This window comes from Nelumbo lutea, chromosome 3 (genome assembly GCF_056320005.1).
Source record: "Nelumbo lutea isolate HS-2025 chromosome 3, American lotus-T2T, whole genome shotgun sequence".
Lineage (NCBI taxonomy): Eukaryota > Viridiplantae > Streptophyta > Magnoliopsida > Proteales > Nelumbonaceae > Nelumbo > Nelumbo lutea.
In genome coordinates this window covers 35609639-35681727 of record NC_142686.1, presented here as the reverse complement: position 1 = coordinate 35681727, position 72089 = coordinate 35609639, and the positions used below count along the sequence as shown (strand labels likewise).

General features: G+C 37.1%; 1 protein-coding gene across 1 annotated transcript; it reads left to right on the top strand.

Annotated features, from left to right (window-relative positions):
* The first annotated feature begins 19596 nt into the window (after positions 1-19596).
* On the top strand, positions 19597-70375 carry ASHH1 (SET domain group 26). Its single transcript, XM_088974793.1, has 11 exons — positions 19597-19728; positions 20915-20971; positions 23752-23820; positions 27883-28039; positions 41171-41257; positions 41565-41649; positions 42159-42252; positions 55972-56170; positions 61768-61802; positions 64143-64635; positions 69688-70375. The coding sequence occupies exons 3-11, from the start codon at positions 23762-23764 to the stop codon at positions 69958-69960; spliced, it is 1482 nt and encodes a 493-aa protein (XP_088830919.1). The 5' UTR covers positions 19597-19728; positions 20915-20971; positions 23752-23761; the 3' UTR covers positions 69961-70375.
* The last annotated feature ends 1714 nt before the right edge of the window (positions 70376-72089 follow it).

Below are 72089 nucleotides of genomic sequence, written 5' to 3'. Positions count from 1 at the left end.
ACGCTCAAAATATATATAATTTGGCTCAATTTTGTTTTCCACACTCTATAGCTCCAAAGTAAAACCTTATCCAAATGGAACCTCTAAATTTCCCATGGTATAGAGTATTTCTAAACCTTTTATTTGCACTCTTCCCAAATTGAGGCAACAATACACTCTCGATGCAAAAACAAAAACATATTTTCTTGACCATATGAGTGTGTGAAATGTGAGTATGTAAGTGTAACTCTTAGATGACATACTTGATTATGCCATATGGAAGAATTCCATGGAGGAGCTAAAGATGCTACCCACAAGGCATTACAGCTACACATCAGGAATTTCTCCCCATGAATGACAACATACAAGTGGAGGGATATGTTTGTGATGTATGGTTGCATTGTCTTGTTGGTAGGGTATGGGCAGTATCTTGTGGATTGTAGATCCAAGCTACCATTGGATAGGAACCTTCAAGGTTGATCAAAGATGTTTATTGCATCAATCTAAATCAATTATATGAAGCATAGACCAAACCATATATTAGAAATTTTTGAGGTTTTGGAGTTCTTTAATGATTCGATATTTTAATTTAGGCTCCATTCATTTTTCATTTAGTCATTTATCTGGGTAAGTGCACTTATCCATGTTATTTTGTTTACTGACTAAATAAAATAAACATCATTTTAGTCATATTTTGTTTCCCGACTAAATAAAATAAACACCATTTTAGTCATAAAAATCCATTATTAAAGGATCAATTTTGTCTCATCATGTGTTCAACTTTACCTGGGTGTAGGGATGCAAACAGATCGGATCATATTCAAATTAGGGTATCCAAATCTGATCTAATAATATAAATCTTATATCCGATCCAACCCGATCCGATTGGATCTCACAAAGGTCAATTCAAATTCACTTATCAAAAACAATTCAAATTCTAATCTGTTAAGGTTGTTAGGAAAAAAACACAACGGTCTATATAAAGAAAAACAAAAAAAGTATAAGCATTTTTTCAACTATTTTTTCATATATATTATACATATCCTCTTATAAAAATAATAATATAAAAAATTATAATAATGCAATATAAACATATTTATAAATATATATATATATATATTATAAGATCATATCAGATTCTTTTGAATCAAATAGCGGGTGACCTAAATTAGATCCGATTTTTTATTGGGTCCTATTATCCAATCCAATTTCATATGAAAATCCCAGATAGGGGGTATCCAAATCCAGCAAAATAGGATCAGATCCAAATTCAAATCAGATCATGATCCAGTTCATTTGCACCCCTACCCAGGTGGGTTAATTCCCCACTTGAGAGGTGGGTGATGCCTAGGAAAAATAATTTTGACATGGGCCCTACATGAATCTGAAAAATGAAAATGGATATCTCTGTCAATGGGAATCAAAATCTCATAAATCAACTTTTCTCCTTCAAAATTCCAAAAACAGACAAGGAAAATAGGATATTATTTATATTAATATGGGCACTTCTATATTTTCACTAAGAATGTAAAATGAAATCTTTATAAAGAATTTCCTCTAAAGAAAACGTTTTGTATCCACTACGTTAATGTGCAAAATATCAACATGATATAATAGGTGTTTTGAGGTTTGACCAGTTTCAGGGGTAGGCATGCCTAAGACCGACCCCCTATCAAATTTTGAAGAAAAAAAAACTAGAAAAAGGGGGAGTGTGCCCTTTTAATACTCTGAACCTTTAGTTCCTCTCCATATGTAATTTCTACCTAAATACTCAAATGGCCTTTCAGACATCAAGTAGCATTCTATTGATTTTCATTATTGTTTAAGAAAAGTACACCACAAAAGTTAATTTACTTTTATTTTTAAATTTTTCTTTTTTTAACCTTTTTTATCTAATTATTCATTTGTTTATTTAGGCTTTGAACAACATGTAATTCTAAAAGACTAAGTTGCATTCATCATAATAGGAAGTAAGAATATAAATAAGAATTTTGTTTTCTTCTTGTTCATAACTAATAAAATATTGAACAAAAAATTATTTGAACTAGATTTTGTACTTCAATTAGTGCAAAGAGATTTCTGCACCATCTTTAGTTGGAATAGGAAATTGAAATCACACCTTTTTTGTTGATTTTAATATAATATTTTATTGCTAAGACCCTTTTTGTCTAGGGAAACAAAATTAGCTATACTGAGTTTCAATTTTAATTGGGAAAATCTGTGTGCTTCTGAAAATACATGATACCGAAAGGCCTTTGACCAATCAAAAGCTCCCATGAACTTTGTTTGCCACTTTTATAATATCAGTTAATTGGTTACAAGTCTTTCTAATATCATGTCTTTATGATATCATTAGGCAAACCTATTTTAATTAATCATCAATATTTGAATTGCTAAAATGATTAAAATATTAAAATTTATAAATAAAAAATCTAAAATTAACTGATTATTCTGAAAACTAACAATTTTAAAACCATTGATCATATTACAGACTTGGTCTGTAGTCATTCGGTTGTTCATTCACAATGGATTAATTAGTATTGTGTTTGGTTTGAAAGAAAAAGCTAGGGAAAGGCAGTGCTTAAGGCTATGTTTGGTTTGAAGAAAAAGGTAGGGAAAGGTAAGAAAACTTATACAAGGTTTATATAGGTTTCCTATCTTTCCCATCCTTTTCCTACATTTTCCTTCAAACCAAATACAAGCCTAAAGGTTAACACAAACACACTATTTAGTCCATTAATAGGACATAGGAGAGCTAAGATGTGGCATGTACTAGGGCTAAGCTAGCTTACTTACTCATCACGGATCTGCTTGCTTCCATTGACACTAAATGATGACATTTTCAAACACTCCAAGTGATATATATAGCAGCGAGTGATGTTTGGTGTTATTGTGTACACGTGTGTATGTGTATCTGTGTGGTACACCATTGACACTAAATGATGACATTTTCAAACACTCTAAGTGATATATATAGCAGCGAATGATGTTTGGTGTTATCGTGTACACGTGTGTATGTGTATATGTGTGGTACACAACAAAAGAACGTAATGGGTATGGGATATAGTTGAAAATGTGTGCAGTGATTTTACTTGTAGGGAATATTAGAGTCCACATCTAGTGTGACCTTGGCTTCAAAAATTGGAGCAATCAATTGACTTGTTTATCAAAAACTGGATATTTCCGCTTAGGTCATACTAGTTTAATTTGGAACTAGCCAAGGGGCCCATGCGAAAATTGTAACATTGCTATTTGTTACATTAAAAAAGACAATGGTTTCTTAATAAGAAATTTGCAATTATAAGTATCAAGTCTTGAAACTCATATAAAGATTCAAAAGAGATCAGCATGTGCTCGTTTTTTAAATATTGTTTCAGCAAAGCATCTCATATAAAAGAACATGATCATACGATGATAGTTCTGAGTTCTACTTTATAGTTGTCATTTGTTTCACACCGAGAACTCCCAGTTGACCCGGACGATAGGATTATTCGGCCTAGGAACCATCTAGGCAACCGGTTCCGTTTTATCCCAAACCCGGTCCCTGGCCAAAAATCATTGAATCAGTCAATGATCCATTGATCTGAGCAGTCAAACCATTGGCCCATTAACCCGTTCAATGGTTTTGGGCCATTTTTTATTTTTAATTATTTCTTATTTTTTGTTGCCAGAACGGGCCATTCGTTCCAATCTTTGACCTGAAAACCGGTGGCCAGAAGGTCATTTTTTTCTAGATGTCAATGATTAGACGAAATAAATTTATAGTCATAGTCATGGGAAGGGTGAACACTATAGGGATTCCAAAACATTGAAAGATAAATCCAAAGTGACCTTAAACACAGGAAAAAATGGTGATAAATCCATCAAACTGGAAAAACTAAGGAAAAAATAGAAAATCAAGTCCAAAGTTCCGCTATGAGGCGGAGCTAAACATGCATGCAACCAAAGAAAGAGACAAAGCAGATCGTCTTATAAGAAAAAAAAAAATTGAACAAGAAAACCCAAAGAAAAACAAAAGAGAAGAAATAAAATGGTGGTAAGCCCTAAACCGTTTTGGAGGATCTTGAAGAAGAAGACCAAACGCAAAAAAAACAAAAGCAGAAAATGAACAAAAAAGAGCATGTCGCACATGCTCGAATAAAGCCCACAGTAAAAGAAACCTTTGAACCTTTGAATAGTGAAAATCCAAAAGCATAAAAAACCATGGTTTTCGAACCGCCATTGACTCGGACAGTCAAACATTTTGGCCTGGGAAGTGGGAACCATCCAGGCAACTGGTTTCGTTTTACCCCAATCCCGGTCCCTGGCCAAAAACCCCTGAATCGGTCAATGACCCATTGACCCAGGTGGTCAACCCATTGACCCATTCAATGGTTTTTAGCCATTTTTTTATTTTTTGTAATTTTTGTTGTCAGAACAGTTCTACTTTGAGGTAGAGCTAAACATACATGCAATAAAAAAAGAGAGACAAACATTACACAAGAAAACCTAAAGAAAAAACAAAAGGGAAGAAACAAAATGGTAGTAAACCCTAGACCGTTTTGGAGGATCTTGAAGAAGAAAACCAAACACAAAAAAAGCAGAAAATGAAGAAAAAAAAAGAAACATACCGCACACACTCGAATAAAGCCCACAGCAGAAGAAACTTTTGAATAGTGAAAATCCAAAAGCATAAAAAAACATAATTTTTGAACCGCCGTTGACCCGGGCGGTCGAACATTTGGCCCAAGAACCATCCAGGTAACCGGTTCCATTTTACTTCAATCCTAGTCCCTAGCAAAAAACCATTGAATCAATCAATGACCCATTGACCCGAGTAGTCGAACTATTGACCTGTTGACCCATTCAATGGTTTTTTGCCGCTTTTTTTTTTTTAATTTTTGTTGTTAGAATGAGCCGTCTATTTGAACTGGATGGTTGCACCGTCAACCCAAAAACCAGTGAGTAGAACGATTCCGTTTTCGAATTGTATGAATCACACTCAAATGACATAATACGTATACATCACACTCAATTTTTTGCCTGCTTATGCACGTGTAAATACCATTTAGTGAATGCAAAGTGTGCACGAATCATCGTTTTGTATTAATAAATAAATAAATAAATATATAGATAGATAGATAGATATATGGGTCGCAGAAGATGTGAATTCTTGCCACTAAATAGGTTCAATTAGAATCATTGACTCTGAATCATCTAACAGCCAAAGGCCACATGCCATAAAGAGATGCTCCTGCTTGATGCTAACGTAGAATTGGCGCATGCTCTCATAGAACTCTGGCTAGCTAGGACTACCATTGACGTCTTCAATGCATGATGCTTTGCCTTCTAATATATACTTTATAAAGTGAAGTCAGTTCATCTGTCTTCGAGACCAGACAAAGGCTTCCACTTCAAAGTATACAGTCTATTTTCCTTTTAGGTAGGCCTTATTCATTTATCTTAACAAATGCACTTAACTAGTTAAAATGATATTATTTGGGTCTGAAATCTGAAAAATAGAAGTAATTTTATGTTTTTTAGAGGTTCTAAAAAGATATGATTATTATTTGGAATTGGACCAATTCTTTAACATCTAAAATTGTGAAGTTTACTATTTTGCCCTTAAAATAGATGGTTCGATAATATTATAAATAATAAAAAGAATGTTAAGTAAAAATAGTATTCTATTAATAAAAAAAATATTATACTTTTTTAAATAAGTGATATTAATATTAATATTATTTGCTATTATTGTTGTTGTTAAATGGATGACAATAATGAGGCATTATTGTCATTTTATCATGTTTGAAAGACATGAAACTATGCCTTACCAATTAAGATCTGAATTTGTGTTTAAGATCCTCTAATCAGACCTAAATTCAAACACCACTGGCATTTGAAATGCAAAGTTTTCAGACTTCAAACATTTGAAAAGTATTATCAAATGCCACCTAAGTGATACTTAAGAAAACTAGCTTTACCATGGGGATCAAAGCTTATCGAAAAAAGAAAACTATAAAATTAGTCAATAGGAATCATCCCCCCTCCTATTTCCCAAAAAATGAATGAGTCCTTAAGGATTTTTGTTCTAATGTATGGCTTTACATCAAGGGATAAGGTTTCATGGTTTCTAATGTGTATATATATTCATTTGCTTGAAAAACCAAAATGATACGTTATGGTAAAAGACGGAACCATCTTTATCCACAAAACCCATGAAATCAATTATCCACAAAACCCATGAAATCAATTAATATCATTCTTTTCTCACAATATGGGTGCACCTAAATTTTGATAGATCGTGGTCTTAATAAGGCTTGACCGGATCGGATGATTATATCTAGCATAATCAAAGCAATTCTGTGAAGATAAGAAAGAATAACAAAAAGATCAAAGTGAACATACATATTTAGGTGATTCAGCATATCGATTTGAGCCTACACCAACACATACAGAAAGATCTCATGGAATTCCACTGTTTTCAATCCATCCTTCCGGTCTTAGACAATACAATCCTAAACAATATTGTCCACTGGCCAATATTGATTCCATCTATCTGGGGTTTTGGGAGGAGTGGACTAGATATGGTCCTAACCTTTTACATTTCTTTTTTACAAAGCATCTACTTTCAAATTCAAATTAATCTATATTTTCACACTTGACAGTCCGAAATTTTACCATTACACCAATCAATGACCCCTCATCATAAACAACACTGTAATAAAAGTAATAAAAGTGTTATTTACAATGATCAACTTTCGTTTAGTCACTTTCATCAAACTGGGCTTGGGGTTTCAAATCTATGTTCTAATAGTTCATCATGCCTCGAGTGCTATCCAGGAGGCAAAGTATCTTGAATTTCCTATAAACCAGAGCATCATAATTTATGATTGTTGGAGACATCTTTATTTCCCATAGTCCTCATGGACCATGATTTGACCCTTCACATCAGTGCACTACTTTTCCCCCCACTTGTTCAACAAGTGGAAAAGGCATTTCAGCCACTTTCTCCAAAAAGTATCATAAGCAATACAAGGTCAGGAGAGATGAAGGGTAGTAAGTAGTAACCACCACGATTAATGCTGGGGATAATATAATCTTGTCCATCTTGCCCATCCAATGATGGAGCACTAAGTACAAACAGACCTCTGAGCAATCAAATAAAGAAAGTAATCCCCCATTTGTATATATATGCCTTCCAATTGTGCAACCCTATTTCCATCCAAGCTAGGTGGTAGGGACACATCATTTTCTCCCCCCACAAAAAAAAAAAAATAATAATAGTTTTATTTATTTTTTATTTTTTTTAATTTTTATTTTTTTGTGAATGGGATGTGAAGCAAAGTATGGGGAAAAGCTTAGGTGGCCACATCCCATGCAATTGAGGGCTTAGAAAAGCTTGGATCGAATGTGACACTTGCATCATCAATTTTGTAAATGGAAAGTGGGGTTACAAATTAAGGGTCTACGTGGAGAAATTGAATTGTTCTATTGACTTTGTATCACTTCTAGTGAAAATGGGGATTCAAATTTGATGATTTCTAGCTTTTGAGGGTGAAGGTGAAGTGATCCCTTGATTATTATTATTACTTTTTTTTTTTTTTGTAATAGAACATTGCAAATCACAGCTTAAGCTTCTTTTAGACATAATCACATAATTTAGAAAACCAACTGGGGCCTTTTCAATCGTGTTTGCCATTGAGAGAGGAGATTTATGAAGATAGATGAGTATGGAGAATATAATTAATATACACAAAGCACATAGTTGGAGGATTTGTAATCAATGTTCTTGATTGAGAGAAATGCCTTTTCCTCCAATTTACTTATTTTTTTATCTCTTGTTCTAGTGTGTAGAAAATCTTAGGAGGAAGTAAGTGGTTGAGAGGAAATCAACCTAACTGAAAGGAATCGCAAAAGAAAATGGCTAAAGTAGTTCCACCCACTAGAGGCATAAACTAAATATATGCCTTTAGATTCAATGGAGACTATGATTTGTCTGGTTTTCAGTCCTTTTCTTTTTTTTTTGAGTGGAATCGAATTTTATTCTCTTTTATTATTATTATTTATTTTTACACACGAACATAGAAAGAGAGATCTAGGGTCCAGCTCAACAAGCAAAAGGATGGCTAAGAATCGTTTTAGGTTGTTGATTAAAATATTTTTTGCTGTTAAGATATTTTTTGCATATTCCAATCTCCTGTTTGGTTGCAAGAGAGTGCTGCAACCTTGGCTGCAGCTGATGTGCTCCATGATTGAATGGGGGCAATTAAGTTTATATGGAATCTTATTTAGAAAAATCAGCCATTTTTTAACCCCAAATTTTATTCTAATTGAAGGGTGGCTACTTTAAAATTTTATTAACCATTATCAAAAGGAAAATCATGAATAACAGGGGAAAGTTTAACCCGCCTTGCGACATCCCGAGACCTCCTCAAGCCCACTCAAATACAACAAAAACAAAGGAAAACCTACAAGAAGATGGACTACAAAACAAGAAAGCACAATGGGAAAAAACATAAATCAGTCTATCCTCAGAGAGACTATGCCCATGTAATCATCTCTTAGTAAACTAGAGAGGTTTCTATGGAGTTCTATCATCCTTTCCCAGCAGATTGGCTAGGCAATCAGCACATTTGTTTCCTTCCAGGAGAAAATTCAGCCCTTTGATCAAATCATTTTTCTCTAGTTATGAACCACTCTCTTCATAATATATATGAAGGTGTTGTAGTTGAATTTTCTTTTTACTTGGGGGGTGGGGATTGTTTAGCAGCTCATATTAAAGCCAAATGGTACCCACCTATGCCACATGTCCATGTCTTTGGATACCAATACGATACATTCTGTATCAGACACGTATGATATTGATACTTTAAACCTTGGTTCGACCAATGATAATGTCATCTAGGTGGCCAGTTGGCAACTTCAGCCTCCCAATCGATGGAAGCGAACTGGGGTTATAAAATGTGCCCCACATGCACCTCACAATCCATCTTTCATGCATTAGGAACATCTTCTATACTTGTCATGGGGAGATCTATCATCCATCTTCACAATTCATGAGACATGTATGTGCATGGGAAACTCATCCCATCTCACAGTTCATTTCATATCATATAAAATAAATGGCAAAGAGGATAATTTAAAAATCTAAGTAACCCTATTGAGCTCCTCGTGTAGTTGTGTTTACATTAGAACTCTGACTTCTGAATCAATTAAGAAGGGGTTTTTGTGTGCAGCATCCATGACATTATTTCTGAATAGAATACTATGAGCAAACTTATCTACTACCCCATAGTTCCCTTGGTAGACCATGTGAACAAATTGATGGATTAATAGGGGGGTTAATGGATGCCGACTATATATCAACAATAGATATAAGAAATCAAATAAACCATATTATATTTACACGAATATAACTGTACAACCACAGGCAATATATAGTAAAAGGTCCCACTGGAATTTATGGGGATATCATTGATCAGACAGAAAATTCCAAGATGAAATGAAGATGACCCATTATGAGACAGGAGCAAGTTTATGTGTTAAGCCCAGAGTTTAATTGCGCAATAATGCTCTTGTGTGTCAAAGATCACAATTGAGCCCCTTCAGGAATTCTGTCTGCATTGTTTGACAAATATTAAGTCATTGTTTGATAATATACTATTTACTCATTTATGACAGAAACCTTGCATTCCCGGCCAGCCAATCAAACCCTTGTCAAGCGGGCAAATTAAATAAACAAAGAAAAAAAATTGGTAAGCTTTTGACTAACATCACCCGGAATAAGTGCCCATTTGGGAGGGGACTGAAATGCAGCAGCTTCTAGCTTTCCGAGGTGGGCCTCACATGGACAGCCTATTAAGTTATGTCGGGTGAAGAATCGGGAGAGCCCGAATCGGCTCTCTATCGGTCACTTGAAAGGCCGTCTGCCTGTCCACATGCATCAGCCTCCTTAAATAGTTTGTTTGGAGTGCTTCAAAGCAGTTGAACCAGTTTAATTGAATCTTAAGTTCAGCCCTCTCAAAATGGGTTCTAAGGTTCAGTTTGGAAGTAGTACAAATACAAATACATATAAAATAATACAAATATAAGGATTTGCACACTATATATTTGTATTTGTACTCCATACAAACTGAGCCTAAGTTCTAGACTTCTAGTTAGTGAGAAGTGGCCACATTTTAAATAGGATGGTTTTGATTGCCCAATTCATTAATCTATGTTTATTTAAAAAAGAAGCCTAAATATGATTATGGACATGTTTGGATCAAGGAGTGGATTCAGAATTGATACCCACTTTGCCCTTGTGAGTCCAAAGTCCAACGCTAATTCACATATTTATCAAATTTCCTCCACTGCCTGATCCAACCATCTAGTTTTGTGTTTGGATCAGGTAGATTTGATTTCCACATTTTGGGTCCATTTTTTCTAAGGAGCAAATCCTAAGCAAAGGGAAACTTTAACTGAAATTTTGTGGAAATAGGAATTTCTCGAGATATTCCCCCTTTTTTGTGGAAGTAGGAATAATTCTTGGATGGACTAATCAGTTGTTCAAAATTATCACTACTGAGTACTGACGCAAACGCAACCTTTGAAAATTGAAACATTTCTGATCTCCCACCGAACGACGGTGACATTTAAATCCTCAACAAATGTCAGCAATTTTACACTTAGATGTAAAATCCATGGGCTTGAGCCCATCTTCTCTCTCTCTCTCCATTAAAAAAAGAGGTGGTTGGCATCCAAGTTATAAAAGGGATATCTTCCATTGGAATGAGGACGTTGATGTTCTTTTAGGGTTTCCAAAACGAGTTGAGGACGTGTTGATAGTTGACTTTTTCCCCTTAGCCAAATTTTCACCAATTAATTTTGTGGGGTTGGAGGGGGGACTGTTGTATTGTAGCTGACAAAGAAAAAATAGTTTGTTTATTCATGGATGAATGGCTTCAAATGGTGTTCAGTGTGAATGCTGGAAGCTTCAATTCAAACCTTAATTAGCAGATGCTCTGAATCTAATGAACAATTATATCCTGATTGCATCACAGTACTTATGGGCTGGAATGGAGTTTTTTTAATTAACCAAACCAATATATTTTTTAATTTCCATGATTGGGATTCTGGGCCTGACAGAAAATAAGAAAGAGAAGATTGAGGGGAAATTGTTTATAAAATTTGTGTTAGGAACCAAACATAGCCTTAGGGGTGTAATATAGAAGTCTTCTCCATGCATACTGCTAATTGAGGTATTAAAGAAATCAACTCCCACCTAAAGAGGGTAGACTAAACCCACAAAAATAGATGCATTAAAGTGATGATTCATTTTTTGTAAAACTAAAGTCAAAGCTCTGTTGGTAGTGTTTGTTGGTTGGCTTGTTCAAGTAGTTGAGGTCACTTTAGGTGAAGGAAATGGTTGACTTCCATTTAATCATTGAAGACTTTGCATCTTGTTTAGTTCTTTGCTAAGGAAGATACATTGTTCATGTATTGCTTATGTGAGTAAATAAAATAGAACAATTGTAATTATAAATTTTTGCTCACATCACTTACTTGGTTTCTCTCTCTCTCTCTCGAACAAAACTCTGTTAATAACTGTCCACAGAAATACAAGGTCAGATGAGCTGCAACTGAATTCAAATCAGCCCCCCACAATATAGTTTCCCACAGCACATCTCTGCCGTGTATTGGGAATATCTCCTGATAATAGTATCAGAAATGATGAAACATTATAAGGAGATGTTCTCAATACACATTAGAGATGTTCTGTGGGACGTGGTGATAAACTATGGGAGCTGATTTTAACTCACTGCAACTTGGGTGGGCTCAAGTTAGGATTTTGTCAAAATTTGAATGGACTGGGCCTGGGCCCAGGCCCAATGCGATGTAAAATATACACCTGATCTGTACCCAGTGTGTTGGGGGTTCCACATCAATCATCAAGTGTACATGCCCCATGATCACTCACTTCGCATATATGACTAGCGTGGGACATTATTATTGGTTAAACAACCCCAAGGAGACTGGATCTCCTGCCAATAAAACACGTTCCAACACCTTACCAACATGATTGGTAAGGTGTAAATGCAAATATATGCCAATATTTGCAATGCAAATATTTGCAATGTAAAACCTTATATATAGCATTTTTAATCCTTGTCTTTGCACTCTTCCCAAACGAAGCCCAATACAGTCATCGACTGCAGCTAATCCAAGCTCTACAAAGACACCTTTATTGGATGGATGGCTAGAATTTGTCATGTCATCCTTTTTTGCATGAGTTCAAAATTGACCACAGTACACTCATATCAGGCTGATGTGGCATATATCATGATTCACACAGCATCCTTCAGTTCCCGAAGAGAATATCAGAGTCCTTTGACATAATGAAAAAGCTTGTAACCATTGCTTGTTTGTGGGCTGGACTAATCCAAAGGCTGCTAGGCTAAGATGGTTTCCATGTAAAGGGGGGATCAAAACAAAATTTTGGCTGAAAAGTAGGCATAAGTGGGCCTTTCCTTCTTCGAGTTTGGGCCCACAATGACACCCTTAATAACATATTGAACTCAAACTCTTTTGAAATATGAGCATGGCGTCGATTTAGGGATTAGCAGCTAAGACTAGACCAGAATTTAGGATGGGCTATCAATGATCCGGTCCAACCACCAACCTGACCCTATTATTTCAGGTTTACTGGTCTGACTTTAACCATATTATACCTCAGCATTTTATATATGTCTCTCATTGTGTAGCTGCACTACTAGCTTCATCTTCATATAATGCCTGAACATCAATTTATATGCGATAATGAGAATATATAATATATTTTGAGATGAGAGAACAAGAGATACTGCAGGTTCGTTGTCAAATTACAAATCTAAAACCCTGTCAAGTAAAATTGGACCTTTTTTGGGTCATACCCAATAAGCTCGAGTGATAATAGTTTCAGTTCTGGGTCCATTGCTTCAGACCCCAATAGTATTTGGGTTGGGTCTGGGTATGCATATTTTCTTATCAAGTCGGGACCTTTGGTTCAATCTGATTCAGTTCAAAATTTGTTCTAATTTAGATTGGTTCCAACCTAAACCTGATTTATTGATACCTATATTCTTTTCTTCTATGAATGGACCAGATATTGGTTCAATCCAATATAAATTCATTACGAAAGGACCAGATCTAATCCGGTCCAATAAATACTTTAGACCATTAAGTCTGGACTGGTCCAATTCAATATGTCTTGTTGATCCATTCAATCGTCTAAATTGATTTTGGTTTGGACAGGACCCAACCCAAAATCGGTCCATTGACAGCCCTACCCTGGAGGCCTGGACCGGTGTCCACACTCGACACACTGACAGTCTTAATTTAGGGAATAGTAAGGGGCCTCTTCACTAAGGTGTGGGCAACACAGTTAGCAACCCTCTTAACATGGCACAAAGAGAAAGACTCAAAACTTTGAAGAGTTTCCTGCATGGGATGGGATCTGCTCACAACAAAGTACTTTTCTAACATGTTAGAAAATGATCTGTTTCCACACATCTCACTATGATGGGTTCAGTTCTATGGTGGGTCTCAGTTTCATGGTAAGATGTGCGGACACCGATTATGTTGGAATGTGTTGGAAAAGTATTTTATTGTAAGCAGATCTAGCCCCTCCCTACATTGGCTACTTTCCTATTGGAGACTTGTATATATCTATAATGTTGAGTGCTGGAGTAATTTCTTAATCCTTTCAGGGATAAGGAACACCCTGTCCCACCCACCCCAATAGGCCCATCCAGGTCCACGAATGAGAACTGGGTTGGGCCTAGGGTGTTCCCTTAGCTGTTAATGATTTATTTATTATTACTCATCTCTCCGCAAAGGTTTTACTGTGGAAAAAAAAATCAGTGAAAATTGAACTGGAAAAGACTAACCAGAACCTAGGTACAAATGGAAAACAAGATAAAACATCAACAGCTAAGGATGGGGCCATGAAATACCTAGGCCCAACCCAGTCCTCACTCGTGGGAGTTCAGATCTTTACCCCACAAGGGGGCGCCCCACAACTTCCCACAGCATATCTCCGCCATGTATTTGAAATATCTCCCAATAATATATCAGAACCGATGATGTCGTCATTAAAAGATGTTCCTAACATACAGCGGGGATGTGGACGTTGTGGGGCACAGATGTGAACTCCACTCGTGGACCTGGATGGACTTACTGGGCTGGGTGCGGCAGGACCTAAAAGGATTAAGAAATTACACCAGAACTTAAAATTGTGGATGTATGCAAGTTTCCAATAGGTCTTTTCAAAGAAGTTTCCAACTGGCTCAGTTGGTAAGGTCTGTTCCTGGAGTTTAAGTTGCGTTCCTTAAATTAAGGATGCAAGAATCCTTCTAGGATCTTCTGCCAATAAAACATGTTCCAACCCTCTACTAACTTGATTTAACACTACACATCTCACCATGAGATTAGGACCCACCATGTATGAGATATGTGATTTGAGATCATGTTTGGTATGAATTTTGTTGGCAGGTGATCCGTACTCACCTTCATAACACTCAATATTAATCAGTTACATATGTTGAAACCCTTGGTAGATTCCCAATAAAATTGAGACACCTACCCCGCGTCCATGTGAAATAAATTAAGACTTAGTTTGGAAAGAATACAAATACAAATATATACAGCGCAAATACATAGAAAATAATACAAAATATAAGGTTTTACACACTACATGTTTGCATTTATACTTCTTCCAGACTAAGCCTAAGCATGTGCATCTCAATGCACTCTCTTAAACCACCTTTATTCTTTCTCATAAACCTAAAACCAGTGTTTTAGGACTCAAACTGGAGTAAAAGTCATAATGCTCTCCGGGTCTTTGTTTTGCTAGTAAACTACAGCTTTCCTGTCCAACCCACCAAAGCCATCATTATTTAACCAGGATGTGGGGAGGCCATCGGTTTCGAATTTTCATGATCCGATTGTTCAGTTTAGGCCGAGGTCCTAAACATTGCCCAAAACAGCCTCCCCTCTTCTATCTTCATTTCCGCCCTTCCTTCTCGTTCCTTGTTCTTCCCTCTCTTTGCAATTCCTTATCTAAATGAGACCGTCATTGTTCTCTCTACTCTTATTTGAGTTTCATTCCCATGGCCATCAAAGTATTGTATCGAGTTTAGGTAACCTCTAGAATTATGACAACTTTTAGCATTCCTTAAGTATATGTTTCATGATATCAAAATATCAAGACTTCAGGTACAATGAGACAAGCTCTTCATGTGCATTAATCATCATCATCCCTCAATTTAAAACCATCACACATATCAAGTGGGAATAATTTTGGGCCCCTCCATTTTTTTACTTTTTTTAAGGCAAAACATCATATTTCATTCAACTATGAAACTCTTATGAATAATGAGTAATGGTCAAATACCAAACAAGAAAGTACAAAAACATTGTATAAAAACAGATAAGTGGTAAAAGTACCAACCAAGAATTCAACTCTCTAGAAAGAACAAAATATTCACATCAGATAAAGGATAAAATAAAGAAACTTCTTCAACATATAAAAGGTGAAGCAAAATCACCAACATAAGAGATAAATACATTTGCGATTCGTCGTAACTTTAACCAATCGGAGCCATAACTGTCAGAACTTTAATGAAAGTGGAACTAACTAGAAATTTAAAAGTCTAGAACCATAATTGTTGGAACTATTATCGTCAAAACTAAAACAACTGGAAGTTTAACCACCCGAAAAAAGTGACCATCTGAATTGTTCTCGTCAAAAGTGGAACTATTATCGTCAGAAGTGGAATCAACTGGAGTTTTAACCCCTAGGAATTGAAACTACTAGAACTGTTGTCACTAGAATTGGAGCGTTAACCACTCGGAATTGTAATAATTGGATTGTTAACATCGGAACTAGATCCACCTAGAACAATAAATGTTGGTAAAGTAAAATAAGTAAATAGTCACCAACGGTGAAATTCAAAGTAGCGATTAAGATCACCACCCAACACTCCGTCTCCTGTACTAAAATCCCTGCAAAAAGAACAACAAAAAAATAAAGCAAAGAAAAAAAAAGGAGAAGAAACGAAAGAGAATTGAGGATTGGCTGAATTAATCAAGAAGAAGATAGACGAGTGAGGGAATGGGGGGAGGGAAGAAGAAAATTAAGAAGAATGGGAGAGAGTAGGAAGAAAATGAATGACTGAAATTGACAAAAGAGAAGAACCCGATGACAACCTCGAAACGGAAACTCTCTTAGAGAAGAGAGAGGGAACCTCAAGAAAAAACCTAGAGACAAAGATTCTCGTGGAGTCTCTGTCAAAGAAGTGACTCATTCCATGGAATGGAATGCCCCATTATTATTTGTGCATGCGTGCAATATGCCCCATTCTCCAATGATACACCATTCCATGGTAAACAAGCAAGTGCACGCCAATAGGCTAGCCTTCAATGAAGAATTGATGCTATTGGCATTTTATTCTACAACAAAGACAGACAGCTATCAATACCATGTTTTTGCTCCGCCTTTTTAATTAGAAAATGCATCAAAATTCCCAAACTTTGCAACAAAACTAATGTTTGATAAAAAAAAAAGGCTCAAAAACTACATCTCACATCCCAAATTGTTAATCAAACCACTTAAACCACCTTAGAGCCCCTAAAAACTTTAAGAGAATACAAATTAACTTTAGATCCCTTAAGTCCACCATTAGAATCAATATTTGTGATATTTGATCAGATCGGATTGAACTTATAATTTATCGGATTGGATTTGGAGTTACCCTGATTCAAATCCGATCTGATCCATTTGCATCCCTTTCGAAACCTTTCCAATATTTTTTTTTCTGAAATTTATTTATTTTTTCAAATTTATCCTTCATATCAATCTTTCAAATGTAGAATTACACGTTTAAATTATCTTTTATTTTTTCCTTGTAGAAATCAGTCTCAATAGTAAATATATGGGTATTTTTGATATTTTCATGCCTCTTCGTAGAGGATTCTAACAGGGTCTATTTAAAACCATGTTTCATGAGAGATGATTGCAATTACCAAACTTCAGGAAGGTTTCAGCGATTTACACTAAAATTTAAAAGTGAACCTCAATGTTTTATGGCCACTGTCCATTAAATGCCAAACAAAATGACAAATGTAAAATTATTGTTGTAAATTGAGTCGAGAAACTATTTTAAATATGCAAGTGAAGAAGGCTATTTAATAGATGACAAATTTTCACACGACTTGTACACCATAAAGGTCCTATATGACATTGGAACCGTTATTGAACGATTACCAATAATAAGTATAAATTAATTAGAAACAAACTTAAATCAAAATAAAAATCAACTAGTATAAACTAATGTATAACCTTAAATAAATATTTAGTTAATAAAATCATTATTAGCTAGAAATAATACATTCATTCAAATATTTGTAGCAAAAGCAAACATTATTTAACTAAAATAATAAAAAATAAATATTTTCTAAATTTAATCATTAATTTAAATTAATAAAGACTATCAATTAAAAAAATCAAGTTTTAGTAGTTTAAATTCCTTTATAAATAATAAAGTCAGTATAATAAATATAAAGGAATAAAAATTAATAAATTTTAAATTTAACTTTATTAATTTAAAATCTATTTAAGTTAATCTCAAAATAAAATTTAATAAAAGTAATACAAATTTATTTAGGGTAAATTCCAAATTAGTACCCTGTACTTTAGGGCTGGTATCGTTTAAGTACCTAACTTCAAAACATGTCATTATAGTACCTGGATTCCCGAAAACTATCAATTTAGTTAAAAATCGTTAACTGACATTAAGTGGCATGTGAAAGGACAGAAATGCCCTTTAGTTATCATATAACTTTGATTATCAACAAACCATATTGAACCATGTTTGTTATTTGGTTATTCCAACCTTCCCAAACATCTCTGTATAAATCATTAAACCAGCTTGGTCCCAACATAGATTGCTTCACGCTAAGACATGCCTACTCGATCTTTCAACTACCAAAATGCTGTCAGCCTAGATCTAACCCTGGTAAGGGTTTGGTTCTTTAATCAAGGAATTAGGGCTTAGAGTGTGCTCAGCCTGAGCGATCTTAGAGACAGCCAACCCTTGAAGCATGAGAAAATAATGGGTAGGGAATTGGTTCTAAATTCTAATATGGGGAAGACTGCTGGACTAGGTCATAAGGGACGGAAAGCCATAGGAAGCATGAAATTTGGGTTTGAAGGAGGCTAGACTCCTCTTGGTCAACAATTGTCTAAGCGAGGATTTAAGAATCCTTTCACCTCACTTCTCAGTATTCTACATCATTGTTTTCATTCATTATAATCGTCTTTTCAGGTGTTATTACTTTCTTTGCTTAATTCATAATGCTGAAAATCCGGTCTTCCCATGGTTTTTAAAACTGACCCGGCGACTGAACCGGTCGGGGGTACAGTTATTGGGTCAAACGGTCTGATCGTTCAACCCGAATGGTTTGACCATTCGACTTGAACGATCAACCCGTTTTGACAACAAAAAAGTAAAAAAAAAAAAAAAGAAAAATGATCAAAACCATTTGAATGGTTAATCGGCCGGTTCAGTGATTTGTTGACCAAAATCAACGGTTTGGGAAAAAAACAGTTTTGAAAAAAAATGGAATCGATCAGGTGACCGGTTCCTAGTTTTTCAGGCCTAACTGTCCGATCTGGTTCGAATTTGTCATGGGTCTTTCTATCTTCTTCCCCAATTCGGAAGAAGTAAGGGGAAACTTGAATTGAAACCAAGGTGAAACGCATAAATAGTAAGATGGTGATGCAGGTGAAGTGCCTTATATGGAAATTCTAAGTTAAACAAACCATCTTGGTTGATGGGAAATACAAATATGTATGGTACAAATAAATACAAAATAATATAAAATACAAGGTTTTGTACTCTATATATTTGCATTTGTATTCCTTCCAAATTAAGCTTTAGGATGTCCATAACTGATTCTTTGAAGTGTTTTATTTATTTATATGTTTCAATATAGTAGATCCTCTAAATCTACCATATTGCATCGGTCTTACTTGCAAATATGAGAAGTTGTGGGCGGGTACTAAATTGATAGTTTTTGGGAGTTCAAGTATTGCAATAACAAGTCTTAAAATTTGGATACTAAAGTGAGATTAACCTCGGTACTAATGTAAAATTTACCCTTTATTTAAAAATAGCTAATACACCTATATTATTATAATTGAATATTTGCCTTAGTTATAAAAATTAAATTCGATTTTATAATGTCAACTTATGTTTTCACTTTTAGTTACGCACATGCCGTTTAACTTACTACTCTTAATTCTTGCGGCTTATAAAAGTTAAATCCAAATACTATATATCAAATATGTTTAGTCTTATACTAGTAAAATTAATACAGATTTATTTAATAATAATAAAATTATTTAGTAATAATTATTTTTAATTCAAATTAAAAATTATAAAAAAATATTATACAAATTTTTCTAACGCTAGATAACCAAGAATAATGTTTGGGTTGGACTTCGACCGGCCGGTTCGGCCCAATTAAAAATGTCATAAGGCTCTTTCCTTATTTCGCTTAAGAAAGCCCGGCCCCATTTGTTTATTTTGTTTAGCCCGTAATAAATGTAATATTGCATAATTGTATCGTTGGGTTCGACTCCACTATTCCGAGGAGCCCTAAGTACTGTGAGGCGGTCCATCAGCCATGCGTGGCGAGGGAAAGTTTGCCGGAGTTCCACAACGTCACCGGAGAAAGGATTTTCAGGTACGGCGTCGTCGTCTTCGTCTTCGTCTTCTTGATCGAAATGGGGGCTCTGCCCCTACTACTCTTCTCTCTATTTTCTTTCATTCTTTCTTTTCCACCTTTTTTTTTTTTTTTCCCTTTTTCTTCTTCCTTCTTTCTAGGAACAGGGTGATGAGTGCACTCTTGTAGAATTACAAAAAGAAATAGAGCATTTTGAGCTTCCTAGGAGCAATGCCCTAGTATTTTCGAACGTTCTATGCTCTTCAACGGCATAGTTTATAAGGAGTGGTGAATCTAAAAAGTCCAAGACTTTCTTATCTAATTGCAATTCTACGGCCAACTAACTATTACAATTCACTACCCAAAATAATTCAAAAAAAGCAATTAGTAAAAGGAAATTGAAAATTCTTATATAACTTAACCTTTGCAACTTGTGGACTGTAAATTCTGGGTTATTCAAAGGAATCTCCATGATTGACATGCAGAGAAATGTTATCAATTGCCTTTACTCCTCCAATAAAAGTCTGTCCATCCTTCAGGGTCCTTTCCCATGCCAGGAAGGCGTTTTGAAATTAATTTTTGACGGCAGTTCTAGGGAACTCTGGTGATGCAGGAATTGGAGGTGTGATCAAGGGGAGGGATGGGAATATTTGCTGGGATTTTAGTGGCCCAATAGAGACAGGTGACTCTTAGGCGTTGTCGGCTTTCACCATGCTAGAGACTTGGGGTTCTTGAGCATAATCATTGATGGCGATTCAGAAAACACAATCAAATGGTTAGGAGGGAGGGATGGAGGCCCCTGGAGGCTGGCTCATTACATGACTGAAGCGAGAGACATTCCCCTGATGTACTTCTTCTCATTATCTAATTTTATTTTAATGCATTCTCTGTTACCTTTTATCTAAAAAAGAACTTGAAAATTGATACGTACCACATGGTTCTTTTATTTTCTTCTTTTTTTTTTTTCCCTACTTTCTTTCTTGAGCAAAAAAGGGGCTCATTTGTTTATTTTCTTGACCAACTAACTAGCTAACATAGATAATTTTGATACACTAAAATTCGCTACCCAAAGTAATTAAAAAAAACTAGTGAAAGGAAATCGAAAATTGACACACATACCTTTATTTTCTTATTTTTTCCTTACTCATTCTCCAGCGAAAAGGGGCTCCTGTACTAAAATGTTTCTTTCCTTTTCCTGCTTTTGTAGGTTTGGAGCAGACTCTCCGCTATTGGATTTTGTCTCTAATTCTGATTTGGCTCTGTGGTGAGATTTTCTTGTTCCTTTTTTGTTTCTCTTAATTTTTTTATGCAAGCATGTGCTAATAGAAGGACTACTGATTGCAGTCATGTAATTTATTTATAATATCCACAGTTATCTTATTTCTAATGTAGTTGATTTATCTGGTTCTGGTTCTAAGAGGTGGCGAGTTTTTCTTTTCTTTTTTATTTTACCTTTATTTTTGATCAGTTGGTGATAAGTTTGTACTGAACAAAATAGAAAATAAAGAGAAGCTTAGGAATCCAGTGATAATTTAGAACTTAATGTTGATTCCTTTTTTTTTAATGAACCAATACCACATAGGTGGTTCGTATGCAGACATGTTGTACTTTGATTTGTGATCTTAATAACACTGGTTTGCATTAGTTGAATTATATTGTTTCAGCATTTAGATAAGCTCATGTACACTATTCATGTATTTTTGTGTGTGTGTGTGTTTTTTTTTTTAAATTTCTTTTTAATAATTTATTGCCTCGCCTCAATGAGGCTAGTGTATTTTTCTCACTTCACAGCTTAAGGCTCTTTTTTTTGGGGTTTGTTGCCTCAAAGGGGAAAAAAAACAAAATGCTCTTAACTACATTGTTTTAGTTGTAACCAGAAGATTTTAGTGGCAAAATATTGGTTAAAATCTACTTTCATTGTAAACAATTTCATGAAGTCCTCCTAGAGACCGGAAGCCGGTCCATGTAGCAAGGGTAAGGATTTACTGAATCGAGTTGAGCTCGTAGAGACTGTTGTAGATTTTATTCATGTAATCTTTGCCCTCACCTGTATAGGTTGGGTATGAAGAATAGTTCCATTGTAGAGACTTTTGAGTTTGATCAAGGTAGAGCAGTTTGGTGTCCAAAATTTAGGAGGTCTCTTTTTTATTGGGAAATTCAAGAGTTGTGGACCTCCTGGCAAAGCTGCAGTCAGCGGAACCTCAGGTGGAAAGGAAAGATTTAAGATGGTGGAAAGAATATGGAATGGCTTATTTTCACTCAAATGTTTATACAAGTCTTTGTCAAGGTCAATTGAAGAAAATTCAGGTTCTAAAGGCATCTGGTGAAATCCTGCCCCCCCAAGGGTGGAAGCTTTTGCTTAACTAGTGGTGTTGGATTTGGATAGCATATTGACATTAAATCATCTTTAAGGCAGAGGTTTTCACTTAGCGAGCGGATGCTATCTTTATGAGAATGCTGAGGAGAATGTCATCATTTGTTTGCTGAGTGCCTCTTCTCAAAATTCATTTAGGTAGTCTCCCAACTTGGTGGAAGAGATATTCTCCAAATGGCCAAAGGTATCAGGAAATGTCAAGGCAAAGATCACCTGGTAGTCTCCCAACTTGATGTTTTCTGGGAACTATGGAAAGAAAGAAATAGAATAATTATGAGAAGGTTTGACCAAGGGAACATATAGCTCTTCTATTCAGCAAAAGAATTATGGTTTGGATCCTCATTCTCCCAGAGTTCGAAGGAATCATAAAGGGAGACCTTGGTTCTGGATTTTGGAACACTTTGCAGCTGGCCCAATTGTTTCTCCTTTGTTTGATTATGTTTTTCTCCTTTTTTCTTAAAGTTTCTCTCTTTTGCTTCACTCTTCTTTATGTCTTCACTTTCTAGTGATATCTCATCACTATCAGATGTACTTCTTTCTTCTATAAATAAATTTTCTTTTTTTTACCACCACAAAAAATTCATGTTTTGCTTTTTACCCTTTTCACTTGACAACTATGCTTTTGTATTTTTCTTATGTCACATTTTGGTAAAGGGGGTCAAATATCTGGTTGAGGCTAATGCTGGAGTGTATTATTTTTGGTGATTTCTTATCTCCACGGTTCACAATTTTAATATTGTTGGACATTTCACCATACGGAGATGGGGATATTCAGGGATATTTTTCTAGTTTTGTTAAAGAAATTTTCTAAAAACGTATAATTAGAAGAAGTATAATTGCACTTTTTAGGCTCAAAAAACCATAGCAAACAACTATACAAATCAAATAGAGAAGATTAGGAGACTTAAATCTCTCTCTTTCTCTCTCTCTCTCTCACAACCATTTAGTCTTTTATCTATCTCCTCTTTGTTATGTATGCCATTTACTTTCCATTTTGACTTTTGTCCTTTTTGTTACTATACATTTTGTTTAGATTGAGAATCCACTTTTGTAGTTGTGCGCCTTCTTTTTCTTTTGTGGTAAGTGAATCATATCATACTGTAAATCAAATATTCAATCATTGAATCCCCATATGCTATTTTAGGAAAATATTTAAAAAAAAAGTATGATGATTTTAATGAAATATCAGAAAGTTTCTGATAATATTCTAAAATTTTAAACCTTAAAAGTATAGTCTATTAATAACATCTGAAATGTTGCCAACATATTAACAATATGTTGGAGATATTAGAACAAAAGGTTCCTGTATGATTTCATATTGCCCTTAGCAAAATGGGGAGATATTGCTAACCATGCTTGTTACCTCCATGATGTAATAAGTTTTTTACTAAATAATAACTTTCTTTATGAAGTTTGTGTTTTCAATAAATATTACATTACCTTTTCCAAAAAAAAAAAAAGGAGAGGGAATTTTCCTCCACTAATTGGTGCTGGATGGGGCATATGGCACTACATGGTAGTGTAGCAGTTTATCTGTGTTTGAGTAAATTCTAATATGATGTTAAAACAGTTCCTTTTTTTGTGAGATTACTACATTTTCTTTTCCTTGTATTAATTAAGTTGGTTGCTACTAACAAAGGAAATGCTTTTTTTTTTTTTTTTTTTTCTAGGATCAACAAAATGGAAGGGCCACCGCCACCTTACAAAAATATTCAACAAAATGATTTTTCATATCGAAAGTGAGATGCTTTTTTCTCATCCTTTTGTTTTATTTTGTATTTTCTTGTGTAGCATTATAGAATTGAGTGCACTAAATGCTTTCTTTTCTTCAAGATGGTTGATGTATTTTAATAATGTGCTTCTTTTAAATAACTCTTAAAGGATTATAAGATTTGAGAAGGAATGATATTAGAATAGAGTGACTTTGTGATGAGAACCTGCCCACAACAGGAGTCTTCTTCAAGGGAGACTCTGCCTCCTGAAATCAAAGAATTAGAGAGAGAGAGGGAGAGTTGAAATAGGGCTGTTCATATTATTATTCTTATTAATAGCTCCATACTTTGCACTTTTATCTTTTTGGATAAATCTCTTGATTGTGGATGGTGACTTGTCTTCTTTTACTTGTAACCAATGTTCTGAAAGTCATAATCATATCATAAATAGTAGAGAATATAGAAGTAGAACCGAATCAAGTCATGAATTGTGTCATAAATCATGAGATTTGTCTCAACGGTGGAACATGCCATATATTTGGAAAAAAGAGTTCAACAAAGAGGATGTATGGGAAGCTATCAAAGAAATGGAAGGGGATAAAGCTCCAGACCTGGATGGATTCACCACGACATTTTTTAAACGTTGCTGGGGGTTTCTAGAGGGACATGTTGTGTGTTGGAGGAGTTTCATAACACAACAGCATTGGAAAGGAACTTAAATTCAACTTTTATCACTATTGTAGCCTGGAAAAAAGGTGCTGAAGAACTGAGTGATTATAGGATAGTCAGCCTTATTGGCAGCATCTACAAGATTATTGCCAAGATTCTAGCGAAAAAGTCTCAAGCTGGTGATGGAGAGCATAACCTCAGAAAGTCAAGGTGCATTTGTGAAGGGAAGTCTCATGGTGGGTGGGGTTCTGGTTGCTAATGAGATGATAGATTCTAGACTGAGAAGTGGCAGAGTCGGCATGCTATGCAAAGTGGATTTTGAGCAAGCTTATGATCATGTTAATTGGCAATTTCTGGACTAAATATTGAGAAGAATGAATTTTGGCTCCAAATGGAAGAACTAGATGGTGTGCTCCAACACTCCAACGTTTTCAGTCTTGGTGAATGGAGTGTCTTTTGGGCGGTTTAGGACCTCAAGGGGATCCTCTATCTCTATTTCTATTCATATATGTAACAGAGGCTCTTAATAGAATTATAAAAAGGGCCACCTTAGGGGGATTTGTAGAAGGTTTTAAGTGGGCGATGAGAGGGTAGAGGTATCTTTGTTGCAATTTGCTGATGATACATTATTTTTCTGATGCCTCTGGATTGCAGGACATCAATGGTTTGTAACCTTCCTTTTAGCATCAGCCACAAGAAAAAAGATTACCTTGGATGGGATTTTTAGCTTCCAAATCCAAAACCAAGGCACCTGTGGATATTGGATTAGCACAACATGGAGTAGGAAAGATTAAGCTTTTAAAATTCTAACAGCATGAGATGATGCAAACATGTGGAAACGACAACAGGTTAGCAAGGGTGTAGATTGAAACGAAACAAGTAGAAGAGTTAAGCGATAGCATGAAGATCTTGAATACTTACCTTATTGGTAGGTTTGTTGGGTGTGATGTAAAGAAGGAAGGAGTTGAAGCCTGGGTGAAGTCGGAATGGGAGGAAGAAAGCTTTGTAGGTGTCAGAAATTTGGTGGGGGTTTGTTCCTGTTTATGTTTCAGAGCAGGGAAGATGTAGAGTGGGTGGTGGATTGAAAAAAGGAAAAAACAAGAGAGATTGATCTGAAATTATGCTGGTGGTTCCCAGTGGCGGGGGTGATTCATGATGGAAGGAGGAGAAGGGCAGTGTGGATAGGTGTGGTGGGAATTCCATTACATGCCTGGGGTCAGATGACTTTCAAAATGATCAGAGGCAGGCTTGGAAAAATCCTAAGCATTGGAAGGAATGGAAATTAGGAGAAGATTGATTTTGCAAGACTATTGGTGGAAATCAAAGACCTGGAAAAAATTCCAAGTTCTATGGAGTTGTTATTTGCAGGGGAAACTTACGATTTGCGTATGTTTGTAGAAGGAGAAGATCTGACACTCTGGAGGGCGAAGAAGTTTTCTACCTTGACTGAGTTTGGCTTGATATCTAGTTGGCAAAGATAGCAAGATGGCCTGAGACCTCCTGTGGTGAGATCCTTGTTGGGAAGATGAAAGGTCGTCCTGAGGTTGAAGACAATGGAACTGAAAGGATGGGGGGAAGAGGTAAATTTGATTTTAGGGGATGGAATTATTTTATTTAATGAAGGTCACATGGATGACCTGGCAAAGGAGAGAGGAAAAGTTAAAGAGTTGGGCGGTTACTCAATGGAAGAATGCTTTAGTTCCTTTCCAGATACCAAAGGGATTAATAGGCCAAGTGGGGCCCACGCTAATTAAGAAAAAGTGGGGTGCCTCCAATTTTCTAAATCAAGTAGATGAAATTAGAGGTTCTGGTAGAAAAAGCCTGGAGCCTTTGTTCTCATTTGGTTTTAAGAGGTAAGAAAAAAGAGAAAACATTTTTTTTGGTGAACTGTTGGGCGTTAGACAGTTTTTGATTGGTATTGTTGGAGGTTGGATGTTGGTATTTATTCGTTTTTCATACTTTGATGAAGGAAAATTGTCTTGCTGATTCTGTAGCTGATGGTGCATATAAGCACACTTGCTTGGTGTTTATATATTTAGAAGGTAAACTATTATGTTTATGTTTAGAAGCTATAGCATGATTTGACAGTGGCATATGCACAATAGCTCTGTATAATGGGGATGTAGAATAAGATTATAATCATGTGTAATGTGTACTAAGCATGATTTGGTTTATCATCATAATAATAACAATATTGATCACAAACAAATGTGTTAGGCAAAGACTCTCAATATGACCTCTTTACTAGTGGTTGGGGATTCAAGTGGTATAGTGGATTGGTTCAAAGAAAACAGAAGGGGTTCATGGCAATATATGAATACCTTTGAGGAGATAAGGGCTCTAACAAGAGAGATGGAAGTTGAATATAGATGGACACCAGATCAACAGACACTATGTCTGATGTGCTATCCAAACAGGGCATAAATCATAGTTTTCAAGGCGCCAAGGCGAGGCTGGGTGTCTGGGGGGCGCCTTGTCGCCTAGTCGCCTAGGCGTTGCCTAGGTGATGGATTTTTTTATATAGAAAACATAGATCCTAGGGTAGTTCCCTAGGTACCATAGCCATATTTCCTTAATAATTATTCATTATTTTCATAAGAAAAGTATAGAGTTCATGTTAAAGTATAGAAAATCAACATATTCGTGAGAAGAAAAAAAAGAAGGAAAAGAAAATTAAAAAAATATAGGGGCTGAACCCTTATTTTTGTTATAGGAAAAGAATAAAAGAAAAAGTAGTAGTAGTGTAGTAGTGTAGTACTTTAGTAGTAGTAGAAAATGTGTTGATTAGACAAAATTTTAAGTTCTTCTTTACTTATTGGTTCAGGTTTTAAAGCCTTTGAGAGTTCAATACAGCATTTAGCAATGTTTGTATTGATTAAATCCTAACAAATAAGAAAATAATAAAAACAAATTAGTATATAAACACAAAAAATGAATATTTTAGTTTAATAGTGACTATTTTATAATTATAATGTAAAAAAGTAAAGAATAAAAAAATATTTTACAATGCATAGTACAAAACTGCTTGGCGATTAGGCGAGGCGAGCCTCAAAAGGCGCCTTGTCGCCTAGGTGTTGCCTTGACAACTATGGCATAAATACTAAATAGGTGTCAGCTCTGTTTTGGAAGAGTTGGGTCTTGAATTGTAATTGTTGGGTTAGGTCGCAGTAGCCACTCACATTGGGATTGCTTGACAGATTGTACATAATCCATTATTAATTTATTTTTCACAATCAAAAAAGTTATTTGCTAACTATCAAAAAAATATCAATAATAATTACAATAACAACATTGCCAATGACCAATAGCAGGAGTTTATTATTAGAAGATGAACAACATCAATAACCAGTAGCATGAGTTAATTATTAGACTTCTTGTCATGCGGTGTTTTTAGTCTGTTATTGTTTTGCTGTTTCTTAGGCACAAGAAGCAGAAAGAGGAGGATATTGCTATCTGCAATTGTAAATATGAAGCTAATGATCCTGACAGTGCATGTGGAGAGAGGTGTTTGAATGTATTAACCAGCACAGAATGTACACCTGGCTACTGTCCCTGTGGTGATTATTGCAAGAATCAGGTCTACAGGATATCTCCATTCACCTGTTCTGTTTTCCTTTTTGATCCAATATATCACTGACAGAAAATATTAAGAGCATCTGTAGGAATGATTCAGAAAATTGCAAATATTTAGTGCAAGTAGATTTTTGACATATATATTGGTGTTCCTCAATCTTTTTGTATTTGTTAGGGCTGTGATTGTCAATGCCAGATTCTTTCCTGTAACTTGTCCTTTTTATTACTTTCATTTTTTCTTGTTATTAGAGGGCCAAGTGGAGAGGTTAATAACTTCTTTGTCCATCTTTCTTCTCGTCTTCAGTCATTTTTCTCTCTCCATTCTCTCTTTCTTTTTACCTTCAAAGGTTGAGCTTTCTATTTCTTTGATAGTTTTGTTTCTACTATTACTCCTTGTACAATAATAAATATTATACAGGTATAGGTTCCATATTTTTCATTTTATTTGGGAAAGGTTGGGTTATGGTAACAGTTTACAAAGCCTTGCACAACAAGGTACTGGACAAGGCAAGCATTTTTTCTTGTACAACCCAAATCCCTCTTTGACTAATTCATTCAAAAAGATAACTGAAATAAAAAAAGGAGCTATAAGGTATTCTCTTGAATAACTCGTGTGCTGCCGCCCATGGGTATATCCTTCCCCAGCTACCTTTTAAAACCATATCATTGTATTGAACTTGTCTCCAGAAAGCCTCCTATTGCTCTTTATCCAAATTGACCACAATACGTCTGCTGGAACTACCATAAAACCTTTCCTTTCCTCGACAAACCACGCATATTCCAACTCCATAGCAATGCTAACTGGTTTCTTGGGAAACAGAAACTTTTACTCCAAACACCCTCAAAAATTTCATTCATATCTCTCATGCAAAACTGCAGTGCATGAAAATATGCTCCACCCCCTCAGAGTTTTCACCACACATCACACATCTGCTAGGTTCCACCAAAATGGCGACCCACATAAAGAAACTTTGAGCGGAGCGAGCTGCTGATACCCAGACCCTGTTTTCAGGAAAATTTGCCTTCTCCTCATCACACAATCCATTATAAAAGGATTTGACTGTGAAAATTCCATATTTCTCCCCCATCCAAATTCTTTTATCTCTTCTTGTACTGTCCACCCTGACTGTACTTAAGTTTTGCATCAGTTCTTCCCACTGCTCAATTTCCCAATCATTTATTTCCTTCTAAAACTGGGGTGCCAAACTCCTACCCCCTCCCTTCTGTGAGAACACTTCCAAGATCAAATATTCCTCATTGAGAGTGTTAGTGGTGTTAGTGAAGGGGTATTTCGGTCTTTGTACTTGTTGAGAAGGTTGATGTGTACTGTTATGCTAGTTTGAGTGTTTCTTACTTAAAGAAGGGCACTTAAGTCTTTTCCATTTAGTTAATAATATAATAACAGGTCTGACCGAATCTAGGGAGAAGTATCTTTCTCTAATTCGAACCAGCCCTTTCTCTCCTTCCTCATCTTTCTCTCTTCTTCTTTCTTCTCCTACTTTACTTACTTTACTTTACAGTCAACGAACAAGACAGAATTCTAGGGCAGGTCAAACTTTAACATGGTATCAGAGCGAGGTTCAACAAATCAGACTTGCTAAATTCTGTCTTTTGCGCATTCGAATTAGGGTTTCTCTTGGGTTTCTCAGCTGTGAGTTGGAGACTGGGAAAAGGGCTGAAAAGGAGTGATCGCCCTCTTCCCTAGGAGGTTCCTATTGCCTCCGATTGTGTCGTTGGTGATTGGTTGCTGTGGTTTCTAAACCCTAGTTAGGGCTGGTACGTGTGGTGCAGTGGTGTCTCAGCCCTTCGTGTGGTTGGCCTTCAGGCAATGAGGTAAAATTTTTTTATTATCTGTTATGGAATACATGAGAGGTGTAGTACAGTTCGCATGATGAGTTTTCAGATTGCTTTATGCTAGGGTTTATTCTGGTTTGTGTGTGAACCGAAGGGCAATAGTGTCTACTTAATGGTGAAACTCCCTATAACTTTGGATTAGGGTTTGTGGTGTTACAAGTGTGGTTTTCAGCATTTGATATCGCTGAAATCAGTGTGTAGACTTCGGTGAGTAGGGGTTGTGGTGTTGCAGTTTTCAACACTTAATACTGCTGAAATCAGTGTGCAGATTTCGGTGAGTAGGGTTTGTGGTGTTGCAGTTCTCAGCATTTATTACTGTTGAAATCAGTGTACAGATTTTGGTTAAGTGTCTGTGTGTAGTGTGCAGTGTGTAGTGCTCATAATTCAGTGATTAGGGTTTGTGGTGTTGCAGTTCTCAGCATTTATTACTGTTGAAATCAGTGTACAGCTTTTGGTTAAGTGTCTGTGTGTAGTGTGCAGTGTGTAGTGCTCATAATTCAGTGCTCAGAATTCAGTGATAAGGAGTTCGGCAATGGCAGATAACAGTGATAGTAAACATAGTGTCATGATCTCTACTGACTACCTGAATGTCCAAATGACCTCCATTAAACTGAATGGAGAGAATTATGTTCCTTGGGCCAAGTCTGTAGAGGTTTTTCTGAAGGCAAAGAAGAAAGTGAAGCATATAAGAGAGGAGTGCTAATTCTCAAGAGTATGAAGACTGGGAACAGGAAGATGCACAGATCATTACATGGTTGTGGAACAATATGGAACCCAAAATCAGTGTGAACTTCATGTTTCTTGACACAACCAAAGAGGTGTGGGATCATGCTAAGAAACTGTATTTAGGTCAGGATAATACCACTAGGGTATATCAACTGTATCAGGAATACTTCAATCTGCAACAGGGAAGTCAGAGCCTTGAGGAGTACTATGCCAGTGTGAGGAATATCCGTAATGAGTTAAATGTCTATCATCCTCTCACTTCTGATGTCAAAGTTCAACAGCAACAGCGAGAGCAGCTTGATGTGACACGGTTTCTGGTGGGGTTGAAGTCTGAGTATGAACCAGTACGAGCTCAGATACTAGGGGGATATGCTCTTCCATCTTTAGAGGAGGTGTTTGCCCATCTTCGGAGGGCTTCCATTGGATCTATGGATTCTAATGTCGTCGATCAATCAGCATTTGTTGTGTTGAGAGGTCGAGGTGGCAGAAGTGGGGCTCGAGGAGCCCAGCCTGGCAGAAGTGGTAGTGGTGGATCTACACATACCTGTGGTGGTGGTCGTACTGGAGGCAGAGATTCAGGGGGAGCTCGTGGTAGAGGATGTGGCTCGGGTCCACGGAAGTGTACTCATTGTGGATTGGATGAACATACCATTAACTACTGCTACGACTTACATGGTCCTCCCTCAACGTGGGCCAACCATGCCATGACTAGTGACACCAGTTTCAGCTCTAGACAGGAGAACCGGTCAGTTGACCCGTTGCCTTCTACTCCCTCAGATGGCCCAGGCAAGGAGATGGTGAGTGTTCATCGGGATGAGTATGAGAGGTTTGTTCAATCCAAGTCGCAGTAGAACACAACTTCCTTTGCACACTCAGGTATGGCTTGTTTGGCATCCACACCCAACCCCCGGATTATTGATTATGGAGCCTCCGATCACATGACGGAAACTCCAGGTGTGTTTTCATCTCTCACTCATTGCTCAACATCACAATCTGTTACCCTTGCTAATGGCTCCACATCATCTATTTGTGGTGTTGGTAATGTTGACCTAGACCCTGTATCCCTATCCTCTGTTTTATATGTACCTAAGTTTCCATTTAATCTTATGTCTGTTAGTAAGCTGACCAAGTCCCTTAAGTGCTCCATCACATTTTACCCTTCTATGCGTGTTTTTCAGGATCTCAAGACAGGGATGAAGATTGGTGGAGGGCATGAAGCCGGTGGACTGTATTATCTTGATGGTGGTGGACGAACGTCGATGGCCCTTCAGTCATCCATTTCTCCTCTCCAGTGGCATTGTAGATTTGGTCACCCTTCGTTGAAAGTGTTGCAGTCCTTAGTCCCTGCATTGAGTCAACTTTCTGTTTTAGATTGTGAGTCGTGTCAATTTGGGAAACACCATCGTGTTCCCTTTCGTTCTAGGGTTGATAATCGTGTGCCGAGTCTTTTTTCTTTAATTCATTCAGATGTTTGGGGTCCTTATAAAGTGATGTCATATAATGGATACCGATATTTTGTTATTTTTGTTGATGACTATTCAAGAATGACATGGCTCTATTTAATGAAAGAAGTGAATTATTTGCCATCTTCCAGAAATTTCATGCTGAGATCTGCAATCAGTTTGGCGTTTACATCAAAATTTTCCGTTCTGATAATGGACGTGAATACTCGTCTTCATCTTTTCAAGAATACTTGGACCAACATGGCATTATACACCAAACTTCATGTACTTACACTCCACAACAAAATGGGGTGGCTGAGAGAAAGAACCGTCATCTTGTAGAAACGACACGCTCCCTCATGCACCACATGAATGTTCCCAAAACCTTTTGGAGCGTTGCAATGCTCACCTCTTGTTTCTTAATTAATCGGATACGTCTATCCTTGATGGTCGTTCTCCTTTTAGTGTCTTATTCCCCAACATGTCTCCGTTTTCACTTCCTCGGGTATTTGGGTGTGTCTGCTTCGTTCATAATCTGGGTCCCGGGACTGACAAGTTAGATGCACGTTCCCTGAAATGTATCTTCCTTGGCTATTCCCGAACTCAGAAAGGGTACAAGTGTTATCATCCCGGTTTTCGTCGTTCCTTGGTATGTGCTGATGTTACATTCTTCGAGTCTACTCCGTTCTTCGTCGGGTCCGGTGCTGTTGCTTCCTCCTCATCACCACCTCCTCTTCCTCTTCCCGTGGCTGATCCACCTCCTCTGGTTCCAGTCATGCCTACGTCCTTGCCTCCGGTGCCACCGTCGGTTGACCGTCCACCCATCTGTCACGTGTATACACATCGCCCGCGTGTACCGGCTGCAGCTCCTCCAGCTTCATCACCGTCGACAGATCCAGCTCCGGCTCCGACACCAGCCTCCGACCTAGATCTCCCTATTGCCTTCCGGAAAGGTAAACGTACTTGCACCCTTCACCCTATTTCCAATTTTGTTTCACTTACCCACCTCTCCGCCTCCCATCGCCACTTCATCTCTTTGTTATCCTTCGTGGTTGTTCCTAAGGATGTCTAGGAAGCCCTTACCTCTCCAGAGTGGTGCCGTGCTATGGAAGAAGAGCTCTCTGCTTTGCATCATAATCACACTTGGGATCTCACTGCTCTTCCTCCTGGGAAGTAGGCTGTCGGTTGTAAGTGGGTGTATAGTGTTAAGTACTTGCCAGATGGTCGTGTTGAGCGCCTGAAGGCGCGGCTGGTTGCCAAAGGGTACTCCCAAACCTATGGCATTAACTACACAAAGACATTCTCCCCGGTTGCTAAGATAGGGTCAGTTCGTGTCGTCATCTCTCTTGCAGCTATGTATGATTGGCCTCTCCATCAGCTAGATATCAAAAATGCCTTTTTGCATGGTGATTTGCTCGAGGAGGTCTACATGGAGCAACCACTAGGGTTTGTTGCTCAGGGGGAGGATGGTAAGGTATGCAGACTTAAGAAGGCTATTTATGGACTTAAACAGTCCCCTCGAGCATGGTTTGGTAGGTTCAGTGAGGTGGTCAAGAAGTTTGGTATGAAACAGTGCCAAGTTGATCACTCTGTCTTCAGTTTTGACTTTTCAGCAGGCAAAATAATATTGGTGGTGTATGTGGATGATATCGTTGTGACTGGGAATGACAAAATGGGCATTGACAGATTGAAGGCATTCCTACAGGAACACTTTCAGACAAAGGACCTTGGCAAGTTGAAATACTTTTTGGGCATAGAGGTAGCAAGATCTAAGCATGGCATTAATTTGTTTCAGAGGAAATATGTGCTCGATTTATTGGAAGAAACGGGGTTGTTGGGTACTAAACCGGCTGAGACACCTATGGAAACAAATACGAGGCTGAGCAGTGATATAGGTGAAGTATTTGAAGACCCTGGCAAATATCGATGGCTTGTAGGCAAACTAAACTATCTAACCATTACTCGGCCAGATATTTCATTTGCGGTTAGTGTGGTGAGTCAGTTCATGCAGAAACCTTTGGTCCCACATAAGGATTGTGAGGTATCTGAAAGGAGCTCCTAGTCGTGGTTTGCTGTACAGGAGTGGTGGAAAACTGGCAGTAGAAGGATACACCGATGCTGATTGAGCAGGTTCTATGTCTGGCAGACGATCCACCACAGGCTATTGCACCTTTCTGGGGGGTAACCTGGTAACGTGGAAAAGTAAGAAGCAAACAATTGTGGCAAGAAGCAATGCAGAAGCAGAATATAGGGCCATGGCACATACTGCTTGTGAATTAGTGTGGTTGAGGAACCTTCTACAGGAGATAGGATACGACATCAGTATTCCAATGAAGCTCTATTGTGACAATCAGGCAACAGTTCATATCTCTTCCAATCTAGTGTTTCATGAAAGAACCAAGCACATCGAAGTTGACTGTCATTTTGTGAGAGAGAAGGTGTTGAATGGGGTGATAGAAACTGCATATGTTAGTACGGGAAATTAGTGGGCGGACTTGTTTACAAAAGGTTTGAGTCGGGGGAGAGTGGACTACATATGTAACAAGCTGTGATTATATGATATATACTCACCAGCTTGAGGGGGAGTGTTAGTGGTGTTAGTGAAGGGGTATTTCGGTCTTTGTACTTGTTGAGAAGGTTGATGTGTACTGTTATGTTAGTTTGAGTTCTTCTTACTTAAAGAGGGGCGCTTAAGTCTTTTCCATTTAGTTAATAATATAATAACAAGTCTGGCCGAATCTAGGGAGAAGTATCTTTCTCTAATTCGAACCAGCCCTTTCTCTCTTTCCTCATCTTTCTCTCTTCTTCTTTCTTCTCCTACTTTACTTACTTTACTTTACAGTCAACGAACAAGACAGAATTCTAGGGCAGGTCAAACTTTAACAGAGAGCAATTTTGAATAATGTTGGGAATCTCTCCTTGAGAGGGCAACTTCCACACCACACCTCTTGCCAAAAGTTAATTCTTAACCTATCTCCAACTTCCATCTTAATCCCTTGCTGATTTCTGTATACCTCTCCACACTACACATCCAGAAGGTAGATTGGATTCGCTTGTCTTCCAGCTTGAGTTTCTTGTCCCTACTTCATTATTATTCTTTCCACTGATTTGTGGGTTCAACATTCGATCTCCAATACCATTTATCTCAGTGGGCCAGATTGGATTTTTTGATTTTTCTTATCCCTAAACCCCCTTCCTTTCTTAGCCTACGAACTTTACTCCATTTCACTAAATGAAACTTGAACTCTTCTTTCCATCCCTATGACAAAAATCTCATTTTCTTTTCCAAGATCTTGGCAACATTAGCTGGGATGGGGAAAAGAGACAATAAATAACACTATTTAAAAAACTTGATTGGACCGTTCGGTTGGACCGGTTGAATCATAACCCAGGGCCTTGGCCAGTTTGGTCATATGTTGAGAACCATAATTCATGAATAACTGGTTAAATTGGGTTGACCATTCGATTTAACTGGAAAACTGGTAAACCTGTCCTGGTTTTATAGAACTGCCCGATCACCAAATTAGTGGGAGTTTCAAAATGTTAATGGCAAGACCTGAACCCACAATACACTCTTGATTAGTGTTAACTTTCCACCCTTTGACAAATATCTTGGCTTCTAGGAGGCTAACTTCCTCTCAACTCTTTCCACCACCAGTTCCCAAATGTTCTTAGATATGCATCTATCTCCAAGTGGCATTCCTAGATACTTAGTTGGCAATTTCCCAATTTTGCATCCCACTAGATCCACCAAAAGGTCTATCAAGTCCATACCGATTGCCATTATTTCACTTTTATGCATATTAACTTTAGGTCCAGGGCACTTCAAATCAGATAATGATCATTCTAGTTATGTCCATCTGTTCTTAGCATGGCTTTAAAAATGTCATTGGCCTGGGTAGTCAGACCTTCGAATTGGGAACCAGTCATAGTTCAGGTCTGGTTATTAGGGGTGGCAATATCTCACCCAACCTACCGAACCCATCTAGTATCTAACCCATCCAACCTGCCCATTTACTTGGCGGGTTGGAAATGGGTTATCACCCATTGGGTTGGGTCGGGTTGGGTTGTGGATAACCATTGGGTTAACCACTATAGATACAAGTATGAATTCCTTAGCTATTTTTTTTATTTTCATTATTTAAGTGAAATAATTTATAATTAATGCATTGATTTTCTATTAATTATTGACTAAAATTAGTTTTGCCTCGAATCAACACACTTCATTGAAATCGACATAAATCCAAATCAACCCGACCTGAGTCTCGACCAGCCCAGATCAAATATGAACAGACTTGATCTCCTTGATTTGATCCGTTTGGGTCAGTTAGGTTAGTTCGAACCTAGTTTGATTTGAATTTAAATCGGGCCAATCGGTTTGGCCTGACCCAGATCCATGCCAGCATGGTCTGACTGACCCGGATCAACTTGGTATGCTCGTTAACCCGGTTTGGACCACCTGGTTCGCCTTGGCCAAAGTGACTCGAACCAACTCAATTTTGGACTGGCTTGGTATGCTTGCCTTGACCTACTTTGGATTGATCGGCTCAGTCCCAAATCCATGCACAACCTGATACGAACCGGTTTGAGTCAATCGGTTATTTGACTAAACCAGCCCAGTCTAGTATGACTGGACTGATCTGAATCCAAACAGTTCAAACACTTTTGATGTGATTAGCTCGAAGACAATCTAGTTAGATCTTAGATAGTTCAAGTTGGTTTGACCAATTTGAACCTAAGTGGTTTGGTCAAGCCCGAAACCCGAACATAGTCAAATGGCTTCAGATGATTAATTGCCTTTTATTCTCCTTGTAAAAATAATATGCATGTAATGTGATTTGAACCTTCACCACTTGTGTAAATAACAACTACTATTACCACCAAGCTATGACCAACTTGTTTGTCAAAAGGGAGTTAGTTTTTAGTTTTAAGTACATAAATATAAGATTAATGGGTTGGGCGGGTTGGATTGGGTCAAGGCAGGTTTGGGTTGAATCCAACCCATTTAATTTTATATAACTAGGTCATTAATGAGTTGGCGAATTAGATGGGTTGGGTTGAAGCTCAACCCAAACCAAACCAAGCCCAACCCAACCCACCCAATTGCCACTGCTACCGGTTATGCCCCAAACTGTTATTTTCTGAAAAAACATTTAAAAAGTTAGAAAACAGTTGAGCTGGATGATTGAACCATTGAGCTGTTCAACCCAGTAGACCAGTTCATGGGCCGGGCTTCGGGCCTGACTTACACTATGTCGGACTTGGGCTTTGGGCCAGGCCTCATTCAAAAATTGGCAAAATCCAAGCCCAAGCCCGACCCATGAACAGGTCTACCAGTTAGTGGCTTGTGGGTCACATTTAAATTTAAAAGAAAAATAAAAAAAAATATAAAGGGGGCAGTTTAATCCGTTTTTTCCCTAGGGTTTACCAGTTTACCAAGTCTGAGAGAAAGACTCATGCTAGCTTGATGGGGATCAACTTAAGGTATATCAGAAGAGAACCAAAGCTGCTCCTATCCTTATTTGGCATCATTATGATGATGTGGAACCCATATGGGAGCTGGGTTAGCACTGGATCAACTTGGGAAGACCCTAGAGTCTTCAATCCACCTTAAGATGCTTTGTGTGGTTGAGTTTGCTGCTGGACAGGACTTATTTGACTTGTATTTCTGGACAGCAAGGGTATTTTTGTAAATTTTTCATGTTTGGGGACAAGTCAGTCTAGTAATTCCCTTTGTTTGGCTTTATGTTTGTAATTGTTTGGGCAGGTTTAGTCTAATCTAGCTTCTTTTTTGTAAGTGGCTTGTTGTGCAAGCTAACTTGGGGGGCAAGTTTCTTCCTTTGGAAGCTTCTTTCTTATTAAACTTGTAAGGCTCATTTTTTTTTGAAGATAAATAAAAAGATAAACTTTATTAAGGAAAAAGATTAAAGAGGATACATCAGGGTGACAAGTGATAACTGATAAGACATCACCCATCAACGAACAGATCCGCACTTACATCTCCCCTTAGGCATAAGGTGATCAACGCTTCAAACAAACATAACATCCTGAAAAACAGTTTTTGTGATATTTGATTTAGGTTTTTGGTAGTAGTAACTTGTAAGGCTCATTTGAAGAACAATTTTTGGTTAATGAAAAAAGAAAGTTCTCTAAATAATTTGGTGTGATTGCCTTAGGTTTTCATCTTATTTCCATCTCCTCTTCTTTCTCTGTTAGTTCTTTGTTTGTGCTACACATCTAGACCTAAGTTGGTTGCAAGATTAGTGCTGAATCACAAAGAACCTGCATCACAGCTGCTGACAACTGCCATTTGTAGTGAAGGAGACCATCAACCCCCGGCCTATGGCAATTAGCAAAGGAGACAACCCCCTCTATCTCATGTTAGCCATTGGCAACCACCATTTACAGCGGCGACCATGAGTTTGTGCTTGTAGCAGTGACCAACTCGGTAGAGAGACCCATGGCTTGTAATAGCAATCCAAATCCTCTTTCTCTTAATTTCTTGCACCAGTGGCTGCCATTTGCAGTGGTGACCTATGGCTTGAACTTGGGAGCAATGACCAACTCTCTCATCTCTTATTCTCTTGCACTGACGACCACCATTTGCACTGGCAACCATCATTTGTTCACATGATTGCAAGTTAGGGTCTACACTTTTTGTTATCGCCTTCTATGATTGGTTGAAATCTCTATTATTTTGCTGTGAAATCCCATGTTTTTCCCTTGATTTAGAGCATTTTAGATGTTTTCTTTCCTGTTTTTAATCAAAGAGCAATTAAATTCATTTATGAGAACTGTCTCGCTTCGATACTGAATGAATGCTCTGTAAATGTTTCCATATATTTGATTATTTGTAGGCATTATATATTTTTGTTATCATATTTGTGATGTCATGGGTTGAAGCATTCGACCTAGATGATTGAACTGGTGAACCGGAAACAGGAGACCATAGTGGTTCCATTTCTGGGTCAGTTTTTATAAACTTGTTTTTTTGGGAGGCATTTGCAAAGCAAAGTCTTATCATTTGCATACTGCAACAAAGCTACTTCAATCTCCTCTCCCACCTTGAAGCCCTCTAGTAAGCCTCCTTCCACTGCTTTGTTCACCATAGTGCTAAGGGCTTCTATTAAGCGAATGAAAAGCAAAGGCGAAAGGGATCACCCTGTCTTAATCCCCTAGAATTGTGCAACCTTCCTTTTGGACTACCATTTATTAAAATTGAAAAACTTTCTGTAGATATACAAACCTTTATCCAGTTCCTCTACCTCCTACCAAAGTTGTAGCTCCCCCTCTCTTTTATTTCTTTATTTTTTGATACATCATTAAGTAAACAGATTTGGGGGTTTTCATTCTCTCTTTCTCTATCCGTTTTCTGTTACATGGTCTTCAACCTTTTCTGTCAACAGTTTATTTTCCTTGTTAGTGTTGGAGAAAAAGGTGTGTTCGTTCCTTGTCAACTTCAAGTAGAGGAAGGGTAGAAGCACAAATGTATTTTGATAGGAGCACCAACAAATTTTGATTAACTCGTGGAAAGGAATATGGAATTTGGTTTTCCTTCTTTCACTTTTGATTGGGCTTTTATCCTTGGACAGAAGATTTCCTTTGAGAGATTCGAATTTGTCTCTCTCCCCTTTTCAAATATTACTATGGAGTACAAAACAAGTGATCTCTCCCCATCCTTTGTTTTGCTAGAGATTCAGCCATAGCATTAGCTGATCTTTGTACCCAACTGATTTTGTTAGCTGCCTGAACCTCTTCATTTCATTCCTATAGGTCCAGTTGACTTTCTCCTTTTCCATGGCCAGCTTATGATGACTTTAGAGTCTCCTTCTATAATTACTTCTTACAATTTTAACCTCCTGGTATGATCCCTCCATGGTGGCTAACCTTCTCAGCTCTTCATAAGTCCACCACTCTAATAGGACTGAAAAAAGAGTGCAAAAATATTTCCTTTGTCATTTTAAAGACACCTCCCACAGTCCCACTCCTGAAGGCTTTGGATTCCACCATGCTATTCCCATCAAAATTGAGTTTTATGAATCCATATTTTTTGTTGATGTCCAACTCTAATGTTGCACTATCCTTTTCATGGACATTCCTGCCATTTCCCTCCGTTTCCTCATTACTTAATCTGTAGAAAAGGTCAGAAGGTTTCTAGAGACCACCCAATGAGCCACCCTGATAGTGATACATTCAATAACTGCTTCCTTACTTCTCTCTTGCTCTTTACATGTTCAATATTGTTTCAAATAATTAGAGATACAAACAAACAATTAAAGCTTTATAATGGCTTTGTGGTTGACTAGATTGACTAGTTTGTTAATCGACCAGTGGGCCTAGTTGATGCTCAGTCATCCTGAGCAATTACATCATCAGTATCAACTGGCTATTTAATGATGCAGTTGGTTGGGCCCTCAACTGAAATAGTCAATCAACTAGTAGATGATTGGTTGATGCTTTGATAACACACTGATTGGTAACAGTAACTTTAAGGGACCCTATTACAAAAGTATCTCAAAAAAAGCCAAAATATATTATCAGCTACAGTTAGTTACTAAATCCACTTCTTATCAACTTCTTTCCTGCTCATATCTTTGAAGACTTTGTGGACCAAAGGTCCAGTGCCCAATCCACAATAATTGAACTAATATCTTTGCATTTTCTATGGTTTGATCTTGAGTTATTGTTATTCTGGAAAAATCTCTATTCCTTCCATTTTCCCATAAAGTGGAAAAGGAGGTCTAGGACCTTTATTTCTAAAAGTCAAAGATGGGCATAAATTTGAGAGCTGAAGATAAGAGTTGATGCTGGAAGTATCCAGTTCATCCAAAAAAATGAAAGGGGTAAAACCAAATCTTTTTTTGAGACCTTTCAATGAACAACAGGATTGTATGCATCCTTTCTACTATGTCACACAAATTTGAAGTGTCCTACCTTATTTGTGTTGTGCTTCTTATGTGTCTTATAGTGGAAACTTTTTACAGCATGGGGAACACTAGCATGTTTATTGTGGTTATGTATGTAGGTAGATGGTTCCTTTGAAAGTTTGAAACTATTGTTGCATTTTTTTTTGTCTTAATTCTATTTTGAGAATTAGATGTTTCCGTTGGCAGAGATTCCAGAAATGTGAGTATGCTAAATCAAAGTTGTTCAAAACTGAAGGACGTGGATGGGGTCTTCTTGCTGATGAGAATATTAAGGTAGTTAATTACAGAATCTAGAATTATGCAATTATTAGATGTATCTGTAAGTTGTATGCCCAAACTCTCACCCTTTTTCTAGTGTGACATTTAAAATTGTAATAATTGTTTTGGACATTGATGCCTAATGCTTATTTCATTTCATATAATCATACTTAATCAATCTGTTCTGAGTATGCACTTTGATAGAATCTCTATGTTTGGAACTTACAGTCTTGAACGCAGCTTCATGTACTGTCATCTGTTGCTTGTTTGAAAGTACTTGAGTTGAACTGTTATTCACCAGTAAGCATTTTTTCCTTACCAGGCTGGGCAATTTATAATTGAATATTGTGGCGAAGTAATCTCATGGAAAGAAGCAAGGCGGAGGTCCCAAACATATGAAAATCGAGGTAATAATTGGATTATCATGTAAACCTGAGATGGTTTGCTAGTTGGGTCATTTAGAGAGGAATTCTAAACATTTGTCTAATTACCAGGAATAATTGACATGGCAACGTGGTTAGGGTCTAAAGGGTTCCAACATATTCCCTTCACTTCCTTCTAATTATGGGACAAATTTAAGATTAAAAGCCCTTACTATGCTTCCAAGATAAATTCTTCTCTATTTCACTGATTTAAATTAAAAAAATATAATTTGTGGTTTATATCACTAGGGAAAAACCACAGTACAAGGTGCCATTTGGGGCTGATGAGGACTGGGGGGTGAACACCTTCCCAGTCTAGCGGTGTCCTTTATTTCATATGATTTAGATTAGCAACATTATTGATTCATGTAGCAGATCAGACTTCCTTTCTTCCATGCATGTGTGCATTTTATACATATATATGTATGCATTTATATGTATATCCATGCCCATTGTAAAAATTATTAATACTTTCCACAAATGACTTTCTTCAGGTGTGAAAGATGCATTTATCATATCCCTCAATGCCCATGAATCAATTGATGCTACTAAAAAGGGAAGCCTTGCTAGGTTCATAAACCATTCATGGTAAGTTCTCAAGAAAGTGGTGTAGGTGTGCAGCTTCTGGAGTGGGGGGCATGGAGGTCAATTGTTTGAACATTGCTAGGAAGTTTGGTGCTTTGATTATAATGTTATTGGGGTTGGGGCTGGCAAGGAAGTTGTTTGTTAGGGGCTTCACATGGGTCATAGTTGGGCTTTGGAGGCCTTTTGTTTTGTTCTTTTCTGGAAGGATAGTTCTAGATTTTTGGGCCACTTCTGGGTGTTCATTGGGACTGGTTTAATTTTATAGTTAGAATTTTCTGAGAGCATTTAGGTCTCCTTTTCTTCTCCTTTTTTTTTTCTCTTATTGGTCTTCTATACTTGTTTGGACTGTATTTTTAATATTACTTTTCTCATTAAGTGATAAAAATATCTATGGTTGCTATTTTAGATAGAGAATTAACTTTTGGAAGTAGTTTTTTTTTTCTTTTTTTTTTGAAGTTTAATGGTATGCAGAAATTAGGATGTGCAACTTTATTTTGATACTCTAGTAGTAGTAGATGATGAAGAAATAAATTGTTTGAATCTTTTAGAGGCTTGCCCATTTGGCACCTTCAAAATGAGAAAGAGGTTTTGGAGTAGGTACTGGCAGAGTAGCAATTCTCAAAATCAATTCAAACTATGTCCTTGGTTGGAGGTTTATTCTTTTTATTTTTCAATGTAGAGATGAAGCAATTCTGTTTTAGAATTGAAATCTCAGATGAAGTGTGATCCAAAAGTCTGTTTGGATCAGTGGTATCCAGTGGTGGGCTGTTTGAGAGATCAGTGGTATCCAAAAGTCTGTTTGCACATCTCATTATGCATGGCTATTCATATATTTGCTCCAATAGGTGGTGCTTATGGTTGCTTTATAAAGTGGTTAAGAGGAAAGTTACATGGTCGGAATTGCAATCAGCTAGTATTGAAGGTGCTCGTGTAGAACTATCTAAAAAAGCCTTAAATGTAATTATCATCTCCTCTTGTGAATTGCGGAATAAGAAGGTTGTTATTAGTGATTGTTTGGAAGATGATGCCAATTGGATGGTTGAAGATGATGAGATGGAAAGAAAGGGTGTTATGGGAATTTTCAGCAGAGAAAGGATGGTTGTGGCAGTGGAAGGCACAAATGAAGTTAATTCTTATTTTTTATGGCGTTTTTCAGTGATACGTCTTGTAGGTTTGTCCTTTTATGATCACTGTACCAATATGTTGCTGAAGTTAAAGCAATCTATGATGCTCTGTGATATTGTCATCAACTTGGGCACAATAGTCTCATGATCGAAGTAATCTTCTCACTGTTTCAAGATTCTCAATAATGATTGTGGACCACCTTAAGGCCTTATTGGCTGGCTTGACAAGATTTGTGAAGTCATTGTTGAGTGTTAGTTTCCTTTAATCATACTCTTTGAGATATGGTTTAAAATGTCCATAAATTTCCTAATCTTTCCACAACATATTTCCATTTCCATGGGTAGTGACGCTAAATTTTGCTGGAGCTGATATCTTCCCCAGTGAACACTTCCAGCACTATGTGGAGTATAAGAGATAGTATTGTAAGATAAGTTGGTGACAATATTTTAGATATGTGGAGTAACAATGTTATGGCTCGCCTAATATACATGATTACCACTTTGAGCCAGTTTGATATTCATTACAAAAATGAAGTTAATTATTAGTTTTTTTTTGTGTAATAGATTATTTGGTTGAGCTGTTAGAGTCATTGCATTTTCTATGAGTTTAAATTTTGCTTGAACTCATTCTATTATGTAGTTTTGAATCTTAAGGTTTATAGAACAGTTTCACAATGTATTATTTTGTCTATAACCTTAGTTTATTAGCTTTGTTTAATGATTTTGAACAATATAATAATTTAAAAAGGTGTGTCTATGCTTCATTTATCATTTCATAAAATATCAGTATATATTTTAAATTTCGAACAACATGTTTCCACCATGTCTATAATTTTTACAATATTTCCGACATGTTTCCTATATTTGGATGACCAACATTTTAAACCTTGTTGAGAAGGTAATCTGGTTTCAGATGTGTTTGCCAGCTTGACTTGCAACATTTGATCTTCTGCATGCTTTCATGCAGTTTCGGATGTTCCTTGTCACCTCTGACATCTTGTTTTTGAGGATCAGCTTCAAATTCCTCTCATTAGGAGGAACTAGTCCAATTCTTTTTTAGGCTCCTAGATGCTTTATTTTTTAGTCTATGAGTTGGTGGCTTGGTGTATAGTATCTCTTGATGGGTAAGGCTTTTGGATCCCTCTCTCCTAGTTTTTCTCCTCTTATTTTAATATTTACAGGCATTGGGAGTAAAGTTTGGGGTTAAAAAAATGTCTTGTAGGTTTTGAGTTTTAATTTAGAAGAGGAAAGAGTGGAGATGTCTTTGGAAATGAAAGGGGGAGTGACAAGTTGAAGGGTGGTGGGGCAGGAAGACAAATATCATTTGACAAACAATGCATGCATTAATAGATTAGTATTGTCATGGGAACAGCCTTGATAGGGTGGTTGAGAGGGATTTTTAGGTGCATAAACTTGGGTTTATTTTATTTGGGTGGGGAAGAGGGAAGAAGAACAATATTTGAAGATTTAGAGGTGAAGCAAAGAGAAAAGGAGATTGAGGAAGTTGTCTTCCTTTACAATGGGGAGTAGAGAAGTTAAGTATGGGGAGTAGTGTGAGGATCTTGGTTTTGGTGAAGGAAGGAGGGGATCTTTGAAGAAGGTGGCTCTTTAGGAGAGAGATTTGTTGCATTGAACTATCAAATTATCAATATAAATGAGAATTCTTACATGGGATACTAGAGGGTTAATAGGCTGTTGTGGCAAATAGGAACGAAGGATCATCTGGTTAGGTGGGAGATAGTGTGTAGGAGCAAGAGGGAGGAAGGTCTGGGAATAGGTAATATTGGGAATAAGAATATGGCTTTGTTGGGGAAATTGCCTATTGAGAGAAAAATTGTGGAGCAGAGTGGTAGCAAGTATTCATGGTCATGCTGGTATTTGTCCTTGAACAATGTTGGCTTCACTATGGAAAGCTATTCATGGTATTCTCCTGCAATTCTTAAGCCATGTTTTTGAAAGATGTATGAGTGGGAAACTTCCCTCTTATGGACCTTTTCCCCTCTTTGTACTCTATTTCCCCATTTAAAAAGGAGCCGATTTCAAGATTTTTATCACCTTGCTTGCTTCTTATTGGTATTAATTGGGATTTTGAGTTTAGAAGGGGTTTGTGTGAGAGCAAATATAATGAGGCTACAAATTTGCTGCTGCTCCTGAAAAAAGTTTGTCTTGACTTCTCTAAGCCTGATAGGAGGGTGGGTTCTCCCATCCCAAAGGTTTTTTCTTGTTTGCCTCTTTCTTTAACTCTCTTTACTTCTCTCTACAAGCTCTTCCTTTTCCTTCCAAGCACTGTGGTGCAGGCTACTCATTTCTAAATCATTGCCTTTGGAGAGTGTTGTTACCACCTACTAATCTCTTTTCCATTTGTTGCGGGTTTTCTTAACTGTTTTTATCTTTATATGGGTGCTGGTGGAACTTACCAGTGGAGGTGAGGAGGTTGTTTGATCCTTCTACATTTCCTTGGCCTAGAAGGGGGAAGAGTGCTATGGGGGTGCACTAGGGAAGCAGTGCTGTAGACTATTTGGGAAGAAAGGAATGCAAGAATCTCTAGAGGAGGACAGATTTTAGAAGCAGTGAAGTGTATAATGATGAGGGTGATACATTGGGTCAGAACTATGGACATTTTTCCACATCTTTCGTTTGATTATATATGGAGCAATTGGTGTGGTGGCAAATAACTCTTCAAAAAATGAGTTGACAACTTGCCTTTGGTCACCTCCTGGTGAAGATTATAAAATTAAATTTTGATGGAAGCAGCCAAGGTAATTTGATTCTTCTTGGAGTGTGTGTTGGGGGGGGGGTTAGAAACATTGAAGGAAATGTATTGCTTTATTTTTGGGTCTGGTGTGAGAGGGGGATTCAGTTAGGGTTGTACTCCTTGCGGCAATTCAAGGGGTTCAGTTAGCTAAGAATTTGAATGTGAAAAAGTAGATTATGATGGGGGATTCCAAGTTGGTAGTGGAGTGGTTGAAGAATCCATGGGCTGTCATCTTGGAGTATAGGAATGGGATTAAGGAATTTAAATGGTTAACCAGGAATATGACTCAGTGAATGGGATGGCGGATATTTTAGCAAAACAAGGGGTTAATAGAGTTATTTTATTTTGGGATCAGTTATAATCTGTTTCTTTCCTTTATGAAGTGAGTGAACCTTTAACCTCTTGGGATGCTTGTACTGTATATATATATATATATATATATATATATATATATATATATCTTGATAAATAAGATAAGATAAATTTCATTAATAGAAAACTAATGCAGTTACAAGCTTCCCATGGAGAGGCATGAGCTGCGTCCTCTCCTAACAGCAGGAAGAAAGACAAAAGATAGAGAACAGATTCAGTCTACAATTGAGCCCAATACAAACCTTCCCTGTTTACCCCTTGTTTTGCAAGACCATCAGTCATAGAGTTTGCTGATCTCCCCACCCATTGTATTCTCGCTGTCAAGCTCCTTGTCAGGCAGTTGAATTTTTTAATTTCATTCTTAAAACACCACACTATAGAGTCCGGGTTTTGTAGCCAGCTCACTATCACCTTGGAGTCCCCTTCTATTATCAACCTTTCCACACCTATCTGCACTGCCAGCTGTACTCCCTGGATAGCGGCTGCAAGTTCCGCCCTAGTAAAGTTTCCAACTCCAATGGGTCCTGAGTAAATAGGAGCCACATTCCCAGCCTCATTCCTCAGTACCCCTCTAACCCTTGATGGATGTGGATTGCCAAGACTACTGCCATTGAAGCTCAGCTTCAAGAAGCTTTCAGGAGGAGGTTCCCAAGCCATACTCACTTTAGTCTTTATGGATGAACATTAGCCACTGCTAACTAATTCCTCCAAATATCATTAAATGAGAATTGATGGAATAGGTCCAGTGATTTTAGCCACAGGATCACCCTATTTAGAATGCAGTCCTTCATCTCTTCTAGGCTTCTCTCCCTCTCTTGGAAAATTCTGGTATTCCTTTCTTCCCACACGAACCAGATCAGCACTGCTCTTGCACACCTCCGCATAATTCTTCCTCTTCTGTGACGCCAAGGGAAGAAAGCAGGATAAAAAATCAAACTTGCATCTGCTGGCCTAACCAACCTGCACCCAAACAATGAGAAGAGCCACTCCCATAACTCTGCAGTAAATGAACAAGATATTAGTAGATGGTTACAGTCCTCACCATGTGACCTGCAAAGAATACACCAAGAAGGTGGGAGACAGAGAAAAGGTCTTCTCTTTTGTAGAATGTCTAAGGTGTTTATTTTCCCATAATGCATTTCCCAGCAAAAAGCCATATCCTTAGGGGGGACAGGCCTACACCAGATTTCCTTAAGAGGGAATGGCTGGTTGGGGGTAGACTGAGTAATGGATTTAAAGAAAGAAGCGCATGAGAAGGATCCATTTGGCTTGGGTGTCCAAATCCGTTTATCAGGTTCAGAAGCGTCCAAACACATTGTATCAAGTAGGCTTTAGCAGATTTGTTAAGGACACAGTTTCCTCTTCTTTTAAATCTCTACGAAACCCAAGGTCCCAATTTGATGTTAATGGATTATCCATAATGGAAAGAAACTTTGACACAAAATCCATTTTATAACATGAAACAAAGAACAAAGAAGGGAAAAGGTCCTTCAATGGAGCCTTTCCAACCCAAGTATCCTCCCAAAATAGGACAAAGTTATCATTGCAAACATCATACCTGACAAAACTGAGAAACTGAGGAAGAATGCCATGAATAGTTTTCCATGGTGTTGCCAAGGTTGCCCGCCATGATACTCTAGCATCCTATCCATTTTTTGAGCGACTGTGAAAACTACTCACCATCTCATGTCAAAGTCTCTCTCTCTCTCTTTCTCTCTCTCTCTCCACTGGCCACCTCCATAGCCACTTCCCCTGCAGTGCTTTATTTTTTTAATCAAATTCCCTAACCCCAATCCCCCCTCCTCTTTATTGTGGCATACCACCTCCCATTTTGTCAAATGATCCTTCTTACTTTCCCCCCAACTCCCAGAGGATATCTGTCATCAACTTCTCTAGCTTCTTAGCTTCCCTAGGTGGTATCCTAAACACAGATAGGAAATAGGTTGGTAAGTTGGCAAGTGTGGTTGTTATCAACATGATTCTACCCCCAAGGATATATAGTTTTTTCCCATGAGGTTAACCTCTTTTGGAACCTCTCTACCACTGGACACCAAAAGTTACTCTCCCTAGGGTTTGCCCTTAATGGAAGCCCCAAGTAGGTCATAGGCCAAGACGAGATAGAACACCCTAAAGCTTCTTGCTATAGCCTCCACCTCACTATCCTCCAAGTTAACACCGGCTACACATCTCTTTCCAAAGTTGATACTCAAATTTGACAATCTCTCAAAGCTTATAACCAGATCCTTGAGATTTCTCACTTTCTCAATATCATCCCCATCACAGAAAATCAGAATATCATTTGCAAATTGGAGGTGGGGGACCGGAATACCATCCCTACCTATTCTCCACCCTTTAATCACATCTTCTCTGTCAGCCTTTGAGATCATTCTACTAAGCAGCTCTGCTACTAGAGTGAAGAGGGAAGGTGATAGGTTTCCCTTGCCTGATACCTCTACAAGCTGGGAAGAAGTCCTTCACCACTCCATTAACCAAGGCAGAGTAATGGCAAGAGCTAAAACATCAAAGAATCTAATTGCACCACTTATTCCCGAAGCCACGATTTCTCAATACTTGTACCAAGAAGTGCCAGTCCACCAAAATCATAGGCCTTTTCTAGACCCAACTTACAAACAAAACCTTTTTTTTTTAGATCTTCTCATATCCTCCACACACTCACAAACAATTAGGATCTAATCTACTATTTGTCTCCCTTGTACAAAGGCCCCTTGGGCTTGGCTTATTAGGGAGGGAGAACTACTTTAAGCCTCAAGGACAACACCTTAGCCAAGATTTTGTAAATGCTAGCTACCAAACTAATTGGCCTGAAATCCTTAGGTTGGATAGCATCTGGTTTCTGCTATATATATTGATTTATTCTAATAAATTTTAAAGTTACTTATTTTTTTATCAATAACACATTTCATTAATGAATCACAAGAATAATTACAAAGGGGAAGACAAACTTTCTTATCTTCCAACTGCAGCTTGAGCTCCCAAGAAAGGAAAAAAGAACAAGAAAAAGAAAAAAATAAAATTGCACCTGTGCCCAAAACATTGACTCCCTCTCTACCCCTTGTTTAACTAACTCATTAGCAAGGGAATTTGCTGATCTGTTCACCCAATTGATCTTAACTTCCATCTCTCAAACCAGCCACCTGAATTTCCTCCTCACATTGCTGTAATTCCATAAGCCACTATTGTCTTTATTCAGCCACCTGAATTTCTAATATTTATCTACTTAGTCATTTATCAAAAAAATATTCATCTCCTTAGCTTTCTGGACTCCTTCCATAACTGCATAGATCTCGACTCTAAGAGAGTCATCCACTCCAATTGGGCCTGAGAACATGGCAGAAACAACCCCATTCTCATCCTTAAACACACCCCCAATCCCTGAGTGTCCAGGATTCCCTCTACTACTCCCATCAAAGTTTAGTTTTAGGAATCCAGCAGGTGGAGGGGTCCAAGACACTCATTACTGTTTTGGTTTGGGAACAATTAGCAATCTCACCCCACTTCCTCAACATGTCATCCACTGTGTAATCTATGAATATCTCTAAGGATTTCAGCCACTGTACAACCCTTATATGGATCAATTCCCTAAGTTCTTCAGCACCTCTCTCCACTTTAGAGAAGATTTTGGAGTTTCTTTCTTCCCACAAAGACCAACATACCGCAGCCCTCAGGCCTCTCCACATAGTCCTTCCCCTTTTCATACGCCTCCTCAAAGAAGAAGGGGAAAAGAGACTTTGCAGGTTTGATGGAGGGTTCCAGGTACACCCAAAAAGGGAGAAATCCCACTAGTGATTTAATAGGTGCGCGTGAGGCATACCTAGGCGCAAAAGCGAGGCGCATTTTGGGGTATGCACCTTGCTTAGGTCCTAGGCGCACCCCTTTCATAGACTTGTTCGGGCTTGCCTCGAGGGGTGTGGTACAAAGGTGACTCATAGGATCAAGAATGCAATATGTTTTACATCACATTAGCTACTTGAAGCAATACAATTAAGGAGAAAAAGAGATTGTGGATTTTACATGCTTGAAAATGCTTTATATGTTTGCTTTTATTTTTAAATTTTCATTTGAATACGCTTTACATGTTATGCTTATGTATTTTAATTTTAGATAATAGGTTTTTAAAACATTTATTTTAAAATCTAAATTTATATTTTTTATTAACATCGTTTAATATTTTTTGTTTTTTTGCAAATTTTAAAAATTTTTGGCATTTTTTTGAACTTTCTGACTTTTTTTTTAATTTTTTAAGCTTTTTTTTTGGGTAATTTTGCGCCTTTCTTAAAAAGGCGCGTGCCTCACCTTGCGCCTTAGGCGCAATCTGGCCCTTGCGCTTTTTTTGCGTCTTGCGCTCTTAAAACACTGAAGACCACTCCTAGATAGACTTTGCAAACTGGCAAGACACCAGTAGGTGAAAACCAGTCTCCCCATCAGCTTTACAAAGAACACACCAGTGAGGGTACAAACAATTATTGGGTCTCTTCTTTTGGAGCATATCACCAGTGTTGATTCTTTCTGAAAATGCTTCCCAACAAAAACTACGAACCCTAGGAGGAATTGGCATGCACCAAACCTCATTAACAGGGAAAGGGATGACTACAAGATTGATGGACTGGCTTAAAACTTTGAAGAAAGAGGTGTAGGAGAATGATCTAGTGGGGGTGGGGGTCTAGATTCTAGAGTCCACCTTAGTAGGGTCTAAGAAAACATTATCAAGAAGTCCAAGGAGACTCGAAATACTGTCAAGGTCTGAGTCTCTCACAACCCTCCTCAAACCCAAATTCCACCCAAACCCAGAAATGGAAGAGGAAGGGGTAATGAAAGAAGAAACTGGCTCATTTTTCAAATAAGATAGGGCATGCAAAGAAGGAAACTGGTCCTTTAGAGGGGCATTCCCCACCCAAGTTTGTTCCTAGAATTTTATGGAGTTATCTGAATTCAAGTCATACCTGATAAGAGGGGAAAAGACTGATAACAAATCATGATCCCATCCATTTTGCTCCAGCCCATGTATGCTGATCACTACTTTAGCCCTTAATTTCTCCTTTTCTAGTGGGAACCTCCACAACCACTTCCCCCGAAGGGCCAAATTCCTTTTTCTAATGTTCCCAAGCCCCAAACCATCACGGTGAGAGAATATTGGGATTCAATGGTGATAGTGAGTATTCAACATGTTGGTTTGTTGTTTGGGTTGCTGATAACTTGGGATTCAATGGTGATAGTGAATTTTGTGGAACTGAAGGGAAGATTCTTCTCATTCAGTTGGTTTTAGAGGTGAAGGGGGAAGGGATTTGATACCTTATGAATGTATAGTCCTATTCACCACCAACTTTAAGGTGGTTGGATAGATTTTTGTTTTTAGGTTTGTGGGAATCAATGGATTTGGCTTTAGAACCAGTTTTGAATCCTCTGTTGATCATAAACTAACTATTCTTAGAGAATTCATTGTTGTCAAGACCTTCAAATTTGAAAATATGTGGTTGGAACATCTAGAATTTGCTAGTATGATTGATAGTTAGGGGTGAAGTCCCTTTGATGAGGAATTACAGGCTTTAAAGCGTTGATAAAAGGTTGGACTAAGCAGGTATTTGGAAATGTTCAGGGAAGAAAGGAAGAAGTGTTGGAAAAACTTGGTTCATTAGATGAACTGGACAAGGCTGACCACCATGCTTGGGGCATGCTTAGAAGAAGATGTACTAAAGAGAAAGCTTTCTGATGTTGTTCATAAAGGTGTAATACTGTTACTTGGTTGTGAAGAGATTTATCGCTGGAGGCAGAGGATTGTAGGGGCTGCCAGTTTATGAGCGTTGCTTGGCATATTATTTGCATGATACATATATTAAGGGCAGCCCAGTGCATGAGGCTCCCAACAATGCAGGGTCTGGGGAGGGACAGATGTATGCAGCCTTACCCCTTCACATACATAGAGGCTGTTTCCAGTTGCATAGCATTGTGCTATCGTAGCACATATATTCTTTGATCCTTTCTTTCACAATTTAATAAAGTTAACTGTTGCCAATAAAAAAAGTTGTCCTTGATACACATGAAGAAATATCTATAACAATCAAGAATGTTTATGGAAATTTATATACAGTTTATGTTTTCCTGTGGAGGAATTCTTCAATATATATATATATATATATCTTGTAGTTTCTTTGAAGAGGGTAAAATGACTGTCAGAGAGAAGATTAGAGGAAGAAGAAATTGAAACAGCTTTATGATCAATGAGTGATGATATGACTCCGGGATATGTTGGTTTTAGCATGGCATTCTTCAATGCATGTTTGTAGTCTGTTTTTTTCAGAAATGGTATCTAATGCAGCTTTTATCATTTCCTAATAAGGATAGAGTCCTGGAAATAAAAGATTCCATCCTATCAATCTAATTTCAGGTATGTATAAAATCCTTATTAAAGGTGAAAGTAGGCTTTATGAAACTTGAACCAATGAAAAGTAAGCTGACTTTAATGTGATTGGTTGAGATCTGGATTTAACGTGCAGCCAATATTAGTGAATGTACCATTGTTGAACTCAGAAATAAAATGTTTGAAAATATCTATTTGCTCAGTTGGTTAGAGTATTATGTTATTAATAGAAAGGTTGTAGTTTTGTACCTAATGTCATACATAGGCTAAACTGTCATGGAGACTCTGAACTGGCTCTGTGGCTCACAGCAAAGGTTTCAAGTATGGCATCATTTGAAGTTTTCAGGTTTTTGATGGCTCTCCCACCGTCTACCTTTTACAATTAACTAATAATACTTTACTTTTCTGCAATGCTGTTGAGGAATAGCTCCTATATCTTAGATGCTTATCTGATCGTTTAATCTATTTTGGGACTTAGAATAAACCTCCATAGAAGCTAGGTATAGATGTTGGAAATGTCAATTTGGACTATCTAGCTATATTGCCTTGGATACAACATACAAAGTTGCTAATTTCCCATCTATCTCTGTTTGTGCTTCAGTGTTGTCATCTTTCCAACTCGATTTTGGAACCCATTGTTGAAAGAGTTCATAAAAAGCTGGCCTCATGGAAGTCTAGGTACATCTCTAAAGAGAGGAAAGGCGTTCTCTTTTGGAATTCATTGGCCTAGCTCCCGATTTATTTTATATATATCTCTCTTTCCTCATGCATTTGGCTATGGCTAATTGGCTGGAGGAAATCCAGTGTTACTTTTTGTGGCATGGTTGGAAGGATGAATTCCAATTTGGTTCTGAAAATGGTTTCAGAACCATACCAATCTCTTATTGAAAATGACATTTTTTTTTGAACCACACAATGCAAAAGAGGCTTTTCTGTTCATGGTTCATTTTTTGAACCATGATATGTGAGCATTGATTGTATGATTCATTTATACATGTACTTTACTACTTACTTTTAATTATACAGTCATCAATCATCATCAAATAGAGACATTATAACTGGAGCTATGTTGGTTTGCGAGACACATCTAACTGTCATTTCATGTGTATTTACATCAGTGAACCATGTTTCCTGGTTGAGAAAGCCATAAGAAGTTTTGTTCAAAAAAAGGCCATTTTTCTGGTTCTGGAACCATGGACATACAAGTAGCATAGGTAGTGTTCGTGAACCAGATGAAACACGATCATAACCACAGACTGAACACTCCCTTAATTGATTGGGACATGGTCTTCTGTGCAGTGTGTTGGCATTCTTGGTCTTGAACACTGGAAGGATGTTAGTACCTGCCTTCCTGGTCTCGAACCAGATGAGACATGAGTTGCTGGAGTTTTTCCTTTTTTTGTGGTATTAGAACCAAAATGAGTGATGGTTCCACAACCAGTTTTTGGAGAAATTCTTGATGTGATTGCCGACCACTTATTGCACTTATGAGCTCTTTTTCTTATTGCTGAAAATAGGAATATTTTGATCAGGCACTGTTATGAGAGAAGTGAGCAGGGGGTAATTTGGCAGCCAAGGTTTCAAAGAAATTTGAACGACTAGGAGTTGGAAATTGGAATTCTTTCTACCAATCTTTCCTTGATATGATTTAAGATTGATGACTTAACCACAAAGCCATTTGGAAATATGGGGCCCTCTCCAATATTTCCTTTTTTGTCTGGACCATAGTAAAGCGTTTATGACACAAATACAATATTGGGATTTGTATATAATTCAAAATTAAGAATAACCTTACCTTCTTAAAAAAACATAATTCAAAATTAAGAAAAAAACTATGGTAAAAATTTGATTGAGTAAACATAATACTGTAACAGATCAGTCAAATATATATTTTTGTTTAATGTACTTTTGTTTAGAAATTTCGATGCAAAAATTCAGCATATTTTATTTGTAAATGTGTATAATATATTAAATATAAATAGATTTTTAAATATTTAGGATTATTAATTATAAATATCTGAATTGTTTTGGACTTCTATATTTCAGAATCTGAATTATTTTCATATTTTTCCATATCTTTGAAAAGATCATGTTTCAGGACTTTTTTTTTAAATACATCATACATGATTAATACGCATTATATGTGGATTTGCTAACTAGGAGGGACATGCTGTTGGATTCTTTTACATGCATCATTTGCAGTGCTTGCCAAGAGTAGTCAAAATTACTTGTTTTGTATTGCAGTTTTGCCACTCTAATATGGTCCAATTTTCTGAACACTTTTGGTATTTCCTGGTGTTTCTGAAGCTGCATCATGGAGTATTTTAGCTGTTGGAGAGCTAAAGGTTTAAGTAGAAGAGTAGGGTAATATGGAAGTGTTGTCCTTGGCAATTATATGGGCCAGACAGTCAGATAGGAGTCAATCCTTAGAGGAAGATCTGGGAAACATGATTCAATTGACATTATATCTTGGCTTTTGCTTCACAAGGACTTTACAAGGATGTGGGGCATTTTTCTTTTATCTCAACTCCTGTTTTGTTAATGGCCGATTTCTTGTTCTCTGTAAATGGTGTTGGTTGCCATGTACTTCATGAATGTAAATATAATTTCATCACCTTTTCAAAAAAAAAAAAAAAAGAAAAGAAAAAGCATCACATCTACAATATACAGAATTACAGATAACACATTCAATATCAAATTCAAAATTAATTAATCAAAAAATAGCAAGAAGATAGGTTAGATGTCCTCCATAAAATGAGCCTTGCCTATGAGCCTAAGCTCACAAACAAGTGTGCCTTTTAAAACAGTAGTCCTAACAGAAAAATTGACTGATATTTGTATGAAGTTAGTGGAATGGGTCTCGGTGCATCCTGAATTTGTCAATGTGAAAAGGGAGGTGCTAGGTACCGGTTTATTCTCTACATTGAACATTGTTAATGGGGATGATTAAGTCTGTAGTTTTTGCCTTGTTATTCTATTTCATGGTATTGTGAAACCACTTCACCTTTTTCTTGCAATCTTCTTTTCATCAATAATTTTTTATTATAATACAAAAAAGCTCCTATATGATATCTAGTTTTTTTTGAAATTTGCAGCCAACCCAATTGTGAGACAAGGAAGTGGACGGTTTTGGGAGAACTAAGGGTTGGGATATTCGCAAAACAAGATATTCCTGCTGGAACAGAGCTAGCTTATGATTATAACTTTGAATGGTATGGTGGTGCTAAAGTTCGCTGCCTCTGTGGTGCAGCATGCTGTTCTGGATTCCTTGGGGCAAAGTCTCGTGGTTTCCAGGTGCATAATCCATCACACTACCTGAATGGTTTTCTATATGCTTTGGGTTTTCAGTTTCCTGAAATCTGAAAGAGATAGGTGCTATGTTATATCTCTGCATGAATTTTCATAATTCAGCTCAACTTTCAAGGAATGGGGAAAGCTTCCTTTTTTTTTTTTTTTTCTTTTGTCAGTAATGGGAATTTATTAACAAGAGAAAGAAGGATAATACAAAGCAGAAGGGAAAAAGAAAGAATAAAAACCACCACATAATCCATCTTCCCCACAGGGGTCATTGAGTCTTCTACACAACTAAGCAATAGTATAAATTATAAAATGGGAGCTTTTTATAATAGAAAGCTCTTTCAAAACTGTGAATGCAAGCATTATAAATCTCCTTTCATACTGAAAAGCAACAGTGCCAGAACAGTATAAAACCCTTTATACTGTTTTGCCAAAACCCAAATGTCCTATCTAGTCCATATCAGGTAGTTTTCTCCCGCATATGTAAGCTAGTTATTTTCTGTTTTTTTCCCACTTTCAGTGTTTTAGCATGGTTGGTGTGAATTAACTTGTAAATTGTAATACAGGAGAAATGGTTTGTCCTAGTGATGCATGTATGCAACTCAACAAAACTTATGTATAACTTTAAGAAATGTTCTGTTTATATATTCTGTTGGGAAAAGTGGCAACACTGAACCAAGGCCGGTGTATGGGAATAGCCAGCCCAAGCTCAAGACCTACAAAAGAAGGAAGCCACGTCAGCTCTCAGGTCCAACTAATGACAGGCTGGCATAACCAAATGCAACAAGAAGTGGGATTTAACTTCCAAGATTGTAACAGATTGTACCAACCCCATGTATAAATACAATCGGAAGAAGTAACAGAGACAAGCATTCAAACAAACTCTATCTCCCTTTCTTACTCTCTCTCTCTCTCTCTATTCTCAGGAGGTGGTTCCTTGGTAGAATCCTATGTTAGGCAGTACCTAATAAATTCTATAGGTAGTTATTATTTCTCTGTCCAGATTGGTCAATAACAATGATCAGAAATGCATTAATGAAAGAGTAGAGTGAATACAAGTACAAGGATTATAAACCCCTTCTCATTGGAAAGATCCTAGAGAGAGGACAGAATGAAAGTTTACTTCAAGGTGGAAACAATACAGACAAAACAGTAGCAGTTATGTCAGTCTCTAGGATGTACTTCAGATAATAGTAAGTAGGACTGCAAAAGGATCAAATCAAATTGGATATACCTTTAAGCAAATTTTATTCATTAACATTTTAATTCAAATAGAATCTTATCCATTGAATTTATATCCTGGTTTAAAATCTCTAAATATTTTATAATATTTCCATGAAATGTTTCTATTTCCATTGGGTGCCAACACAAAATATTATTGGAATTTATCTCCACATGTTTGCAATACTTCAGAATCTTGTATTATTGTTTTCTACAAATTTTACTTTGTTAATTGTATCAATGCGATGTTTTCACTTCATATTTATTGGAAATGAGATTTCCATGTGCTCATTTAAAGCCTGTTCTTTATAAATTGATGCTTGAGTTAATAAAGCTACTATTTTTTTTTTCTTTATGGGGAATTTCTTATATAGTTATAGTTATTGCGTGACTGGAAGGTCCTCAGTTAATATTGTAGGAGTGTTGAGTGGGACTCATCATGGGGCATTGAACAACCAGTGTTGCATGGACTTGGACATGGGAATCTGAGTTTGATGTTAATTGAAAAGGATCCAACAAGCAATGGATCATAAGTTATGTGTAAATTAGAATAATATAAATACTGAAGTGTCCTATTGGACAGCTTAAATGGTTGGACCATTGTTACATAGAAGCACTTAAAGTGAGGATTCATAATTTTGGAGAGTTGACATGGTGGGTATTTTGGTAAATCCGCCTGATTCACACTATGGCTGAGTCCCACACATATTTTGGAGAGTCGGGCACGAATTGACTCATAGACACATGTTGTCTTGCAAGTCCTCCCCAAAGGTGTGGTGTCTATGCAACACTACCAATGATCTTATTCCTTATAGTCCTTAAATATGTCAGTTGAGGGTGAGTTTAGGCAACTCATATTCTAGTAGATTCATGGTTACCATACAATTGGTAGGGGTGGTAACATCTCAACCACTTGGGTCAGGTTCTGTATCTGTAATCCGTATGTAGAACAGTAGGTGTATGAGGGATAAATTCTGATGTAATCTAGTTTAGTGATTCATTGAAGAGATCACTGTCTGATGTATGAATCACTCAGATGTAAAAGTAATATAGTCCTTAGACATGAAGAATTATTAGAAATTTAAGGTTGTTTTTAGTTATTTGATATACCAAGGGTAATCTTAACTCCAGAAACAACCAAGGTACACCCAAATTAAAAAGCAATTACAACACAGCCCAAAACATAGAGTTTCTGTTCACCCCTTGCCTAGGTAGACCATCTGCCAATGAATTTGCCCTTCTCTTACCCATGTACATTGAATTTCGAGTTCCTTAGTCAGCCACTTAAATCTTCTCTTTGCATTGCTGTACTTCCAAAGCCTAGAGTTGTCCTCTTTTAGCCAGTTCACAACAATTTCAGAATCTCCTTCTATGATCAATGTCTTTAGCCCTTTGTACCCCTTCAAGAGCCGCTAGCATCTCAGCCCTCAAGGAATCTCCCACCCCAATTGGACCAGAATACATGGCTAGCAGATTCCCTTTTTCATCTCTTATAACTCCCCCCTATTCTGGAGGGCCCTAGATTGTCCATACTGCTGCCATCGAAGTTCGGTTTAGTAAAACCCTGCGATGGAGGGGTCCAACAAGAACTTGAAGCCTTCTTAGCTGAAATTGGTTTTGCAATTTTCTTCCACTTTCTTAGCAACTCACCCTAATATGAGTAACCTCCACTATTTCTTCCAAACTTCTAAGCTTTGCACATTCGATGGGGGTGTTCACCTGCACCTGAACAGAGAAGTAAACCATTCCCAAATGAATTTAGCAAACTGTCAGGAAATTAGTAAGTGGTATCTAGACTCACCATCGGCTTTATAGAGGACACACCAGTGAGGAGACAAACAACTATTGGGTATTTTCCTAACTCTACGGTCCTTCTCTTCCCCCGTGACCTTAAAGATTGACAAAAAATAAACCAGAAGGTTAGCTAATGTAGACCTAATTAGGGTGATTCAACCTCCCAAAGATAGATAATTTTTCTTCCATGTGGCAAGCCTCTTCTTAAACCTCTCCACAACTAGATCCCAAAACTCTCCTTTCTGAGGGTTATCTCCCAATAGCAAACCAAGGTAGTTTAAGGGCCAATTAGATACTACGCACTCCAAAATGTCTGCACACTCAGATATCTCCACCTCCCCCAAATTAACTCCTACTATACAACTTTTCTCAAAGTTCACTTTAAGGTTTGACATTTGTTCAAAGAGTTGTACAGTGTGCTTCAAGTTCCTGATCCTATTGGGATCCCCTCCTTCACAAAACATGATTGTGTCATCTACAAATTGCAAGTGTGTGAGTGGTATGTTCTCCCTTCCAACTCTCCACCCCCTTATTAATTCCTTGGAATCTGCTCTATCTGCAACCAAAGTAAATAAGAAAGGAGAGAGGGGATCTCCTTGTCTAATGCCTCTCAAAGTTGGAAAGAAATCCACCACCGTCCCATTCACCAATATAGAGTAGTTACAAGTCCTAATGCAACCCATCACCCACTTACACTAATTGTCTTCAAACCCAAAATTGATAATTACCTCCAATAGGAAAGACCAATCAACCAAGTCATAAGCCTTTTCCAAATCCAATTTGCAGACCACCCCTTTTTTCTTGGATCTCTTGAAATCTTCCAAACTCTCATTAGCTATAAGTATTTGGTCTGTTATTTGCCTCCCTTTCACAAAAGCTCATTGGCTATTTGCTATAATTGTTGGGAGCACTTTCCTAATCTTGATGGACAACACCTTAGTGATAATCTTATAAAGGATATTAACTAAACTGATTGTCTGTAGTCCTTCGGATGGTTTGCATCACTTTTCTTGGGTACCAAGGCAATGAATGTGGAATTCAGCCCAGGGTTAATCACTCCTCTATTATGGAATTCATCAAATACTCTCATTAGATCTTCTTTTAGTACCTCCCAACAATCCTGATAGAAAGCCATTGTGAAACCATCCGACCCTGGTGCCTTTGATCTATCCATAGAGAACACTGCCTCCTTTATTTCTTCCACGTCAAATTTCCTCTCCAGCCACTTCCTATCTTCTAACTTCAAATTTGGCCACTCCATTCCCTCTAGCCACACTCTATTATTCAGGGGCTTTCTAAATATAGACCTAAAATGATTTGCAAAAGCCCCAACTATCTCTCTTTGATTGGAAATCGTTACCCCTTCAATCTCCAGACTAGAGATAAAATTCCTTCTCCTTCTTCCATTTTCCATATCATGAAAAAACTTGGTGTTTATATCCCCCTCTTTTAGCCACTTACATCTTGATTTTTGCCTCCAACTTATTTCCTCTTTTATCTCTTTTAGCCACTTACAATAGACCATTGGTCGGAAGTTACTCTTGGAAGTGCTCTAGAGGTCAGATTCCCCCAATGTTCTTCCCAATCATTTGAAAATAAGAATCTGTCTAACTTGGAGCAAACAAGATTCACTTGGAGATTAGACCAAGTAAAACAGCTATGTGATAATGGAATCTCCTTAAGTTCAAAAGCATCCACAAATTGATTAAATTTCCTCATGCTCATAGTCAACCTTTGCTTGGATGTTGGGTGATTGGAGGTGATTGTAGGTTTTGGGGAATGTTCAATAAGGGATATATACCATCAGACAAGGTAAGAGGACTTAGGACTCCCATACTAATTCATGAATGACACTGGGATGAAAATTGGAAGAATTCTAGTTGAATTGGGAATCCAGGTGAAGAATCCTGTTTGCACAAGGAGTTTTTATATCTTTTATAAGAAGCATATTCATATGCAAATAGTTTCATATGAAATAAAACATAATAAAATAATATCTATAACTTATAGGAACTAACCCCATGTAGATATAAGTATATGCATTTAAATATTATTGTATTGGATTTAGATCAACATTCAATCCAATTATAAATGGATTGAATCCAGATAACATTAATCAGAGCAGATTTTAATCCAAATTTGGACAAATGGATACCTTTTAGCAGTTCTATTGGTTAGGCATAAGCCCCATTCTAAATGAGTCTTACATATTGTGGCATATGCTAAGCCCCCTATGGTTTTTGGGCCTATGGGGGCTTAGCCATGCTTCCATTCCCTTGCTCCCAGTTAAAACAGAAATTAATGGATGCTAATAATAAAGGTCTTATTATGGGTGAGCAACTCTCTTTTGCTGTTCAGCTCAGGCCCCTCATGTGGTGGCTCTCTGTTCACTCTTCAGAAAAGCACTTGCAATTACTTTCCGTGTTCCTAGTTGTGGGATAATAAGCAAGATAACAACTTCCTGTTTGTCTGTCTGCCTGCCTGCCTGCTTGCCTCAGCTAGGGGGTGTTTTCTTACTAGAGTTTCTATTTTATTGATGACATTCTTATATTTTCTTTTTGGTCTGGCATGTTCAACAGGAGGATACATATCTCTGGGAAGATGATGATGCCAGGTAATGTGTATTGCATATTTGAATTTATAGATGGATTGCACCTGAAGTTTGTTTTGTACAACATATATTTATGCTGTTTCTTAAAGCATATATTCGTTATGACTGCTGTGAAACCTGTTGTTATCTCTTTGTTAATCTAGAATTTCCTATTTTGCTTGACATAAAGCTTCCCATGGGACAAGCTTGGAGCAATGCAAATAGATAACATGCTTTTAGGGGGGGGGGGTATTTGTTGTTTTATATCATCTGAAAAAAATTATATTTGATGAAGTGGAATCTCTACACAAATCCAAGGTGTTTCTTTTTCTTAAACATGATGTAATGGTAGTGCCACACCTGGCCTACAATGACTATACAACCTTGCTTTTATACAAATAGATAAATGAAGGAACGATATTTTCTTTTAACAATAATTATTGTTGTTGGAAGAAAGAAATAAGGAGAGAATTTATAGTTCTGATGATGCTTTTTCCCTCCTCTAGTTTGCTAATGCTTTACATGATGTAACAAATAAGCAGCCCAAGATGCTCAAACCAAGTATGGAAGCAATAGACACTCAGATCCTAATTAACATCAAATCCACCTTATGACTTATAACCTATTTATTTACTTATAATGGATTGCAAGGGAAATTCCAACAGCACATTCATGACCACACTGAAAATAGAAAGTGGGTTAAAACTTGATTGTCTCACTGACACATTTTAATAATAAAATAAGTTGGACAGACCTTTTCCTCTCATTGTCTTATTTACCTTCTTCTGCCTCTATTTATTTTTCTTCCTTAGTTAACAGCAAAAAAAAAAAAAAAACTACTTGCCCGATGATTGGGAGGGCTGGTATTGGATGTTTTTAGTATAGGTGATTAGGTTCAGCCACTACCATTCACTTCCTGTGACTGTGAGCTGTCACTATTCAAGGTGAAGCTGGGATTGATGTGGAGACATTGAAGCTTATCTTGCCGAGGTCTTTCCTCTCTCTCTCTCTCTCTCTTTCAATGAACAATTGATCTTCCCTTAATTCTAATGACATCCCAGATTAGGGGATTGCATTTTTTTTTTATGGGGAGCAAAGCTCTTCTTTTCTTCCATCTTAATCTGGGAAATGATTTTGGAACATCCCGTTTTTGATTAACTGGACACATCCCTAGATATAAGACACAAATAGTACCATTGTTTGTAGTGATAAAAGTCAATAAGAGGGGTGTTTTGTTCCTTTTGAAATTGTACTATTGCGATGTTTGTCAATGATAAAATGAATTTTTGTAGGATGACTTGTGCATAGATACACTTATTTGGGAAATGCATGTAACATTTATTGAGCTTTGCAGTTATATTTAAGATTTATTTATTTATTTATACAAGTTAAAGTAAAATTTAGTAAAACGGAAAAAGCATGGTACAACAACTTATCAAAAAAAAAAAAAAACATGGTAAAACAGACTCCTGGGGGGAACACCCTTACCCAGTAAAAAGCAACAAACTAATATGATGCAGTTATATTTAAGAATCTTGCACAACAATCACAGACAGGTCTCTATGATGTTGTAAGTTTTCCAATGCATGCTCTGGCATTGATAATTGATAAATAATAGATTGATCACTAATGACATCCAGGTTTTGTAGTGATGGTTTTGATGTACTATGAGTCTCTTGCAAATAAAAACTGAATATGTGCATCTTTGTGCCAACATTTTTTTTGTGTTTTTGGATAATTGGAATTTAACTTACAGTATTTTTAGTCATAGGGTTTACTTTGTATCAATGAATTTTGGATGTGGTTTTATATTTAGATGTTCATCTAGAAGTTATAATGGTTTGAAAAGCTTTTCTTTCGAAATTATTACAGATGAGATTTGGGTCTATGCCAACAATTATTTTCGTATTACTTGAATTTAAAAGTACTTTTCATTATTAGGATTTGGCATTGAACAGAACAGAATGGTGATACAGGATTCTTGTAGCTGGCCCTATATTAGTTGGGACAATGCTTAGATGATGATGATGATTTTTTGTATTAGGATCTATTTGGTAGGTATTTGTTTTGAAAGTGTTTGTTTATTGTTTTTTCATATAAAAGTTGTAATGGTTTGAAATGCCTAGCCTCTGAAAGTTTCTTTTCATAGGAACGTTCATTCTTTATGTCCAACTTCTTGTGTTTTCTTTTCTTAGGAACAATGGTGACTGATCTAATTCAATGTTTGCTGTTACTGAATTGATTATTTCTCACATTTTCTGGTTTATGGTTCCAAATAACCATGCTGATATGAAATGCTTATTGTATGTTAATTTGCACAGTGCAATTCTAAGTTAATTGAGGGCATCTGATTGACTTGTACAGATATTCGGTTGATGATATCCCTCTTTATGATTCTGAAGAGGATGAGCCTGCTACCAATCTCCCCAAGAATTCCCATTCCTCGAAACATGAATCTAATACAGAAGTTAAGCATGATTACTCCATGACGAGTGGTGATGGTTCAGCTTCTGAGCATTATTCGCAGTCTACTGCACTTGCAGTTGAGCAACTTGGTTCTATTAAAATGGAGGGTATTGCAGTAAATGAGGCAAGCATAGAAGTAAATGAGGAGAAAAAATTGTACTTGCAGGACACTAGCCACATGTTTGCCCATAAAAATGCAATGATATCTCGTATCCGGAGTAATACTCCATGCCGGAATTATCACATAGCACCAAGCCCTAAGCCAAAGAAAAGATCAGCACGATATCGAACCAGAAGACCAAAACGTCTTGCTCAGAAGCAAGTAGATGCAAAACTTGTTGTACAACTACTAGGGTCAAAGGAAGCACAAGAAGAGGTCTTCACCAATGAGGTACAATCTAAACTACTTTTATATTAAATACAACTTTTATATCAATTTTTTTTTTTAAGTTAGCAGCATGGGTTAAAGTATCGATACGATACATCCTGTCCCGTATCAGCCATATTTGTATCGGTATTGGTGTATCTAAATACGCTTGGAAACACCAATGGGCAAACATTTCGAAAATTTTAAAAGGTCTCTGACCTCTTCTGGGACCCCCTGATTATTATAAAATAAAAAACCAAAAAAATAAAAAATATATGAGTATCGGCCATATTGATATGCACCAATACCCATGTTTGCGTATTGGGTGTATTGATATTTTAATCATTGGTTTGCAAATGTATAATTAATTCTTAAGCTGTTTAAGGTGGAGTTTGGGAGTGTTTATTTGAAAAATAAGTGCTTATTTCAAATAAGCACTCATGAGCGTTTGGTAAAAACGCACTTATTTCAAACAGCAGTAGTATAGATATTTTCAAAATGATGTGGCGGGCCAAGACAGGCCAAAAAGGAAGTAAACACTTAAAATAAGCCCAAAATTTGGGCTTCTCAAATAAGTGCTTATTCTCAGGAATTAGCACTTGTTCAGGCTTATTTCCCAAACACAGAGAAGTGCTATTGGTGTGGTCCCAGCCCAAAATAAGTGCTTATTTCAATAAGCACACCTAACCTAAACTTAGCCTAAGTTAGTGGGTGTTACCTAGGAAATTTCACAAAACTGCCAAGCAGTATTTATTAAAATATTTGACATTGTCACTCTATTTGGTTTACAATTTGGGGGCCGTTGTTTGGCGTAATGGTAAAATCTTGTGATGACGTGGAAGGACATGGGTTTGAGGCTGAGTGCCCACTTTGTGCAAAAGAAATGCCAAAGGTTAGGCCTGTGTCCAGCTTACCTCTCCCAAGACCAGAGATAGGTGGGACCAATATTTAGTAATGGCTGTACTCTACTTGATTTACATTTTGATTTGTTCTTCTCTTTTAGTGGGAAGTAATTCAATGGTTACGGTGTTAATGTTGAAGATTGGCACATACTCTATATCTGACTTGTTTCACATCCTAGGGCACATGTGAGTGGGTAGGAAGTATGTCTCAAATCAAAGATATTCTATCTTATAGAGTTTGGTGATGTCCAAGGCATATTTAACAAGACGACATGTAGGTGAATGCCAAAACAGTTACTAGAGGACAGTTTTTTCTAGAGGTTTTCTCTATATCATTCATTGTTTGCATATATGTTTGCCACCTTTCAGGAATGGGAATTCATCTGTTGTCATGAATACCCCAGTAGAGAAAGATGACAACTCTTTTTTGATGAGATCTGCCATACAATGAGGGTGCATTGGTGCTTTAGATTCTGATGGGTGACTTGAATCTCATTGCCAGCTCTTAAGATAAGTGTGATGGCTGTAATCCCTCTCAAAGACTTATGATTGAGTTTGTGGAGTTGGTTTATTGTGGGCTGATTGGTCATTGATGTCAGGTTCAGGGGACCTTCTTTTACTTGGTCCAATCAATGTAGCTCTGAGAGGCTTATTAGAATGAGACTTGGTCATGTCTTGGTGTATCCCTCATGGCTTAGTTTGTACCAATTAACACAAATCACACACTTGCCAGCCTTTAGCTGGTGATCACACTCCATTTTTATTGGACATTGCAAGGTAGCTGAAGATGAATAGAAGGATTTGGTTTGAAGCCACCTTGATGAAGGAAGCGGGATTTGATGAAGTTTTCTCTACTGCATGGTCGGAAAGTGAAGGAACATTATAGGCTGGAATCTATGAAGCTATCAATGCATAGGTGGGGCTATAGTTTGTGTGGTGGAATTAAAGGGCATATCAAATGGATTGAAGTTGAACTTGCTAAATTACAGGCTACTGATTCCTCTGCTACTAATACCACTGAAGAAGCAAAGTTGTGCAAGGAATTAGAGGAATGACTGAGTTGTGAAGAGGCGTATTGGCATCAATGGTCTTGGGTGAGTTGGCTAAAGGAGGGTGATAAAAACACCCATTACGGAAACTATAGAATGCACAGGAACTCTATTACTTGGCTGAAGGATGATCATGGTGATTGGACTTAAAACCCAAGAATGATTGAGAAGCACATTACTGATTACTATAAATCTCTCTTTTCTTCCACTCATCATTTGAATCTTAAAAGTTTCTTTGGCTTGCAATCACAAATATCTATGCAAGAGAATAGTTATCTTTGTTGGGTTCCTGATGAGCAGGAGGTGTAATGTGCTGTATTCATGCTACTTTTCACCAGAGGTGCTGGGACTTGATCGGTGCTGATCTTCTCAACATGGTGCAAGGTTTCTTTTGGAATGGCAAAGCAAACTCATGTTTGTTTGATTCAAAGCATGATGCAGTTGAAGAGGTGAAAGATTGTAGACCTATTGGCCTTAGTAATGTTTTATATAAAAGCATTACTAAGGCTATTATGGTTAGGCTTAAGCCTCTTCTCCCTCTCTTAATTTTTCCATTTCAGAGTGCCCTCTAATCAGTTATGTAGACAATCCAATGAGAACTAACTTGGATCTGAAAGTCAGTGACATTATTAATGGTAATGGGGATTGAAATTGGGACCTTCTTGATTACTTGATTGAAGATGAAATTAAATGCTCTATTTAGAGAAGCGTCAGCTACACACCCTTCCAAAATTCAATGTTGATGGTGCCTCCAAAGGAAATCATGGCTTATTGCAGTGGTGGAGGGATGCTCAGTGTGAGCTCCAAGCAAATGGGTCCTCTAATCATTGAAAATTGATCTTTTTTTTTTTTCCTTTTAAATGCAGCAATTCCATTTCTCCACTCCTCTCTCTAACTTGTAATGACAGCCCAATCTTTGGTTCATCTAGTCTTATTTTTTTACATGAATTCCAATCAAGAAGTCGGTGAAATTCCAAAATTTTGTGAAGTATCACTTCCCTAATCTCAGTTTTGAGTGAATGTTATTGGGGATTAGGTGCTAAATTCCCTAAAATCCTTGCCCCTCTCCCTCTTTATCCAAGATTAGAATAAGCATGAAGTGAAACCTCACAGGTGTTGAACTCCAAGCAACTAAGAACTGTGTTCATCAAAAAATACAATGCAAATTGCAAATTAGCTCCAAATAATAAAAAATTAACTGAAGACTTGAACTAAACAGGTTTGAAGAAGATATTTCAATTTCTCTATGGATATGACAGGTTATCCATAGATCTACAATATACTTAGTCTTTATGGACAGATCACAAGGAAATATAAATAATTAACATTTATTATTTAATTTCAGAAATTACAAAAAAATGAAAATTAAATATTGAAGAAGAAATTTCAATCGCTCTATGGATATGATAGATCGTCCATAGATCTATAGCATGTTCAACCTTTATGGGCAGATAAAAAAAATACAATTTTCAAATTTTTGTTATTTTATATTTTTCCCAAATTTCATCATAAAAATTTCATAGATCTATTTATAACCATAGTTTTCAAGGCAACATGGTGGATTTTTTAAGTAAAATACATATAGCCTAGGGTACTTCCCTAGGTTCCATAAACATATTTCCTTATATCCATAATTTCCATAAGAAAAGTATAGACTTCATGTTAAAGTATGGAAAATCAACATATTCATGAGAAGAAAAGGAAGAATGAAAAGAAAATTCAAAATATATAGGGGCTGAACCCCTATAAAAGAAAAGGTGGAAGAAGAAAATGTGTTGGTTAGACAAAATTTTAAGTTCTTACTTATTGGTTCAGGTTTTTAAGTCTTTGAGGGTTCAATACAGCAGTTAGGAATGTTTGTTTTGATTAAACCCTGACAAATAAGAAAATAATAAAAAGAAATTAGTGTAAAAGCATACAAAATGAATATTTTAGTTTAATAATGTCTACTTTATAATTATAATCTCAAAAAATAAAAAATATAAAAGTATTTTATAAGACAACATGCAAAACTACTTGGCAATTAGGCAAGGTGAGCCTCCAAGGGTACCTTGTTGCCTACATGTTGCCTTGACAACTAACACACACACACCAAAAAAAAAAACTGACTTTCAACACGAGAAGTGTAGATCAACATAGATTTAAACACTTTGAAGCATTCAAGCAAAAAAAAAAAAAGAAAAACACAAACACAAGAAATCATAACATATTATGAAAAAATTTGAAAATTGTTACCTATTTTGTAATATTTTCCAATTCTTGATAAATATCCAAAAGACTTGACGATTCAAACTTTTTTCTTGCATAAGAAACACATTGTTTCCTACCGTTCCTTGTACCGTGTAGTCAAAGATACAATACGATACACCCTGTATCGGGTGTATCATGTCGAAAATTTAAACTTGTTTATGGGTAGAAGTCCAAGATTGGTTTACTTGCTCTCAAGCAAGTGGCCACTAGACCTGTTCATGACCGGGCTGCCTTGGCCCGTTCTAAGTCGGGCTTGAAAATGAGTTTAGGCCCGCAGGCTTGGGTGTGGCCTAAAACACTAGGCCCAGCATTTTTTTGGGTTGGGCTTGGGCTTTCTCAAAAAAGCCCGGCCCAAGCTTGAGCCCAACTTGATAACATATTATATAGCAAAAAATATATTTTATAGAATAAAAATATATATAATATGTTATTTTCTTTGTTTCTCTTCTCTTTTTCAAGCTATGATCAGCTTTTTCAAATTTTTTGAGTTTTGAAGTTTTTAATATAAATAAATTAGTTTTTTATTGAGTAAAAAAGAAAAAAATCAATTTTCCCAAATTTCTAGTTGGGCTTCAGGCTTTATATGGGTGCAGGGCTTAGACTCTAGAACTAGGTCTGATGGTCGGGCTGGGCTTGGGCTTGGGCCTGAATGTTTTATGTTAATATAAAGACAAAGCACAACCCTAACCCGGCTTGTTCCGGCCCATGAACAAGTCTAGTGGCCACACCTTTGTTGACCAGGCTTCAGAATGAGGTGTATTATTGTTGTAAATACTGCATCTCCTTTTTTCTTTAATATATTAATTTGTTACTCATCTGCCAAAAGTAAAAACAGGGTTTTAGTAAAAGTAATACTACTGTCATTGAACCTGCAGGGAAAAAAGAAGCAAGCCACTTCTCAACTTGAGTCTCTGTATAATGAAATACGTCCTGCCATTGAAGAACATGAGAGAGACAGCCAAGATAGTGTGTCAACCAGTGTGGCAGAGAAGTGGATTGAAGCCAGCTGCTTTAAACTGAAAGCAGAGTTTGACCTTCATTTGTCCATCATCAAGCATGTGGCTTGCAGTACCCGAAGAGCAGGGAATAGAGCAACTCCTGAAGGAATGGAGAATGAACATGGCATGAAATATTTGACAGATCAATAATTTCAACGTGCAGCTAACAGGTGAAACAATAAACTCTATTGCCTTGAATAATTTGGATTGGTCATAAAATTTGATTGCAGTAACTCAATTGCCTTGAGTATTTGGAAGGACAGCAATAATGTCCTAAGGTCAGCAAGAGTGTGCACTTCAATCCTCACAATCTAGTCTGGAATCTTGAGTATTGACATTAAAAACTTCTCTTATTAGGGCCGGTGGGGTGGTAGTAATTATCAACTTTTAATTTCTGTCATTGGGGTTATTAGAAACTTTTGAGTACACCAATAGAATCTTGATTCTTGATTTCTTTTCTCATTGCGGGGTGATTACAACTTTTCTCTCAGTCGAGGGAATGCTCCTAAAAATTTGGTTGTACAAAACATTCTTATTGGCATATAATCTCTTCTTTCAACTACCAGTGAACCATTTCATTATTTTCTAACCTTTTTGTTTAACCTGTATATTCTTCTGCGGGAGTAAGTAAACAATGTCAATGCTTGAAATCTGTCGCCCTATGGACAGTGACTCATGAAAAGGATTCATCATTCACTTGTCGTATCTCATCATGTTTTCATGTTGATTGCTTTTATTCAAGATCACATCCAGATGGGGCATATGGTTTGGTTGTGGGTACTAGGAGAACCCCTAGGTGGATAGATTTATTTATTTGGGTCGGATTATAGGTCGGATCCTGAAACAGTTCCAGTGCTGTCAATGGACCGGATTTTGTTCCAATATGAAGCAAGAGAAGAGATTCATGTATTGATTGTATTCCTGTACATAAGGTTTGCTTTAGTGTAACGGTACGGTGGTATAGATTCAAGTTTTTATAAGTGAAAAATATGCATTTCTCCAAAAAGATGCATATATTTATTTATTTATTAATAATTATCTTGAGAAAAAGAGAATGAATGAATTTAAAATCCAGGCAACCAATTTCTCTATTTTGGGCTTCGCCCAAGTAACTCAACCAATCCATTCATTCCATTGTCATATTTGATTCTTCATTTTTCCCCTTCCTCTCAGCAAGTCGGCAGTTTGACTGCCTTTTTCTTCACGATAGGCATCGAATTTTTCCATCAAGTTCTTCACGTGGTGCCAAAGATAAATTGAACATTCGGAAATGCCATTGATATGTCATGCTTTATGAAACCTCCAGTTTATTGTAGTGGCTATGCTCTAGCCTCTACTGGGCCGATTCTAGTCATAATGGAATGGGATTAGAACTCGCAAGAATCCCACTACAACCAAAGCTTCCCATGGAATGTTACGATAAATATATAATCCTTCTATCTGGTTTCTAATGGATCAATTCAAGTGTTAATGATTCCAGATTTAACTTATACAATAATGGAACTTGCATTAATGGAAGCCTTGAGGAAGTTTATGGGAAGATAATGAAAAGAGTTCTTTCTTTGAAGAAGCAGCGACGGCAGACCTCTACGATAATAGTAAAAAAGCAGAATGAGAATGGAACTGGTTGCTAGATAGCAGTATAGAACAGATGGCTGGGAGAAGGTGTGGGTTTTCTTCATTTTCCCTAAATGCTTTTGGAACATTTTAGGTAAAAGACTTAAAATATACCGAGTTTTTATAAATTGACTTAAAAATACATCCAGTTTTTCAAATAAACTTGATCCTCGTGGACTAATACTCGACTTTAACATACACTGAGAAGTGAGAACCATTAATATGTGGCATCATGTGGTCAATTTCAATATTTAAACACCGTCTTTTTCTTTCTATGAGATGATGTGCTAACCAAGGTTTTAACAACTGTTGACCCAAAAACCGTTGTCTGGGTCAATGGTTTGACCATTTGGGTCAGTGGATCGTTGACGAAATCAACAGTTTTTTGCCAAAAAACGATTTTAGGGTGAAACAGAACCAGTTATCTGATCGGTTCCTGAGTCAAACGGTCTGACCGTCTGGTCCAGCTCAGTTTTCAAAACCATGGTGTAAACCAAACTGAATTAAAAAAAGTAGCTTACCCCTGAACGCTCCACCATAAAAGCCAGCTTTTCCTGTTCTGTTCTTCAGTCAGGAAAAAAACATGGTTTTCCCTCTCTAGTGTAAAGTTTGGAACTTTGGACAGAGTTTCCATGGTTAAATTCATGATTCATGGCTGAATC

Excerpts from the sequence above, each read along its gene's own strand:
- ASHH1 (XM_088974793.1), top strand. The coding sequence starts at position 23,762 with ATGGAAGGGCCACCGCCACCTTACAAAAATATTCAACAAAATGATTTT. Across the intron at positions 28,040-41,170 it reads GTGATTATTGCAAGAATCAG|AGATTCCAGAAATGTGAGTA; the intron begins GTCTACAGGATA and ends TTCCGTTGGCAG. Across the intron at positions 41,650-42,158 it reads CCAAACATATGAAAATCGAG|GTGTGAAAGATGCATTTATC; the intron begins GTAATAATTGGA and ends GACTTTCTTCAG.